This window comes from Chenopodium quinoa, unplaced genomic scaffold, assembly GCF_001683475.1.
Source record: "Chenopodium quinoa cultivar QQ74 unplaced genomic scaffold, ASM168347v1, whole genome shotgun sequence".
Classification (NCBI taxonomy): domain Eukaryota; kingdom Viridiplantae; phylum Streptophyta; class Magnoliopsida; order Caryophyllales; family Amaranthaceae; genus Chenopodium; species Chenopodium quinoa.
The window spans coordinates 2,564,265-2,635,850 of NW_018745024.1; the positions used below are offsets into that span (position 1 = coordinate 2,564,265).

General features: G+C 37.1%; 6 protein-coding genes across 9 annotated transcripts in view; all 6 read left to right on the forward strand.

The window, feature by feature from the left end:
• The first annotated feature begins 16,667 nt into the window (after positions 1–16,667).
• LOC110708293 lies at positions 16,668–25,899 on the forward strand. The gene is made up of 8 exons (XM_021886390.1): positions 16,668–17,207; positions 19,648–19,739; positions 20,325–20,472; positions 20,801–20,932; positions 21,025–21,174; positions 22,936–24,483; positions 25,080–25,213; positions 25,307–25,899. Exons 1-8 carry the CDS (start codon positions 17,100–17,102, stop codon positions 25,452–25,454), a joined length of 2,460 nt encoding a protein of 819 aa, XP_021742082.1. The 5' UTR covers positions 16,668–17,099; the 3' UTR covers positions 25,455–25,899.
• A 1,484-nt stretch (positions 25,900–27,383) lies between these two features.
• On the forward strand, positions 27,384–31,541 carry LOC110708294. The gene is made up of 10 exons (XM_021886391.1): positions 27,384–27,637; positions 27,751–27,889; positions 28,703–29,246; positions 29,340–29,465; positions 29,550–29,675; positions 29,763–29,891; positions 29,975–30,103; positions 30,178–30,363; positions 30,726–30,877; positions 30,970–31,541. Exons 2-10 carry the CDS (start codon positions 27,773–27,775, stop codon positions 31,252–31,254), a joined length of 1,794 nt encoding a protein of 597 aa, XP_021742083.1. The 5' UTR covers positions 27,384–27,637; positions 27,751–27,772; the 3' UTR covers positions 31,255–31,541.
• Positions 31,542–32,583: 1,042 nt separating this feature from the next.
• Positions 32,584–35,652, forward strand: LOC110708973 (B3 domain-containing protein Os12g0592300-like). Its single transcript, XM_021887204.1, has 4 exons — positions 32,584–32,684; positions 33,585–34,375; positions 34,476–34,646; positions 34,880–35,652. Exon 2 carries the CDS (start codon positions 33,612–33,614, stop codon positions 34,257–34,259), a length of 648 nt encoding a protein of 215 aa, XP_021742896.1. The 5' UTR covers positions 32,584–32,684; positions 33,585–33,611; the 3' UTR covers positions 34,260–34,375; positions 34,476–34,646; positions 34,880–35,652.
• Positions 34,977–35,396, forward strand: LOC110708816 (B3 domain-containing protein Os11g0197600-like). Its single transcript, XM_021887042.1, has 2 exons — positions 34,977–35,039; positions 35,115–35,396. Exons 1-2 carry the CDS (start codon positions 34,977–34,979, stop codon positions 35,394–35,396), a joined length of 345 nt encoding a protein of 114 aa, XP_021742734.1.
• Positions 35,653–61,578: 25,926 nt separating the features above from the next.
• LOC110708817 lies at positions 61,579–68,240 on the forward strand. Its single transcript, XM_021887043.1, has 11 exons — positions 61,579–63,000; positions 63,384–63,553; positions 64,644–65,163; positions 65,273–65,401; positions 65,506–65,616; positions 65,671–65,684; positions 65,715–65,832; positions 65,919–66,047; positions 66,140–66,328; positions 67,347–67,510; positions 67,604–68,240. The coding sequence occupies exons 2-11, from the start codon at positions 63,437–63,439 to the stop codon at positions 67,886–67,888; spliced, it is 1,776 nt and encodes a 591-aa protein (XP_021742735.1). The 5' UTR covers positions 61,579–63,000; positions 63,384–63,436; the 3' UTR covers positions 67,889–68,240.
• A 605-nt stretch (positions 68,241–68,845) lies between these two features.
• Positions 68,846–71,586, forward strand: part of LOC110708295 (B3 domain-containing protein REM16-like) — a 4,350-nt gene continuing 1,609 nt past the window's right edge. For 3 of the 4 annotated variants that reach the window (XM_021886392.1, XM_021886395.1, XM_021886394.1), the window contains exons 1-4: positions 68,846–69,058; positions 69,167–69,302; positions 70,246–70,804; positions 70,899–71,027. In XM_021886392.1, coding sequence (XP_021742084.1) covers positions 69,186–69,302; positions 70,246–70,804; positions 70,899–71,027 — 805 coding nt within the window. In that variant the 5' untranslated portion in view covers positions 68,846–69,058; positions 69,167–69,185. Of the gene's footprint in view, positions 69,059–69,089; positions 69,303–70,245; positions 70,805–70,898; positions 71,028–71,586 lie in introns of those variants that run through there. The other variant, XM_021886393.1, reaches the window with a different exon arrangement.

The following is a 71,586-nucleotide window of genomic DNA, read 5'->3' on the forward strand; positions in this document are numbered from 1 at the left end:
TCATGACTTGGAAAAAGAAGGCAAGATCGATATCAAGCAGATCCAGTCATGCAAACAACTTAGCCGATCTATTCACAAAAGCATTACCACCTAGCAAATTAAATTTCAAGAACTCGTGCATATGACCGGCATGCATCGTCTTTGTGATTTGTGCTAACTTAAGGGGAGCCCTGTATGTGATGTACTCTTTTTCCTTCGTATAAGTTTTTATCTCACAGGGTTTTTCTTGGCAAGGTTTTAATGAGGCAGATAAACATATAGGTACAATAGCGGTAATATTTATTTTTACATACATGTAAATTTTAGATAGGAGTCATCCTATAGAAATCCGTTCAAGGGGGAGCGTTGTAATACACATCGTATTGCGTAATATGAACGGATTAAGGATACCGCCAAACATCACCGTTTTGCTTCCCATGCAAAAGTAAATATCGCCACTCAGAACCTCATGCTCGATTAGACATTTCACTGCATGTATAATATATCGAGTAAACACTGTTCATGCAAGGGTACTATAAATTCCCGCATAATCTGAAGAAAATTAAATATACACAACAATTATCGAAGTATCTAAAAGATTTCTTTTGATCTCTTTGAAATCCTTTGTTATAAAACAATATAATATATATTTTTTTATAATTGTGTGCTAATTTTGAATCTCTTTGAAAAATTTTCAGGATAAAAAGTGAATTGAAGATTAATAATTTTGCTTGTTGAATTATATGGTTGGCGTGAGATTGATACACAAGATATTCTTAGAAGGCCTTGGTTGTAGCATTAATTATTTTTTTAAGTATGACTTCACTTTTGTATAATTTTGGATAGAATAATATTGGGTGTTCTCTAGTATTAATGAGTTTTTTTTTTTGTTTTATTGGTTTTGTACTATCTTTGTATGAACTACGTGTATACTTTAAGTATTAATGAATTGTTTTCTTGTTTAATTGAGGTAATAATTGAAATTTTTTATATTAAAATACAATTTTAAAAAAAAAAGGAAAAAGAGACTTTCTATTTGAAATAGGTGGTTTCAGTTTTTGTAAAACTGAAACTATCTATTTGAAATAGGTGGTCTTAGTTTATGAAAAACTGAGACCATCTATTTGAAATAGGTGGTCTCAAATTTTTCAAAAATTAAGACCACCTATTCTAAATAAGTGGTTTCTCTTTTTAAACCACTTTTGATGAAATGGTCTCTTAGGCCAAAGAGACCTGTGAGCTAGAGACCACCCCTAAGGTAGTCTCTTTGACCATTTTGATATGGTCTCTTTGGCCAATTTTTGTAGTAGTGAACATAGAACTTGACCTTAGGTTGCGAACTTTTCATTGCATCATTGCGCAGTGACTAAGTGTTACTTAGCTTTATTGACGTGCTGCTAACCCTAAGCGTGTTTGTTCATCTTGTTATTTTGACTAACGTATGACCGAGGGTTTTTATTCCACGTAGTATTTAGTTGGGACCCTAAAATTGAATAAAATCTGAAAAAAGTCACAAACTAGACCTGGAACTAATTGGATACCGTGTCACGATAGTTGTACCGTGGCACGGTACCCTGGAAAAGTTGCTATCAGTCTTGTTTTTGGTCCTCTGTGCGTATTTTTTTGGTTAGTGTGTCTCGTCTAGCATCATGTCTAGTTGTACAACCATAACACGCGTCTAATGACCTCACTTAATCACTCACGAGCCAAGTTGAGTCCACACACACTTACTATTTTATTCAAATCATGCACCATGTAGTTCGTGACCGTACATTAGGATGGTCTTATGTCGTTTTTTTCATTTTTTTAGGAGTAAGTAGGATGGTATATATCCTCCCACACATGCTTTTTCCACAAACTTTTTTTTTCCGAAAATTTCTCCTTGTTTTTTTTTTCTTTCTTTTCTTACTTTCCGGATGGGTCAAGGTTGAGTTAAGTCATTAAATTAAAGGAGTGTTTGTTTCAATATCGCAGTGCTTGGTTGAGAAGCAAGGGTAGATTGGTACGATTCGAGTCACTACCACATACAACAACCTCTTATACCTAAGAGGCGTCCAAGGAAACCACCACAATGATCTCCACGAAGTTCATCTCCATCACCATCTCCAGTTTACTTTCAGTTTATTCCGATGGCCACTAAGGAAGATATTGAGGGCATTCACAAGTCCATTGAGGCACGTTCTGTCGTAATGAAAACTCTCACTACCAAAGTTAATACCATGGAACAAACAAAGGTCATTGTTGCCGTAGTTGACAAGATCGAGGAGCAAGTGAGCAAGGTTTCTGAAGACTTTTGGAATGACAATATAAGGATTAGTTGTGAATGTTTTATACATGTGTTATGAAGTGTTTTTTATACAAATATATTATGGTACGGTGCTCTATGACAAGGCTTATGATTTCATGAATTGAATATTTTTTTTGGCCCCCGAAACAAATTTGTTAAGATCCGCTACTGTTATGAGTATAAGGGGGAAATTGAGAATTCCACTTACAAGGGTTGAGGATCAAGTCCCTCTAACATGTATGAGTGGAATGAGAGAGCTTCCAACAATTAAGCCAATTTTAATTCTCATTTTGTCCCTAATTATATTCAACAATTGTGTTAGATAATCTTACACTACTTATAATGATCCCTAATAACGACTAATGAAGAATGATAAAACATTGCTTTAAAATTTCAATAAATATATAAATAAATGTCTGATATGATAATAATTGAAGTTCACATATATATACGATATATTTAATAAAGACATCATTAATTATTTTTAGCGATCGGTAAACGGCAATAATCAAAATATACATGATATAATTAACAATCCCCATGTACACAATTGATTGTGTTGTACTTAAATCAAAAGAGGTGGATTTGGTTTAAATATATCCATTAATAATTTGAGGTGGTAAAGGACCAAAATTCATGAAATTGGTACGTATATATGAAAAAATGGGATGGACATTAGCAAAACAACGTGCTACTTTTTATAACCGACAGCTACAACCACACACCAAACATGACAATTGACAACGTAGATGTGGAACTATGTAAACACCCCATGCTATTCATTTATATATTACTCATTATTCAAATAAAAATCAACAATTCTTAAAATTTACTTGTATATCCTCCCTCCGTCCCATAATATATATAATTCCTGTTATTCTATCTCGGAGATCCAAAATGTTGTTTCTGTTTCTATTTTTTGGATAATATGTAAAGACCATTATACTCCCATTTTTTACCTTTATTCATTATACTTCTGAACTTATCTTTGAATTTTGCCATGTCTTGTACTTTTTTCTCCTTTTCCTCTCAAACTTTCATCTATAATTGTACTTTTCACTTTTATCAATGTACTTCATCCACTTTTTCCTCCTACTTAAATATTGTGAAAAACACAAACAAGAACTATATTATGGGACGGAGGGAGTATAATTCACCGGTGTTTTTTAATGACACATTTGACTGAAAAAGAAATTATCAGCCTATAATAATTTGAGTCATGACTCTAATAACACGTGTTGATATTAAATTACTCCGCATGATTCTTATTCAGTAGTACCAACGAATGCAAACATGTTTTGTTGGTATCAATATAGTAATTTCTTGTTGGTATTTAGATGATACCATCTAAACACAATTTGATATCAACATTGTGTTATTAAAGTCATCCATGACTTATATTATTATCGGTATTGATTAGGGGATTTTTATCCACCAATCACCGTCTGACAAGTGGACCAACCAGGTTCCGCCACGTGTCCTTCACGAAGGCCAACAGGAGCTTGCCACGTGTCAGTCACAGATACGTCCTCCACGGACCACTTAAGACACGCCACGTGTCCACCCATGCCAAGTGGGACAACCGGCCATCAAGGCCCATTTCAGTCTAGAGGCCCGATCAGCCCTAGGTTTACCTTAAACCTAGAGAGTTGCACGCTTCCCAAGGCTATAAATACTCGATTAATCCTCATTAATCAGGAAACAAAAAAACAACCGAATAATTAAGAGATCAAGCAGAGAAGAACAGACTTATTAACAACCGGCTAATCTCGCTAACGACGCAGATTACCAACACTAAGCACTCTCACCTAGAGAGATCTCATTACTTTACTTTCTGTATTGATTACTCCTTAATCAGGTACTAACTTGACCGTTGGAGGCGGAGCTCTCAGGAGTCTCCGTTATTTTGCAGGTACAGACGTCCGGTTCCAGTCTCGGAATTGTAACTCTCCCGCAGGACATCAGAAAACCCCGAAACATTTGGCGCCGTCTGTGGGGAGAGTACTTCAGAGATGGCATCCAAGTCTGTACCGACTCCAGAAGAGAGGCGTCCCCTAGACGACCCTCAAGTTCAGTCGGACCATGATACCGAAAGTGAATTTGAAGTTGAAACTCATACAGCTCCAGACGGGACCCTAAGGGCCCGCCGTACCCGTCATACTGAAATAAGGGAACGGGAGTATCTTCAAACAGGAAGCGAGCCAGCAGGCGCACCGCTTGCTCGGCAACAGCCGACTGATGGGTCTGCTCCCATCACAAGGAACGAACTCATGACCTTCATGAGGGACTTCAAGGGAGAGATCCAAGAGTTGATCAACAAAAAACCGCCTGCTTCAGTCAAAGAGCAGTCGGCCAAGAAACCTTCCACTTCACTGAGGAGGAAGCCAGTTCAAGGGCGAGAGGCGACTCCCCATCCTAAATCCAAGAAGCGGGAACCGTCTGCTCTTGATTTCACAAAATTCCGTTACCCTACGGGAAATAGGAAACCGGTTCGTCATATTCAGGCGGACGGGTCAAAGCAAACGTTCACAGATGCTCGGCACCTGCTAGAGCAGAAGAAGAGTGACCGATTATCAGAGTCGGCTTCTACTTCAAATTTTCAGGACAGTTTGCGAAACGCCTCGATGAGGCCAACTCAGTCGTACCATGAGAGTCAGTCAGGCGGCACCTCCCGTCAGTCCGACTTTCATAGTGCCCAGGCGGTACCAAACTTACCATTTGTGCCGCAACAACAGTATTTTATGCAGCCACCTCCATTTGGTGGACCTGCAGCAAAAAACGTCCAACCTATGGACTGGCAGCTACGGCTGCTTAGACTTGGTGAACAGCCGTCGGCCTTCTCCAAGGAAATTACTGAAGCCGCTCAGCCGGCCAAAGTAAAAAATGTTTTAGTAGGCGCCTATGATGGCACTACTAACCCGGAAGACCATCTGATGGCATTCACCAACCTGATGTACCTTCAAGGGTTGGATGATCCCACTTGGTGCAAGTGTTTCCCAGCGACTCTCAAGGGAATTGCACAGCAATGGTTCGGCAACCTGCCGACTGGTTGTGTAAACAGCTTCAGGACGCTTGCTTACTTATTTGCCTCCAACTTCGCAATGAACATCCCTGCGAAGAAAACGACCCTTGATTTGGGAACAATTCAGCAGGGTGAAAAGGAGGGGCTTCGTTCCTACATCAGGCGGTTCAACCTGATGAGAATACAGATTCAAGGGTTACCGGATGAGGTAGCTTATACTGACTTTTTTAGAGGTCTCAAAGACGGGTCTACCTTCAAATTTGATTTAGTTCGAAAAAGGGTGGCGACTCTTCAAGAGGCCTTGATTGAAGCAGAAGCCTATATACAGGCGACTGATCTGTGTACGATGAAACAGTCGGACGGGAAGAGGTTCGACAATAGAGAGGGACGACAGAAACAGTCGTCCAACAAGGATGAAAAAAGAAAAGGGGTCTGGGCGGCTGATTCCTCTAAACAGCCGGCCCAGAAAAAGAAAAAAGAATTCAAACCATACTCCCCAAAATATGTGTTTAACAAGGATAACCAGTTTATCCTAAAAGAAATAAAGGGACGGCTCTCAATTGAGAAGCCGCTCCCCATGAAGGGTTCTGCGAGCAACCGGAACCAAGACAAAATCTGTGCTTATCATGATGACATTGGTCATCACACCAATGACTGCATCAGTCTCATGCGGTACCTAGACCGATTGGCTGATCAAGGTGATCTTGACACTTATGTCAAGAAATCTGCGGGAAACACTTCCTCAAAAAAGCAGTCGGCCAAAAAGAATCAGCAGGCCGACAGTTCTGATACAGATGATGCAGTCGTCTACACCATTGCAGGCGGCTTCTCAGGAGGCGGCCCCTCTATTAGGGGCAACAAAGATAATATAAGGCGGTTAGATGTAAATTCCGTTCACCAAGAACGACCGTCCAAATATACATTTCCTGAGATTGTCATCACTGAAGAGGATCTAGGAGGAATAAGGGGGCCGCATGACGACCCTCTCGTTATTGAATGTAAAGTGGCCAACCAGAGAGTTGGTCGAATCCTCATAGATACCGGGAGCTCTTCAGATCTCATCAGCAGCAAATGTCTATCAAAACTGAAATATCAGACGGACTGCATACATCCGGCCTCCCACCCTTTAATAGGGTTTGGGGGAGGAGTCGTCCACCCACTGGGACGAGTAGATCTACCCATCCGCCTGGGCGAAAAAAGGGGAAGGACGACACATGGTAGTCCGGTTCCTAGTGGTAGAGGAACTCTCTGCCTACAACATGATTCTGGGTCGACCAACCCTGAATAATTCCAAGGCTGTTATAATCCCGTCACTTATGCTGCTTAAGTTTGAAAGGGACAATGGAACAGTCGGCTCCCTTAGGGGAGATCAGAGGATGGCCCGAGAGTGCTATCTCTCGGATGTCAAGCCCACTGTTATGGCCACTGGGTCAAGTGGAGAAAAAACAGACCTTGACAATGTCAAGGAAAGTGCGCCTGTTCAAGAAACAGGCGACAAAAAGAGAAAGGCACTCCAGACTGAGTCCGCAAGAAAAGCAAGAAAATAGCAATCATTGGCAGAGGACCGGCCGGATGAGTTCCGCCCTCAGCCGGCTGGTGAGCATGCGGACCTGATATTAGACGACTCCCATCCTGACCGAACAGTCAAAGTAGGGACGGCTGCTCTAAGAAACCTTGGTGCCGACTTTCACAACTTGTTGAAAGAATACAAGGACATCTTTGCATTTGAAGTCCATGAAATGCCAGGCATTAGTCCTGATCTGGCAGTACACAAACTCGCTGTGGATCCGAAAAAGAAGCCGGTACGGCAAAAGAAGCGGAACCATGGTGAAGAGAGAGGTCAGGCGGCAGCCGCCGAAGTCAAAAAATTACTTGATGCAGGGTTCATTCGGCAATGTTACTTCCCAGATTGGGTTGCAAATGTGGTACTTGTTAAAAAGCCGAATGGCACCTGGCGAATGTGTGTAGACTACACAGACTTGAACAAGGCGTGCCCCAAAGACAGTTACCCTCTGCCTAAAATTGATAACCTGGTCGACTCAACAGCCGGCCATGCCTTGATGAGTTTTATGGACGCCTATTCTGGTTTTCATCAAATTCCTTTGTGGAAGAAAGATCAGGAGAAGACGGCCTTCGTCACTGATCAGGGATTATACTGTTACACGGTCATGCCGTTTGGTCTTAAGAATGCTCCGGCTACCTTCCAACGAATGATAAACACAGTGTTCTTTGATCAGATTGGGAGAAACGTCGAGGCATACATTGATGATATGATTGTCAAGACTAAACTTCAGAAAGATCATCTGACGGACCTCCGAGAGACTTTCGCCACACTCAGGCGGCACCATGTCATGCTCAATCCCAAGAAATGTGTATTTGGAGTTGAGTCTGGGAAATTTCTCGGATTCCTTATCAACCAGAGAGGAATAGAGGCGAACCCCGAGAAGGTACAGGCGGTCATTGACATGCAGTCGCCTCGTACCGTTCGAGAGGTTCAGAAGTTAACAGGTTGTCTGGCGGCCTTGGGAAGATTCCTAAGCCGATCAGGCGACAAATGCCTATACTTTTTCCAGGCAATTAAGAAGAAGGCAAGGTTTGAATGGGGGCCGGATGCTGAGGCCGCCTTCCAGAAATTAAAGGTTCACTTGCATTCCTTGCCGAGGCTGGTTAGCCCTTTGCCCAAAGAAAATCTCTACATGTACCTGGCCGTCTCTGATCATGCGTTAAACGCGGTGCTCCTTGCTGAAAGGGACGGCTGTCAACTCCCGGTCTACTTTGTCAGTCACGTACTGAAAAATGCCGAGTTGAGGTATCCCCTAGTGGAGAAATTTGGTCTTGCACTCTTCATGGCTGTTAAAAAATTGAAGCCCTACTTTCTGGCACATGCAGTCGTCGTGTATACCGACCAACCGATCAAGCGGCCCCTTACCACCATGGAGTCCTCCGGACGAATGATCAAATGGGCCATAGAAATGCAGAGTCTCGAAGTTACTTTCGAGCCTAGAAAAGCAGTGAAGGGGCAAGCCTTTGCTGACTTTATCGTAGAGATGACTCGTCCTCCTGACTCTCAAGTTCCAGACCAAGTCTGGAAGGTATATGTGGACGGAAGCTCTACTTCAAACGGTTGTGGAGCAGGCGTCGTATGTCAATCTCCAGAGGGCGACAGGTTCGAGTATGCTCTACGCTTCAGTTTCCAGGCTTCAAACAATGAGGCAGAATATGAAGCTTTACTAGCCGGGATCCGCATGTGTAAGGCGGCAAGGGCAAGGAAAATAGACGCCTGTTCTGATTCACAACTGATAGTGAGTCAGTACAATGGCGAATACGAAGCAACACATCCGGCCATGATCAAGTATTTACAGGCGGTCCGACAAGCAGTCGGCTCCCTTGAGGATTTCCATCTGATCCAAGTGCCGAGATCAGAAAACAACCAGGCAGATGCACTTTCGAAATTAGCATCATCCGCCTCCTCCGATACTCCTCGGACTGTGTTTTGGGAAGTAATGGAGAAGAGAAGCATCGAGGAAAATCCTATTGGAATTCTAGACAGAAGCTCAACCTGGATGGATTCAATCAGGGCATATCTGACAAACGGTACACTGCCGGATGATCCTCAACAGGCGGCAGCACTGAAAAAACGAGCCTCCTGTTTTGAAATTATACAGGGAGAACTTCACAAGAGGGGGCACCTTCAACCCTTCTTAAAGTGTGTTACTCCTGAAAAGGGACGAGAGATACTAGATGATCTTCACTCTGGTTTCTGTGCTTCCCACATAGGTGGTAGGATGCTTGCTCAAAGGACAAGGCGGCAGGGTTACTTTTGGCCTACTTTGGAAGCAGATGCAATGGAGATGGTGAAAAAATGTGACAAGTGCCAAAGGTTTGGCAAATTAATTCACCGTCCGGCTACTGACCTCACTACCATTCACAGCCCACTACCGTTTGCTAAGTGGGGCATGGACATTCTGGGGCCATATACGCCTGCTACAGGCGGCAGAAGGTACATACTTGTTGCCGTTGACTACTTCACTAAATGGGTAGAGGCGGAGGCTGTAAAGGGAATCAAGACGAAAGATGTAATTTCATTCATTTGGAAAAACGTCATCACTCGGTTCGGGGTTCCCATGTCTATGGTTTTTGATAATGGCCCCCAATTTGAGACGCCTGTTCTCAAAAGCTGGTTGGGAGACCAAGGAATTGCACATTACTTTGCATCTGTCGGCCGTCCACAAGCAAACGGCCAGGTAGAAGCCTTTAATAAAATCATCTCAGACGGTCTCAAGAAAAAGATTGAACGAGCAGGCGGCCTATGGGCAGATGAACTACCACATGTTCTTTGGGCCATTAGGACGACTGAAAAAGGGGCGACTGGAGAAACTCCCTTCCTCCTAACTTAAGGTGCAGAAGCTGTTCTTCCAATAGAACACTACGAGCCGACTCTTCGAGTAATGCTATATGATGAAGAGGCAAACTGGGAAGCTATGCGCCTGGCATTAGACTCACTTCCTGAAAAAAGGGGCAATGCTGTTTTGCGCCATGAGATCTATCGCCTAAGAATGACTAGATCATACAACAAGAAAGTACACAGGCGTCCACTCAAAGTAGGGGACTTTGTACTTAGAAAAATGGAAGCAGTTGGTAGGGCCAATGAGTCTGGAAAACTAACTCCCAACTGGGAAGGACCCTACCGAATCTATGCGGAAGTCAGGGACGGTACCTACCGTCTGGAAACACCAGACGGACAACCGTTGCCTCGAACCTGGAATGTAGATAACCTTAAAAAATATTTCTTCTGAATGATGTAAAGTAAAGAGCTACTTAATAAAGTTTGCACTTACTATTCAATATTGTATTACGAGGGGCATGCCGTCTGTACCTTTACAGTCGGCTACTCTCCATTGAGTTTCACTATCTTTAGAGGGGCATGCCGTCTGTTCCTTTACAGTCGGCTACTCTCCATCGAGTATTTTACTCACAATACTTAGCTAAAAAGATAAGGGCCTGGCCGATCCTGTACCTTACAGGCGGCTACCCTTCTTTTACTTAGCACCTACGTTCACCAAGAACTTACCAAGGCCATCGGCCGAATGATCAGACCAGGCGCCAATCCACCTGATCAAAACTAAAAAACTAATTCGACCTGTCCCAACATCATAGCAGGCGTCCGACGGCATCCCTCCGGATGAAATTCGTCGCAGAGAGAAGCTCCCTTTTGGGTGGAACATTGTTCTATAAACTAATTACACGGCACCTATACGACTGTCCCAAAGGGCAACCACGTAGCCGTTTTTGAGACAAGGATAACTCTATCACTAACCAAACCAGTGGTAGCAGTTGACATCTGAGTCAGATGACCGCCTGTATTACTTGGGATAAATGCAGGGGGTACCTATTGAGTTAATAGCCAACAAACATTGGCGAATCAAGGGGTCTAGCCGGCCTACGCCGCCTGGTACCTCTACTTCTCAAACAAAGTGACGGCGACTGAGTAACTCCAAAGTTAACTCATAGTCACTCCTTCAAATTTGGTATGGAACCTAAAAGGTTTGAGTCGTCCGCCTGTTTTAAACAAACAAGGGCACTCGAACCCCTATTCCTACTGGATAACCTATTAAGTTAATAGCTTACATTGGTGAATCAAGGGGTCTAGCCGGCCTACGCCGCCTGATACCTCTACTACTCAATCAAGATTGTGACAAAGACTAAGTAACTCCTATGTTACCTTAATAGTCACTCAAACTTAGTATGAAGCCTAAAAGGTATGAGTCGTCCACTTGTTTTTAATAAACAAAGGCTCTCAACCAATACTCTTGCTAGGTTAAAAAATAACGAGTTTAAAGCCAACATTGGCAATAAAGGGAAACAACCGGTACCCGCCGCTTGTTTTCCTACTTAAAATCCTTGGCTACTAGGTAATTCTATTTACTTGGTCAAATTGAATAAAGAGTTCGAATACCGATTGATTAAATGGCCGACTGATCATCTATCCTGGAAACAGACAACCAGTCGTCCAGGGGCATAGGCGGCATACTTACCTGTCTAAACGTTTGGCCATACACAACAGTCGGTCAAGTGAGCAAACTTCAAATACTTAGACAAATTTGAACAAAAACAAAATATTTGATTAAAATGAGCCGGCCATAAAAGACCAGCAGAATATTCAAAAACCCCGGCCCCCTGGCCGGGTAATTACAAAGCAAACGGCACGCAGGCCGTGAAAAGAAAAAAATATACTTAAAGCTTAAGAAGGGGGCAGTTCAGTATCAGCAGCAGCCGCCTGGTCAGCACTCTTCTTGCTGGACTCGGCCTTAGCTGCATCATTTTTTGATGCCTTACCCCCAAGTGGCACAAGCGCCACAACCGGCTCTTCCTCCTCCAACGCAACGTCCATCGCCTCTTCTTCAGCAGCCGCCAGGATCTGTTGATTATATATTTCCGAACACTGGCGGTACGTTCTTTCCCATGAGGCAAAGTCGGCACTGGGGAACAGTCGTTCCCAGGTCATGCGTTGGATTTGGGCGGAGTCTTCCACCATCTCCCGGACGAGCTCTTGTTTCTCTTGCTCGGCCTTGTCCGAGAGCTCTTGGGTAAGACTCTTCTCCTGGTTCACCAGGCGTTCTTTTACGTTAGCCAAAGATTTCTCCATGGCTTCGTAAGAGTGCATTTTTTGGCGAAGGGGTTTCAGCTCGGTTTTAAGTTTGGTGACGGTCCCCTCCAGCTCGTCAACCTTCTTTTGGGCCGTCTCTAGCTGAGCCCGAACAGCGGCGGTCGCCTGCGCCTGATAATAAAGAAGATCAAGGGTCAGTACTTCATTTTGGGCAATTTGAAACATTGCCTTATCACAGCTGGAGGCGGCCATAGCCTTTGCGGCCTTTACCTCTTTGTTTTTCCGATCAATCGGCTTGCGAAGGCTGTTGACTCGGAGCAGGGCCTAAGTACAAAGAAAAACAGGCGTCAGTTTCCAATCAAAAGAGTTAACAGGCGTCCTGGAACTCAAAAGCTCAAAAAGGTGCTAAGTATACCTCAGCTAGGATCCCCGAAATTCCATCGAGGTCAAGGGTGCCGGCACCCTTGACCGCCTCCCTGTCAGATGGAGGAACTATTTTAACCATTGACTTGGCTACCTCAACCAAGTCAAGTCCCTGGGGGCCGGCTGCATTAAGCGAAAGGAAAAAACAAGTTAGACCTAATCAAGAAGGAAGCAAGGGTGAGTTTTTACAAGCAAGTGTCCATACATCTAGGCGGCCCCGCCTGGGTTTTTGAAGAAGTGGCCGGCTGCTTCTCAGCCGCCACTGTTTTCCTGGAAGACCCAGGAGAGCTTGCAACAGTCGTCCTCCGGGCCTTGGGGTCCGGCTGTTGCGAGGAAGAAGCCCTTGGAGTGCCAGACTGAAAACAAAAAGAGTTAGTATATGCATAATACAACTAAAAGGAGGAGTTTTCAAAGCTTACCAAGGGTGCCTCCTTGCTGGGGGAGTCGACATACGACTGCTTCATTAGTGAGACCCGCAGCATGGCCGCCGCAGTCTTAGATGCTGTTATTTTACTCATGGCGTCGGCTGAAAGAAATAAACAGCAAAGTTAGTAAAAATTCCAAGTAAACAAGGCGTGAAAAAACAGAGTATTCGTCAGGCCGGCTACCTCTAGAGCACCGACTGCCGAGGCCACAGGCGGCCAAGAAGTACTCGTCATAGAGCCACTTGAAGCTCGGGACGCAATTTAGGGGTACTTGCTCTCGTACCCCTGAAGTAGAGTTCACCCTAGTCTCTACTTTGAAGAGTCCTTTGTCTAGGATCTCTTTTTTAGCCTTTGGGGGAACAGGCGGCATGCTGCGGCCGCCTGCGAGAAGAGGTGGATCCCTGTTCCACTTATTAAAACGTTTGTTCAGCTCCGTGTCTGAACTCTCGATAATAAGGAAGGTGTTCCGCCAATCCTTCCATTTGTTTGCCTTACCTCTCGTCATGAGGTAACCCCTATGGCTTGTCAATTGATACCAGCCGGTACCTCCCGACTTGGGGGTCCGGCTGAGATAGTTCATGTGGGCGAAAGCCTCAAAACTTGGCTCCACCCCGTTCAGTTCGCACCCGGCCACATAGCCGAGTACGTTTACCCAAGAGTTGGGGGCTAACTGCCATAACCCCAGATCATACCCATCTAAAATCCGCTGAACAGCCGGATGTAATGGGAAGCGCAGTCCAGCTTTGATGGCCGCCACATAGCAGCCAAAGCAGCCGTCACCATAGCTGGTACCAGCCGGCCAGACGACAGTATCTTCTGGATCCGGCACAAACAGTAAATACTCCGGGCCCATTTTGTGGTTAGCAATAAAGCTCGCCACGTTGTCTCGCATGGTTGCAATCCGGCCCCGGGGCACCCTGCAGTAGTAGGGGGCGTTTTCCTCTCTGTAAGAGGCGGACGGCTCTGCCCAATTATCCCCCTTCTCCACTGCATGAGAACTTCTCGCCTCTTGTAGGCGGCTATGTTTTTCTTCTGAGCCAGAAGAACTATGGTCAGAAGAGCTGGATTCGGACTCGTCCCCTGACGAGTCCGAAGAGGACGACTCCTCCCCTCTCCTAGAGGGGCCCGCCTCCTCTCCCTTAGAAGGAGCAGAAGGAAAATTAGACATGTCCACGGTTAGATGAGAAGGGAACACCTTGGTCCCTCTCTCAGCACTGTCAGCTTGACAGTCGCCTCGTTCTACATCTGGCGCCTGGTCAGATGTTTCGCTAAGGAGCACCCTTTGGGAGGAGCCGTATGAGTTTGATATCATAGCAGTCTTTTTTGTTCTGGCCATCACGTTCTGCATAGACACAGATTCAGTCGGACTTTGTATAAAGGGCAAAGATGGGTCCAGAAAAGGGCAGGCGGCACTCCTAGTCCTAGATTCAGCCGTCCCCGGTGACCGGCTGATCACTAACTTAGGGCGTGTCGTGTGCTTCCATGGTGCCATTTCAAAAAATAAAAAGAAAATTAAGAGTAAGAGAACTGAGTTACCTGAACGGGTGACGGTTGATGAAGTCCTGGAAGTTCGGGTCAGTCGGCTTGTCAGAACAGGCGGTAGGCAGAAAAAGTCCGAAAATGTCAGAGCAAGTTCAGGGGTCCGAATGTTCTCGCAAAAGTTCTCAAATGTGAAAATGACCGAAGTCAGCACTTCCTTTTATAGGCAAAATGAGAAGGCGAAGGGTCGCTTCCAAATTCAAATTTGGGCGGGAAAATCTCTCGGCCGTCTGCAAGGTGACACCTGTAACGGGCCGTCGCCTGTCACCGTGCGACACCTGTCACAGGCGACACGTGACCAGTCGCGTGCCACCTGTGAGGGGCAAATGATTAGGGGATTTTTATCCACCAATCACCGTCTGACAAGTGGACCAACCAGGTTCCGCCACGTGTCCTTCACGAAGGCCAACAGGAGCTTGCCACGTGTCAGTCACAGATACGTCCTCCACGGACCACTTAAGACACGCCACGTGTCCACCCATGCCAAGTGGGACAACCGGCCATCAAGGCCCATTTCAGTCTAGAGGCCCGATCAGCCCTAGGTTTACCTTAAACCTAGAGAGTTGCACGCTTCCCAAGGCTATAAATACTCGATTAATCCTCATTAATCAGGAAACAAAAAAACAACCGAATAATTAAGAGATCAAGCAGAGAAGAACAGACTTATTAACAACCGGCTAATCTCGCTAACGACGCAGATTACCAACACTAAGCACTCTCACCTAGAGAGATCTCATTACTTTACTTTCTGTATTGATTACTCCTTAATCAGGTACTAACTTGACCGTTGGAGGCGGAGCTCTCAGGAGTCTCCGTTATTTTGCAGGTACAGACGTCCGGTTCCAGTCTCGGAATTGTAACTCTCCCGCAGGACATCAGAAAACCCCGAAACAGGTATATAATTCTTTTGATTGAAATTATTCACACATCTACTTTGGGCCTGTTGTGATCTACTTTATTATTATTATTATTATTATTATTATTATTATTATTATTGTAATATATGCTAAAAAGTATGAAATTTGGCTTTAATTATCATTAGCAATTTCATTAGACATAAAGATAAACTGAACTGAACTTATTAGAGCTGAACTGAACTGATTAGAGTTCAAATGAACTGAACTTAACTGAAGAGAACAAACCCTTTCACTAATCCGTACATATTGTGATTTATATTTCGTATTAAAGATGCAATATTTTGACCAATATTGGTGCTTTATATTTCGTACTCATTAAAGATGAAACAATCATGTACTAACTTGTTAGACAGAGCCATCATGTAAAATTTTTAAACACCAACTTGTTATCAGTTATACTTATTAATAATTATATACAGAGTATATATAGTTGTGAAATGTGCCACTCAAAATAGGGCATTGATTTTGAAATATAGATAGTCCTTGGATGTCTAGCATTAATAAAGCTCATCTTTCTCTCAAGGTTTTCAAAATTCATACCTATAAAGTAAGGTATGAGATTTAAATTACATGACTCTATACCAAAATTCCGTAAACCTAACACACGTTAATAGCGATGGGGAGGTAAGGTATTAAGATAGTATAATGAGTTTTCCAATAAAATAAAACGTAAATAAATTAAAAGTGTGTCTAACATTTTAAAACATCTTAAATATGATTATATGAAAAATTGAAAAGTAAGTCAAAATTTCAATTATAAAAACCATACTTAATAAGGGTCCTTTGCCTAAATGATGTTGGGAAATTATCTAATTCCTAAATTACAGCTACTCTTTTTTTAATTTCCACCATACCATCCACGTCACCAGTTCAGTGGGAATTTTTTTAAAAAACGGGTTTATTAGAAAACCGCTACTTCAAGTAGCGGTGTGCTACTAAAAACCGCTACTTCAAGTAGCGGTTTACTTATTACAAACCGCTACTTCAAGTAGCGGTTTGTATTTACTAATTAATTTTTTAATAAAATCACTTTCTCCCCTTCCCTTGTAAAGTAATTCAGCAGAATCATCCAAAAAGAAAAAAATAAAAATAAAAATTCGAACGACACTCCTCAAGTAGCCTTCCAACGCAGCAATCCCTCGCGCTGGAAGCCGTTTTCGCCACCATTGACGCCTTCCTACAGTTGTTTGCCGACAATGATTGCTGTGAGAATATAACCAGAAACGAGGATATATCAAAGGATTTGTAATTGTCGGCACCGATTGCACGCCAAATTGCACCGATTATCAAAGGTTAATGGAACTTGGGGATACAACTATTCAAGTACTTGAAGGTTTAATTTTGACTGATTTACATATATTTTGTTTTTAAAGAAAAACTTACAAAACAAACCATAAACCGCTACTTCAAGTAGCTGAAGTAGCGGTTTGTTGCTGGACCGAGAAAAAAAAAAAGGGTTTGTTTTCCTTAGCTGACATGGACGGTATAGTGGGAATTAAAAAAAGAATAGCTGTAATTTGGGAATTAGATAATTTCCCAACATTATTTAGGGAAAGGGCTCACTGGGTAATTAGAGGAAGTGACCTATATTTTTAGTCAAAAACAAAAAAGCAACTCACAGACAACAATAATAATGAATATAATTGCATATCACACTATATGAGTGATATCACCATTAATTTAAGGCATCTATCTTCCCAGAATAAATTATTTGTCTTTTCTAATTTTTGTAAAAATTCAATTATTAATTTAAATAAAAAAAAAGAGAAAAAAGGGTGGAGACTTTAAGGATCACATCTCAAAATTACACCAAGTACCAGCAAAAGCCCCACACTTTCTATCTGTCTACCTCTTTCTCTCTCCTCAATTTTTTGGCGGGAAGAGTTTGCGGCGGCGGAAGATGGTTGGTGTTACGGCGGCGTCGACGGTGGTTGTAGAAGATGAGCCGCCGCAAAGGATGTCGTCAACTGAGTCTAACTTCCGTGAGCTTGACGATGCTTACTTGCAGGTTTTTCTTTTTCTTTTTAATTTTTAATTTGGGTTTTATTCAAATGATTTCTATTTTTAGTGTGATATCAATTTTAAATATCAAATACTCGTGTTTTTTTTTTATTCAAATGAGGCATTAAGGATCAAATACTCGTATGTTGTAGTGTTTTTTTTTTTTTTTTTTTTTAATTTTATTTTATTTAATTTTTTTTTTTTTTTTTTTTTTAAATAAAATAAAGTTGAACTACTTACTGATTATTACGGGGAGAGTTTAAATTTTGTTGATTTGTATTTGCAAAAAAAAATAAATACTCATAATAAACTATAAAACTATTGTTTTTGTAAGAATAATTAAGTAACTTTAGTTTTGAATAGGTTGAAAATCAACGATATTTTAGGTGAAATGAAAAATACCCATGTATTCAAACTAAAAAAAATGATTATAGAATATACATATTTACTTAAACCAAATAGAAAAAATCTTGGTAATTTATGAGTACAATATAATAACACCATCACAAAATTCAAACAATTGGAATTAATGTGACTGTACAATCGCAACCTTGTATTTTTTTTTTCGTATAGAATTTTAGTGGAGTATTTAGCAATGTTGCTATGTCAAATAGACAAATACTTTTAAGCTTAATTTTTGTAAAGCAATAGAAGATTAGAAGTAGGATAGGAATTTAGATATTTTTGAAGGAAATGTATTCCGTCCCTATTGCATTCCAATTACTGAGAATATATACAATTTACAAGCTAAAGACTAGGCACTAATTATGCTATGAGATATACATCAAATATTCTAAGCTACAGAGGAAACTAATTATATACAAAGTCAAAGATATATTATTAACTAATATATCTTAACACACCCCCATAGTCTAAGCGGGAGGAGGACGAACACTTAGACTATCCTTGAAATTGTCAAAGAGCACACGAGGAAGCCCCTTTGTAAAAATATCTGCGATTTGGTGCTTAGAAGGGACATGAAGAACACGGACCTCGCCGCGGGCAACCTTTTCCCGAACAAACAAAATGTCCATCTCTATGTGCTTTGTTCGTTGATGTTGCACCGGATTGCCAGAAAGATAAATAGCACTCACATTGTCACAATACACCAATGTTGCCTATTTAATCGGACAATGCAGCTCTAAAAGTAGATTTCGAAGCCAACACGACTCAGAAACCACATTAGCAACGCCCCTGTACTCTGCCTCAGCACTAGACTTAGAGTAGGTTGTCGTTTCGCAAAAAAGATTCCCAAATTCTTTTTTTTTTCAGATATTATGGCGTGAATTAAGGGATGGTGTTTGGCAGTTTAAGCATATTACTGCTTTTTCTTGTACTAAAAAAAAGAATTTGGGAATCTTAAATCTTTTTTACTTTAGTTTAGTAGTCATTGGCTTGTAATTACTCCGTCTGAAAAACGGGTTCAAGTTTTTCAACCTTTTTTGTTTTGAAAATTGAAGAAAGTACAGTTGTATGATAACTCTCCTTTTAATATTTGATCATGGCTTATTATGAAGTAGTTCCTTTTTTTATTTTTATTTTCTTTTTTAAAACTTTGTCCAATAACTGGCAATAAGTATTTATTGAAGGGAATAAAGTAGCCGATAGATTGACAGCATTGACTAATGTAGGGGTTGTTCTTGAAGAGAGGCTGGTTTATTTCGATGTTCCTCTAATAAAAATAAATGAGCTTCTGTGGAAGGACACTGTCAGGGGAGCTAAACCTCGTATGGTAGCTTAGTTTCTTTGGTTTTGTTTGGCCTTGGCCCTTGTTTGCAATAAAAAATAAAAGAGGAATTTATTGAAAATATGTGTCTAGTGATTTAAATTTTTAGATGTGGATCTATTCCCCCCAAAAAAATAAAATATGTAGGTGTGGATAATATGTGTTGCTACGAAAAGTATTAGTACAATGAACAGTCAAATGCGAGACAAGTCAGACAACTGATGATATCACAGTAATTACACAATTGTGAATTGGGACATAAAAAGAGTTGGAACCATGTGACTACTAATTCTGGGTGGAGGTGAGTACAATCAATAATCATACATTCATACATGTTCTTATTAAAACCAAGATATGATTCAATAACTAGAAAATCCTTTAGGTCCTAACTTGTTGAAGTCCTATTTGATAAGGTGGCTGATTTGCCTGTCATGTTACTCTTTGATGATGTGACTATTAATTCTGGGTGGAAGGAGTACAACACATGGAGTCAAATATGCTCTTATTGTTTCTTAAGAACCAACATATGATTCAACAGTTAGGAAACCCTTCGACCCCCCCCCCCCCCTCTTTCCTTCTGTTTTTTGGCTTATTATATGCATCCGTATTATCCTTTCCATTTTATGTGTTGGGGTTTATTTTGAATTTGACCTGTAAACTTTTGAGAAACATCACATATTATAAATCAAGTTCCAATGTTGTATTGTACTTTATGCCACAGACTCAAGCAAGAATATGGCTTGGAGAAGTGTTGCAGATAAGATTTGATGAACAGATAGACATCTCAGATTTACTTGCTGATGGGGAGCTACTGTAAGATCTTTTTTGCACTCATTTTATTACATTTTGTTTCCTCCAACTTGTTGTAGTGTTGTACACTCTCTTAACACTACTAATAATTCATGGAAAATTGGAAACCAACGTACATTTTCTTTGTGTCAACAAAACTGAGAAGCTGAAAGAGGGGGGGGGGGGGGGGTTCTTGTACACATAAAAGGCTAGAGCAGTGTATCTTACCTTTTAGCTCACAGAAAATTTTGAGATGCCTTGTTTGTGAAATTTTGACAAGGTTGGATGAACTTAGCTACTCATTGATCAGACGGATCATGCTCTATTAAGTTGCCAAATTCTGTTATGCATTGAAGATTTTAAATAAATTTAACCTTCGGGGATTATCTTCTTACTGGAAGTTGTTTTAATAATTAGTGTTTATTAGATTTAGTTCTTATTTGTCATAATTAACAGCAATTTGAAAGAAGTATCAACACTTTTTGTCTTAAGACTCGAGTGTACAAGACTACAAGTAATGTACATGTGCTCTATTTTGCTTTTGCCTTAGGCCCTCAGTTTGATGTTCCATTGATGGATAATTTGCTTACATACTGTTTGTTTTTGTAGATTTGAAGTGTCTGAGGTGATATCTAAAAGGATACCATTACTTCATGTGGATGATACTCAGAATAAAGTGTATGAATGGAAAACTCTTGCATCAAATAAGAGCACTCGGAGATATATGCCCTATTATAATGTTGATTCATTTTTAAGGGTAGGGATTACACCAAGGACCTCCTTTTACTGATAGTCTGATACTGCACTCATGCATTATTATCCTTGTGCTCATCAATTTATTTCATGCACTTCATTGAATATATGGTCATTTATCTGTCCAGGCTTCATTTTTATATTCATCTGTTAAAGAAATTGCAAATATGAGTTCCCTCTTTAGTGGATTACTGTTGAATTATATTAGTTAGGCTATGTGAATCATTAACCAACTGAAACCCATCAGCATGAGCATTTGAGTGTTATGGTGTCTAATATTAGAAATATTAGCAACCTGTTTTAAGCTTTTTAAGATCCTTTTCAATTTGCAGATGTGCAAAAATCTGGGCATAGACGGAATTGATCTCTTTGCTCCCTCTGATGTTGTGGAAAGGAGGAACACTCGAAAAGTTTGCATGTGTTTACGTTCTCTATCAAAAAAATCACGGTTAAGAGATTTAAATGTAATATCTCCAACATCATTTGTGTACAAAGTCTTTTTTTTTGGTTCATATTGTTTAATTGATTGTATTGCTGTAATTGTAAACTTGTGTAGGTTCCTGATTTTGATAGTGTCACTTGCACTTTAGCAATGCCGACTGACATGGTTGAAGGCATTCGGAAGAGCCTAGAGATGTCACAGTCAACCTCTTCACTCTCAGCTGAACAGGAAGTAGAAAAGGTTTCAAGGGTTAGAGTTTGGCAGGTATGTTTGTAAAGTTTGGAAGTATAACAAGAATAGAGGACAAGTAGTCTTACTACGCCCGCTGTCCATTTTTGTTTTCCCCATTGGGGTTTTGTTACTTTTTTTTGCTTTTTTTATTTATTTATTTATTTTTAATTGGTTGAGCACTTTGGTACCAATTTATAAGAGCAAAGGGGATGCTCAAGATTGCTCAGACTATCGAGGTATAAAACTCATAAGTCTCACCAAGAAATTATGGGAGAGAGTGATAAGACTTGAGACTGAGGAAATTTATGAGAATCTCCAAAAACCAATTTATGTTTATGCTAGGACGATCTACCATGAAGGCTATGCATTTGATAAGGAAAATGTTGGAACATTATAATGCAAGGACATAGGAATAACACATGATTATCATTGTCTTAGAAAAGACTTATAATAAAGTGTCAAGAGATGTGCTTTGGTAATTACTAAGATGGTTATTCCTTGTAAGTGTGTTGACCTAATTAAGGATATGTGTCTAGATGTCAAGACAAATATAAAGACTTGTAGGGGGAGTAACAAAGGATTACCCTATTAACACCAAGAGTTGGCATTAGTCCTTTCCTCTTTGCAATAATGGAGGATGAACTAACAAGGCTGATTCAAGGTAAGATACTTTAGTGTATGTTGTTTGTAGATGATATTGTTATTGTGTTAATGGATAAAACTAGAGGTGGGGTTGATGCCAAATTGGAGCAATGGAGGAAATTCTTAGAATCTCGGGTTCAGATTAAGTCGGGGCAAGACCAAGTACATGGAATGTAGTTTTAGCAATACAAGGAAGTCAAGTTGGGATACAATAATGTTGGATGGTAAGGAGATTTCCTTGACTGCATATTTTAGATACCTAGGGTGGATTTTGCAAAAGATTGGAGAAATCGACCAAGATATAATCCTACATGATTAAGTCAGGATGGCTCAAATGGGGAGCAACATCTGGAATATTGTGTGACCGGAGTATACCTTTAAACTACATGGGTTAGAAGGTTTGGCATTCAGGAAAGATCATTATAGGAAAATGGAAATAGCGGCGATGCGTTTGTTAAGATGGATGTGTGGGAACGCCTTAAACGATAGAATTAGAATTGAAGATATTAGAAGGAGAGAGTCGCGGACATTGTAGATAAGATAAGGAAGACCAATTGCGTTGGTTTAGGCATGTCATGCGGAGATGGGATCATGGGAAGATGCACAAGTAAGGAAAGTAAAGGGTTGAGATTGAGGGAGCTTAGAAGAGGGAAAGGAGGACCGAAGATGACTTGGATGGAAGAAGCTAAGAAGAACATGAAGAAATTGGATTTGCAGGAGCATGTAACACTGGATTAAAGGGAATGGAGGTAAGGGAACATTGATGGCGAAAGGAGATAAATATTTGGTTCATGTAGCCGGCTCCATTTTTTGGGATAAAGGTTTTGATGGATTGATTTTTTTTTTTTTTTTTTTTTTTTTTTTTTTTTTGTGGACTAAGAGACGAATTGCTGGAGCCAGTGTAGTAGATGTGGGAGGAAAGTGGTGATCCTTCTAGCCATTGTTACTATGGGCCTATGGGGCAAACCCAAACTCCCAAAGTGACAAACCAAAAGGGGAGCAAATAAAAGGGAAGGAAGGGGTATATTTGTTTCAGTATTAGCCGAATTGTTTTCTTTTCTCTTTATAGAGAAAATAGAAAATATATTTTATTGCAATTGCTCTCAATAATTTTGCTCTATTTTCCTGACAATCTGTAACTGCCATTTGCAGAGGATGTCTAATTCAACCTCCGCTGTTAGTAATGGTTACTCAGACAATTGTGATGAGGCTGAAAGCAAATTTGTGGTTGCTGAATCTTCTGGATCATCAGACTATGCTTATGATGCTGAATCTCCAATTATTTCGGGTTCACCACAAGTAGTCAGAGAATATAGTTCAGAATTACAGTTAAGCATGGGAGCAGACTTCAAAAATGAGGACGATGATCAGTATGAATACCTGTCTCCATCTAACGCTGAATCTGTTGGTTCACCTTGTTCTCATTATTACAGTGATGGAGAGCTTAGCATGCCATCCTCAAACGATCTTGGCTCTCATATTAGCAGTAAAGTTCCAGAACTAAATAGTGAGACTAATCATGGGTATCAATTTGGTGATGTCAGGCATGTCCCAATTGATTGGGAAGATAGTCATTTGAATTTTGGAAATGTCAAAGATGCCAACAATGATGAAGTTGATTGTGTATCCCATGATAATAAAGATGTAGATACAAGCCACACAACTTCTCATGGTATTTATCAGATTGGAGATGATATTAGCAACAAACATCTTGGAACTTCAAACAACCTTTCTATAGCTGACTGTGACAAGAACTTCGAGTTGGGTGAACCCCTTGAATGTGCTGTAACAGATGAATTTCATGTCGTTGAGGCTCCATATTTGAGTGATACGGATGTACCATCAGACAATAACTCAGTCAAACATGAACCATTTATCCGTGACATAGTTCTTGATGTTGGTGAACCCTGTTTTCATGGGAAGACTGACGACAAGGTTCTTTCCAGTGAGCCTCTAATACAAGGCCCTTTTGTTTCCAAACCCTCAGAATATCCCGATTTTTTGTATGATAGTGAGAATCAAGCATCTAATACATGTACAGAAGTTTTAAATGTTGGAGAAAACTCCTGCTATAATAGGTTAATTAATGGGAATGCTACTTCAGAAGATGTGGCAGGTCAATTGAGGTCTCATGAAGAGAACTCTCCTTGTTCTGTTGATTGTGATGGGCACAGTTGCAATTGCTCAAGTTTGCTTGCTGTTAAATCAAATGGTAATGATGATCAGTTGAATTCTGCAAGATTTATTGCTTCAAGCAGCATATCTCCATCGCTTCTTGTAAGAGACACTATTATCTATACAGAGCTTCATCGTTCTCCGATACAAAATGACAGAATGTCATTTGATGACAAGAAGATCACACCTGATTATACAGAAAATCACTCTGGCAACAACTTTATGGATGTCAATGAAAGTAATTTGTTGGATATGCCTCACATGAATCTAAATTCTGTACCTTATATGGTTGTGGCTGAGAATGGCACGAAATTCTTAAACGATTGTCATGATGCCATGAAGGGATCTGAGAGTCATAATGTTCTTGTTGAAAGTGTTGATGACAAACTTAGTAACACAGATAATGCAAATCTTGTTAATAGTTTTGCTTCAGCTCTTTGTGATCCTCAGTCAGAAGCTCAATCCCCTAAAATTGTGGAAGATACAAATCATAAGCATCTTCACTGTGTGAAAGAGGCGGAAAAGGTGAATACTACATAATCAGCTGATGATCTATTTGCATGTGACCTCTTAACTCTTTGGTGTGAAATCTATGCTTCTTTTGTTGTTTCGTGGAGAAAAAAAAAAAAACTACCTACCTTTTTTTTAATTGTTTCCCTTTGCTTTTGAAATTACTTCTATTTTTAACTCTGAACGGGTAATTTATAGCAAGATTGCTCCTAAGCATTTACGAAATTAGGATTTACTAATTGAATTCCCCATTTATTTTGCTGTTGCTTTAGTAGTATATTTCTCTCCAGAAGTTCTGGTAATCTGTTAGGTTCTTTTCTCCTAACAAGTCTTTATACGAACCTTTTTGAACTTGCTGCTCTTTGCTTAAACTTGTTGATCTCGTGTCTGAATTATTAAAACTTACACCTGCTAAAACTCATTTTTTGAAAATATTAAAGCCCAAGTCTTGACTGGTTAGAATTAAGGGCACGCACGTTCTAGATCTTTACATAGACCATGCCAATCACAAAATTCATAGTGGGTGGTGGTGGCTGATTTCACATGACCTGAATAGCTATTTTCTGGTTTAGGAATCTAATATGTTCTTTCATTTGTCTGGCTTCATATAGGGAGAGTCTGGATTTGTAAAGCAAGAAGATACCGAAAAAGATCTACCAGTGCATAAGCCCCAAAGGAAATTGCTGAAGTCAGTTGTCAAGGGTACTGCACTAGTAGGCATTGCTGTTTTCTTGCTCCATCTCAGGTACGTATGGAATAGTCTATCCAAATGAGTAACTTTTCGTTAAAGCTATGCATACCAAGTTCTCTCATTGAATTCATTTTCCATGCATTACAGAAAGAACAGGCGTGAGAATCTCTCTGAAGCAAAGAAGCGACCAATTCACTTTGTGATACAGGGTAAAACTAAGCCATCGCAGAAGGGTCAAAAAAGTGGAAGTACAAGCAGTGTATATCCAGCTGAGAAGCTTAATCTTAGTTTATAGACTACAAGAAGCAACCTTGTGGTGATTGAGTGCACCACTGATCTTCAATACAAGCTTGAGAATATATATATAAATGAGATGTAGGGTATGTCCATGTATGCTGTGAATGCTGATAACCACAAACCTAGGAGCTTATTCTTATAGAAATAAACATGATCATAGCAGTGAAATTCGGTGTAGAAGCTCTCGTAAATGGAGCAACATTTTATTTTGTAGATCATTGTTGTTTAACCTTCTGTTAGCTCTGCTACTGCATTTAACTTGCTGCGGTTTGAGGAAGCTCTTTTTATTTTTCTTTGCCTCAGATATCTTGATTAAAGGGATCAGGAAATCTTTTATAGTCTGGCTTCTTGTTCATTCAAGTGAAGATGTATTTAATTATAGTACTAGCTGTCTAGCTGATGCAAGATCTATCAATAAAGTACAGTAACAGTAATTATGTTCATCTCCAAATATCCACCATCATCTTGTAAATTTCAAGTTTTTATTTTTTATTTTATTTATTTATTTATTTTAATAAAAAATTGAATTAATTACCCCTCTTCCCCTCTCTTTGAGGGTATGAATTTCTTGACCTAATTGTGTATTAAAACTTACAGTTTTGATCCTTTAGTAAATTAACCTGCATTTATGTTTGTTAATTGTATGTGGTAATGTAATTTTATACTTTAGAATTATTTTTTTTATGGAAAATTTGAGAGTAAAGACCTTTTAAGAGGGCGGCTTTGTGAGGAAGGACCTTTATTTAAGACAAATATTGTAAACAAGGGACCTTATAAGCTGTGTTTGGTTATGAAGTGGGACAAAGTGCTATTCCGACTAGTCAACGCCCGACTCCAGCGTTGACTTTCAAGCGCCTAGCACGTGACACTTAAAAAAAACCGTTTTTTCCTTCTTTTTTTTTTCCACTTTTCCGATCCATTTATAGAAGCTTGCGAGCCAACCCTTGGATCGACCCTTGGATCAGCCCATTGGTAGTAGACCTTACCTTACAAAATTTGAACCTGCTCTAGACAACCCATTGGTGGTAGGCTACGCCGACAACCTTAAATCCCATAAGCTTAGCCACAACCTGACCCAAGTTAATCAAAAGCCATATTTACGCATTATTATTAATGTTTATATGTCAACAAAGAAATGTTGTCAATCAATCTCATACAATCTACATTGTTTGGGTACCATGACTAAATTGTCTACCTTTTACCTTTCATATTCGTCGATTAATATACTTGTATTTATTTTTATATAATGTTATAATATTATTGTATATTAGATCCCTTAACAATTAAATTAGGTTGAATTGAGAAAATACAAGTTTATCATCTTGTTTATCAAATAGTAAAATTGTAAATAAGTCAATAATATTTCATTAATATGTGTTTCGCCACACAGTGTGGCCATCCATCATGAGGGGTTATTTCGTTAGTGATTTAGGAGTTACTAGGTAAGTGTTGTAGCCCTTGTAGGGGTTAGGGCCTGCTCACTTCAGCTTAATTTCAGTTCAGTTCAGCTCTAATCAGTTTAGTTCAGTTCAGTTTAGCTCCTAATTTCCTTCTCTCATAAAATATTCATTTCAGCTCTATTCAGTTCAGTTCAGTTCAGTTTCAATCAGTTCAATTCAGCTTAGTTCAATAAATGTAAATATGCCCTTAGTCGATCAATGTTTCATCAAATATGAGCTTACAATTATTAATATAATTATGAAAATATTATATTGCAAATCTATTATTACTTATTTACCATTTCGACATTTGTTTATCAAAATAATGAATTGAAACTCCCTCGATTAGATCATACAGTTTTGGTTAGTTTTTGACACCTCATGCGATGCCACTCGGTCTCTAGTCACTAGTCTCTAGTATTTTATTTTATTTTTTCACCCATGCAAATACCAGGCATTGATATTTGATACTCCACTAGTCCACTCGACGATTCCCACCACCTTGAAGGCTTTAATGCATGTTACGGAATACATTGTTACAACCACAAATAGACAAAACCATTAAACCAGTAACCTGCTAAAAATAAGGACATCATCAAGTAACGTTTTCCATTGATCTCAAATCCCTACTCTCCTAAAATCACACATTCCCAACTCAATTTTACCCTCATTCCTTCAATTTTTATGTGGGGTTTTCTTTCCTTCATCAATTTTCATCTGGGTTTTTAATATTTTTTAGTGGGTAATTCACTCTTTCCCTTTTTTTTCACTTTGATTTGGGTTGATTACACATTTGTTGTGTATTTTTTTTTTCTTTCTATTTTTGTTTTAATTGTTTGATTTTTGATTAAATAGGAAGGGAAATTTCTGGGAAAAAATGGAGGAAAATCCAGAGTGTAATTGTTGCAATACATGGGAAGAAGAGATGTATTGGAAACATTTTAATTCTGTACATTTTTGTCTGACCTTAACTTCAGACTTCCATGATCATCTTGTAAGTTCTTCAATTTTATTTATTTATTTATTTATTTATTTATTTGTTGGGTATTTTTTAATTTAATTTTTTATTTTATGGAAATTCACCCCATTCCCTTGTTAAAGATTTCAAGTTTTTTTCCCTAATAAAAAAAATTTGATTTTACTGCTCCTCATTCTGTGATTAATAGGCGTGTTGATAGTGTAACTTGAACTACAATTGCGATGATTAAATCAAACAGTTATAGAGGGATTGATGCTCTTTAAAAGCTGCAAAGTGTTTGTTATTGTGCATTCATACAATGTGTGTTGTTGATTTACCCCAATTCCGAGATTAGAGAAGTGTTTACAGTAGAAAGTTAGTCATGACATTATAATTTGATGTGAATCTTTAAAATTATCTAGATCATAAAAGGAATCTGTGCCAATTGTTGTTATAATTTCCTGTTCATGTGCTAGAAATTGTAAGTACTCTCATAGATTATGAAAACCCTTGAGCGAGGAATTACTTGATGCTACTTACGTCGTATGGAAGTATCGAAATTACGAATGGGTGTCACGGTTGTGATTTACTTGAATAGAAATTACTGTGAGACGCTTATGGATGGTTGTGCTAAGTTTTGTCAGAGGGATTTTATGTGTTTAGATGTTGTCTATACATTTAGCCTAATTTTTATGACTTATTGTATGATGTATGGTTGACTGTTGTGTATACATTGTAGCCTAATTGTTGGTTGTTACAAGTTTATCTTGGAAAATATTAAGATTTTGTTTCTTTTGAGAGTCTTTGACTGCATATTGATCTTAGTTTAATCATGACAATTATGAATAGGTACTGCCTGAGAAATTTGCTGCACACATGAATGCTTTACCAGCAAAAGTGTCTCTGAAAGGCCCAAGTGGCGCTTTGTGGGAGATAGAATTGCTGAAATCTGATGATCTTTTATTTGTTGGAAATGGATGGAAAGACTTTGTGAAAGTTAATGATCTGAATGAAAATTGCATCTTGGTGTTCAATTACAAGCGGAGCTCAAGCTTTGAAGTTTTAATCTTTGATGAAAGGAGTTCTTGTGAGAAGGAATCAGCCTATTTTGTTAAGAAACATAGGCTTATTGAGTCTAACCTCGAAGACCAAAAAAAGAGGACTGCTAGTGAGGCTTCCAGCGACAAGATTGAGGATAATGATGATGAAGGTCCTGCTTTTGCTGTTACAAAGAAGTCCAAGAAAGATGGTGAAGAAGTGGTTCGCTTGAGAGAAAAGTTGAACGCTCCAACTTCAAAAAAACGTGTGCTTTGTGCAGCTGCAAGACCTAAAGGCAGATTAAGAAGGGTAGTACCGCCCCTCAATCCGCCAAGTGATAAAAAAATCAAATCTGGTAACCATTCTAATACTTTAATGTCTGAAATGAAAACATGCTTCATCTAAGTATGGCGATTTATTGTGTTACTTCTTGTTCATGACTTGTCAGGGAAGTCAATCATAAATGAAAATCTCAAGGAACCGAATCAGATTTCAAACCAAGACAGGATTACCTCTGAAAATGGAGGAATTCTACCTGAGAAAGATCATTCTCAAAAAGTTCTGACCAAGTCTAGTAAGTATGATCTTCTTGAGACTAGAAGCTGAGTTATTTATTAATAGGAAACGTTTATTTATTTCTGTGTACTTCATTTGGCAGGAAAGAAGTCAAATGGAAAAGGCAGTGTCGATGAATTGACTCAGAATGCAAAGGACCTGACTACCCCTGAAAATGGAAAAAATTCTCTAGCTGCAGATCATTCTCACATATTGAAGGCCCAATCTGGTATCTAATTATTGAAATGAAAAGCTATCTCTCATAAATTCTGTAGTTATCTGAATTGCTTACACTTGTATGAATATGATATGGCAGAAAATCCACTGCTTAAAAATGTTACTGCAATTGATCCGAGTCAGACTAAAGTGAAGTACTTGCTTACCATGGAAAATGGAGATGGTCTCCGGGTCACAGACAATTTTTACTCAGAGAAAGCACCATCTGGTCAGCATTGCTTAGCAGATTTTCTTCAAGAAGCTAATTTACGTGTTGGTTAAATTGATGACTTAATTTACATGATATGGCAGAAAATAGGCTTAACAGAAATGACACTTCCAAGGATCGAAGTCAGACTTTACAGGAGGAGCTTATCACCCCTGAAAATAGTGAGAGTTCACCAGTTGCAGATTGTTCTCCTGATTTCGAGGGTCAAGCAGGTAACCTTTTGTCTCCTTGCAAGCTGGAACACTAAGATGTTTGTGTGTTAATATTTTTATGTAAGAATTGGCAGAAAAGGAGCCAAATGGAAGAAGTATAGCCAAGGATGCCATTCCTATTTCAGTGTGGGGGCCGTTGGTCACATCTGATTATAGAGAAAGTTCCCCTGAGAAAGATCATCCTTGCAAATCTCGTGGAAAAAGAGGGCAACCAAAGAAGCAAGTTCCTACATCTTCAAAGAAATCAGGGCTCAAAAGAGGTAATCCTCTCATCTTGTGGAAATTTTGCTTGGTTGATGTGCTGCTCATTATATCATATATTATTGTTTTTTTTACATTTCTATCATTTCTTATAGCTTATAAATTGTCGCGTTCTAACAGATTATTTATAAAAAAAAAAAAAAAAAAAAAAAAAAAAAAATCCCCCTTGCATAGGGATGAATGAGGTGAATAAAGTTAGGGCCTTGCTGTGTTTGATGTTATGTACTCCGTACTTGATAAAATCTTATTACTCTTGAATGAGTTGATGGATGTTTTAATAGATTGTAGATGATACTGGTTTTTCTGAAATTTGGCTTGCGTTCAAACTACATTTTCTTATCGTGCTTGGAAATCTTTTCAGGAAAGAGTTTCTCAAAGGAGTACAAATCAAATAGGAGGCCAGTGACTGAAGAAGAAAAAAATGATGCTTTGCGAAGGGCAAATCAAAAACAGACTGAAAATAGTTTCACTGCAATAATGCGACCTACTTGTGTTTACAGGAGGTTCTTCTTGGTACTGATTATTTGCAACTTGATCTTTCCACATTGTAGTATATGTCAGAAATATGTTTAACAGATCCTTTTTTTTTTTTTTTTTTTTGGCAGCAAATTCCTGCTGAGTGGCAGTTCAAGAATCTATTTCGCCACAAACAAGAAGTCATTCTTCGTGTAGGGGAGAATTCATGGCATGCTTCGATAGTTAATTATGGCTGCAAAAATAGAGGGATTTCTACTGGGTGGAAGAAATTTTCGCTTGAGAATTTCTTGGAGGAGTTTGATGTTTTGGTATTTCAGCTGGGTGGCCAGAAAGACGAGGCACTTGTTGTGATAGATGTTGACATATTTAGAGTGATCCCAAGCACCATTCCTCCTCTCCCCATTAGTTCTTAGGCTAATATTAGTTTAAGTTATTTTCTTTTTTGGTCAAAAGTACAAAGTGTGTGCCTTGTCTCATGAGCGTATTTTGATATAATAAAATCGCAATTTCTTGTGAATGTAACTCTAAGACTCCCTAGTGTATGTATCAGAAGAACAGATGGTAGTATAAATTATCAACTGTCAGATTTCTTAGTTGCAATCTTAATAACCTGTTATATGCATGACAAATCCTTCAAAATTTGTTCTTAAATACGAATAACAATGGTGCTTTAAGGTAATTAAGCCTTCTTAAGGTCCAAGGATTGTATTTCGAGTATTACACATAAGAGAAATTGTTTCCCCTAGTTATTTGATACTCACTCTGCCACTTATTCACAAAGTTGCACTAATACTTTAATTTGAATCAGTGACGTGGCAATTGATTTCAAATACAAGTTTATACTTTTAATATTCCAAAGTGTGTGTGCCTAGTCTCATTATACCTTACACCGTGCTATGACAATCCCCATTTCTCGGCCTCGCCACGAGAAAGTCTCAATTAATCAATTTGATAAACAAAATTTGTTTATCAAATGGCAAAATGGTAAATAAAACAACATAAATACCTAACATAAATGCCTAGTCATCATGACATTTTCGTAAATATATCAACAACAGTAGGACCATATTCAATAAAAGTTGTTGATTTATTTACAATTTTGCCATTTGATAAACAAAATAAAAGTTATTGATTTATTTATAATTTTGTTTATCATATTGATTAACTTGTATTTTTCTCGCCACAATATAAATACATAAACCCGTCCCACATGATGTAATTCATATTTGAAATTAGTTGACCAAAATTGTCACAACCCGACATTAAGCATATCTAAATTGGCAAATTGCTCTATTTTCATGATAAGCTAACTTGACATTCAACAATAAATTTTTAAGTATTACAACCTAAATCTACTGGACCCAAGCTAAATTGAACGATTTTCATCCGACCATGACATGACAATAATAGAGTCGATTGAACCAAACGACCCATATGCCACCTTGTAGCTGTATCATAAATTTATAATGGTCTTATGCTCATTCCCTGTCCGAAAGATGTTCAATCATGAATTCATGACCTTAATTAATGCATGATACACATCCTTGGTTTTAAACCCAATTTAGCACAATTCAGTGGGTTTTTCTTACCTGTCATCACACATTCTACACTTCTACTGGGTAATTCTCTCTCCCCTCTTTTTCCTTTGTGTGTTAGTTTTCATAGCTGATTGTTTCTTTTCAGTGTTTAGGAACTCATTTTCTGTTGCAAAGTTTCGATCTTCTGAAAAAAATGGAGGAAATTTCAGGGTGTAAGAAATGCAGGACATGGGAAAAGGAAATGTATTGGAAACATTTCAACTCCATGCATTTCTATCTTACCTTACCCCCAAACTTCCATCACTGTAAGTTCATTTTAGTATTTAATTATTTTTAATGCTGTTTATTTGCAAGTGGTTTTTGTAGTAATTAATTTTATTCATCTTTTAAATGGTATTAAAAACATATGGAAATGAAATAAAATAAAAACTGAATCCATGCAATTATAATTTAGCAACTTAGGACCAATTGGAATATTGGATGTTGGTGTAGTGGTGATTGGGATTACAGTTGGTAGGGAGGGCTCGTGTTTGATTCCTCACAACAATCGAGAGGGGACTGGAACCTAACCACCCATTATTTATCCCCGAATCCGGATTAACCCAAAGGGTGAATCGGGTGAAACACACAAAAAAAAAATAGCAACTTAGGGAAAAAAAGTATAGTCAAAATGGCTAATTTAAATTTATTTATTTATTTATTTGGAAATAAAGAAGAATTTTAATGTTTTTGTTCATGGTGAGGATGAGATATTATGAGATTTGTTTTATATGAAAAATCTCTGTGGTTAGAGATTGATACTTAGGGAAAATTTTAATTATGAATATACTGTACTAATAAAAAGATATTAATAATGATGTATTGTTGTGTTACTTGTGTATATACATGTTTTGTTACTTTGTGTGGGGAACTTTTAGTTGTTATTTGTTACTAATTCACTTTTCGAAGTCTTAAACTCAAGTAATTGAGCCTCTTACTATCTTTCAAGTGTATTAATCTAAATCCGTCCACGAACAATCTGCAGCACATTTGACCTTAAAAATGTGTGACACTAGGAGTTGAGGTTCTTGAGGATCATTGTGAATCTTCTGTGATTGTTTTATGTATTTAAATCTGGTTTAGAATGTTCTAAGTTTATCTTTGAAAATCTTGAGCTCGAACATTATTTACCTCATAGCTAGCTGAATGTTATCGTGATCAAACAGGTACTACCTCAGAAATTTGCTGTAAACATGAAAGATCAGTTGCCAGATAAAGTGCCTCTAAAAGGCCCAAGTGGTGTTTTGTGGGATATAGAGCTACTGAAATCCGATAATGTTCTCTTTGTTGGGAATGAATGGAAAGATTTTGTGAAAGTTAATGGTCTAAAGGAAAACAACCTCTTGATGTTCAAATACAAGAGCAACTCGACTTTTGAGGTCTTAATCTTTGACCAAGGGAGTTCTTGTGAGAGGGAGTCAACTTATTTTGTTAATAAATGTATGCATCCTAAGTCTGACCTTGGAGATATAGAAAAGAAAACTACAAGAAAGGCTTCGAGCACTGAGGTTATTGAGGATGACGATGAAGAATATTCCGCCTTTCTTGTATCAAAGAAATCAAAGAAAGATAATGAAGGGGTGGTTTGCTCAGGAGAAAAGGTGAAAACTCCAACTCCATCACCAAGTGGAAATGATGCAGCATATGAATCTAGGCCGATTTCAAAGAGGGACTATATCGCCTTTCAAAATGAAGAAAATTTCCGGGTCATAGATCATTCTCACAAATTGAAGGCCTTATATGGTAGCTTTGTCATGCAGATTGTCTTCGACGAACTAGTTTATCCTTTTATGGTTAACATGCATTTTTGTGTACATGATTCTAGCAGAAAAGGGGCTTAGTAGAAATGACACTCTTGAGGAACTAAGTCAGATTTTAAGGAAGGAGATGACCACCCTTGAAAACGGTGAATGTACTCCAGTTGTAGATTGTTCTAATATATTCAAGGATAAAGCAGGTACGCAATCTGTCTTCTTGAAATACCATAATATTATATAAAATATGTAAATTTATTGAGGATTGACATGTTACTATTGGTTGCATAAATGATTTGGAAGAAATGGGTCCGAGTGGAAGCAGTGGAACTTTCAAGGAACTGAATCAGATTTCAAGGCCTGTGGTGATCAGACCTGATTATAGAGATTGTTCCCCGGAGGGAGATGATCAATGTCACAAATCTCATGGGAAAATAGGCAGACCAAAGAAGCAGGCGCTTCCTAATTCCCCAGGTGAGCTGGTATTTTAAAGCGGTAATCCTCTATTCCTGTAGTTGATGCCTGGATCAAACAACTATTGTTGTCTGCTTGGTATCTATCTTCACTCTATGAGGACGGAGGATAAGATTATATTTTACTTGAAATACCTTAGTTCGATTACGATTGAGTGTTGGTGATAAATGATGCTGATATGTCTCAAAAATCTGGTTGTTTATGCTTAACCTTCTCATTACTCTTGAAAACAGCTTCTGCTGGAAAAACATCCTGCAAGGATTACATCCCAAATAAAAGGCCAGTTACTGAATGGAGAAACAAGCAGCTTTTCAAAGGGCGAATCAAAACATGACTGAAAATAGTTTCATTGCAATAATGCGACCTAGCTGTGTTTACAAGAGATTTTTCTTGGTAATGATTATTATTACAAATACTATCTTTCGAATACATTAAAAAACATGATGTACCACGAATTCTCTTTTGCAGAATGTTCCTGTAGAGTGGCTACACAAGCATTCCCTTCGCCATAACCAAGAAGTCGTTCTCCATGTGGGGGAGAAAACATGGCTCACTACTTATTATCCCTATGACAAAGGTCAAGGGCTCGGTCCAGGGTGGAAAAAGTTTGCTCTTGAGAATTTCTTGGCGGAGTTTGATGTGTTGGTCTTTACACCAATTGACAAGAAAGATGAGGCAGCTATGGTGATTAATGTTGACATATTCAGAGTTGACTCTACCATTATGCCTCTGCCACCCATACTTTCCTAGATTAATAGTGCTTATATGGTGGTATAGTGGAGTCTATAATCTTATGGTGAATGTTACTCTTAACAAAGGTGTTACAGATTGGTACTCTGTAACTTTTAGTACAAGTAGCAGAGTTACTCTCAGCTATTTAAGTCTGACTGACAAGGTGCAGTCCATGTATGCTGTGTTTAGATTGTCACGGTCTGAGTCCTGTAAAAAAACCTCGTAATGCTCTAACCAATCGATGTCTCTTGCCTGCAGTAGTGTTATCTGTCAAGGTTGTCTCTAAGTATAGCACAAATTCATGCTCATAGTTTGCTGCCTTTCTTGGTGATCCCCTACCCCCCCCCCCCCCCCCCCGAGCGGAAATGTGCAGATTCAGTGCCTGAGAATCATCAGTATGTGAAAGAGAAGGAGAATACTGCATTTCTAGCTGACTCTACTTTGCACCTTGTTTGATATCTAAAATGTGAATATATGGACAGTTTAAGCAACTGTATTTCTTGTTATATTTAAAGATAACTTTGTATTGTAGTGACTAAAATTTCATGGCCATAAGAACTTGAGAAGGAAGTGTATTTGTGCAAGATTTTTCAATCTTTTATCGAATGTAAAGGGAGAGGGAAGAAGGTGTTCATCCACCCCTCTCCACCTCTCCCTGTTTCGACATGGTCACATGTATGATATATGTATACTCGTCTTTTAACCATTCATAAGTTTGTTGATTTGCCTGTCAACTTTGTCTTGGTGATATGGTAAGGTGTAATCTTGAACTACTACTAAATTTATAAGGTTTATCGATTTCCAAAGGTTTATTGCACTCTTCGCAACAAGCTCAAGTAAGAATACGACTATAGCAGAAAGATTTGACGATCAAATGAGCATCTCAGATTTATATGCAGACAAGAAGCCGGTGTAAGATCATTCTTTGTGCTCATATCAGCTGTATGTGGATGTTCTACATCCAACTTTGCATGTATAAATGTATTGAGCTTTAACTTATGGGAAAATATTATGACTTTATCTAGGCCTTTGTTGTTACAGTGCAATAAACATGCATATTATGGCCTAGATTCCAGAAATCTTGCTCAGATGGATTTCAGTAATAGCTTTTTGTTCAGATGGATTTAAAAAGCTTTGTAGATGGAATAAGAGTATAAACGAAGTCTAAAAGGATCTTAGCTATTGATTTGATGATTTATAGCATGGCAATTTCGTAAATAAGTTGATCATTGTTAGCCGTTTAGAACGCCTCCTACAAGGTACAGAGTAATTGTTTACCATGTGTACGACACATTAAGCCGTGTCTAAATAATCATGACTCACTAGTTTCAATATCTAAAGTCATCAAAAGTTAATCTGACATGATAACATGATATGATTTAGACATGAACCAAGTGGGTTGGGGCGAGTCTTTTTACCCATTTATATAAGAGAGTCAATTAGAGTTTTATTATTTTATAAATGATCAAGTATTCAAGTTCATGTTGAGATTTTCAATATAAAACTAACACTCCCTCCGTTTCTTATTTCTTGCAACAAAGGGGGGTTGCACATTTCCCAAGTCAAAAGATTTTAGGGAATAAATCATGAGTTAAAAGCATGTGATTAAGTTTAAAAAAGGAGGGAAGTAAAAAGGGACCACCTTTTTTTTTTTACTATCACATGGGCAGAATTTGGGAATGTGTACTTTTCCCTCCCAATTTTTCACCAAATTTAAAAATTTTTGTTTTCCTCCTTCAAATATTTCCCTCCTCTTGCTTTTTTCCCAAGCAAGAGAGGGTATAAATAGCAGTAGTATTTAGCATAAACAACAATTCATATTTGTTCATTACACCACCATTTTAAACTACCACCTAATGAATACATCTTAGCATTAAAATCAGCAAAAGTTAGCACTAAAACAAGTTCAAAAACTACCATAAATACACCCAGCCTACATCCTAACATCTAATTAGTGCTAAATTAGGGGCAGCAACTTTGTTTTGAAATCTTCAAAAACCAGGTTCCGTTTGAGTTGTCCAAAAAGTTGCATCCTCCACTTCATCACCATCGCCAGACCTGGATCAGAACAAGGTAGTATCTGTTAATGGATATGGATATGGATATGGATATGGAAGATTTATTTTCATTAGAACAGTTGCTAGGAGAAGAACAAGAAGTTTTATCAAGTGACTCATCATTGTCCAGTACAAATTCAGAGGATGAGTACGTTGCAAAATGGGCATACTCTCAGATTTTACAGAATCAGTAGACAACCCAACAAGGAGAGAAGAGGAGAGACCTTACCATTGAACAGAAAAGGCAAATAGTGGATGTCATTCTCTTAAAAATGCAAGGAGGTGATCTGCCTAGGGGTTTTTTTTATCACAACAAGCAAGACATCATAACATTCATAGATCTAAAATGTCAAGATTGTATGCAGACATTAAGAAGCAAATGGCCCAGGGGAATGTCATTGATGTCAGATCCAAAAAATTGGGAAGGACTGGTCCAAAACCCAAAGAGTACTCTGATGAATGGTTGCAATCTGTCCCATTATACAAAAGATCAACAGAGAGAAGCTATGCAGGTGCACTGAATGCTTCACATTCAACAATTCACAGATTAAGGAAGAAAGGAAGACTAAGGACACACACAAACACAAACCATCCTGCATTGACATCGAATCATAAGGTGGCAGGTTGAAGTGGGTATTAAGTCACATAAACCCAATTCCAACTCAAGGGGACCCAAAGTTTGTTGACATGCAAGAAGTAATTCACATAGATGAAAAATGGTTCTACTTGAACCCTGAAACCAGAAAATTCTACCTCCTTCCAAAAGAGGAAGATCCTTACAGGTGTCAACAGTCAAAGAGGTTTAAGATCAAGGCCATGTTCATGGATATGATAGGCAAACCAATTTATGCAAGAGATGGGACTCTACTACATGATGGAAAGTTTGGTATATTTCCATTTGTGAAAAAATAGATGGAAAAGAAAAAGAGCAAAAGCAGAGAAGCTAGTACATTGGAAACAAAGGCTGTACAGAATGTCAACAAAGATGCTATCAGAGAAATGCTAATGGAGCACATCATCCCAGCAATACACCATCAATGGCCAGAGACTGTTCCCAAAAATGTCAAAATACAATGGGACAATGCAAGGCCTCATCAAATCCCTAAAGATGAAGAATTTATTGCTGCTTGTCATGCTAATGGTTTTAATATAGAAATGGTGTATCGACCAGCTCAATCTCCTGACTTGAGTGTCTTAGACCTAGGGTTGTTCAAAGTCATTCAGTCCCTAAAATATCAATCCTTCCCCACAACTTTGGATGACTTAATCAAAGAGGCGACCAATGCATACAATGCTTTTGAGGCTAAGGCCAACAAGTACATATGGCTAACATTACAGTCAGTCATGTTAAAGGTCCTGGAAAAGCAGGGAGAAAACAACTTCTCACCACCTCATATGAAGAAGAAGCTTCACAAGTTAGGTGTACTTCCTAAATATCTACATGTTCCTAGGCAGTTGATATATAAAGCTGTCAATTATCTAGACACCATGTTCATCCCAACAACAAATGCAGCAGAAGAAGACCAATAAATGGAAGTTGATGCTGACTGAAGACAGAGAAATGCGAACACCCTTACAAGTATGTATGATTGCCACACATAACCTTAATAGTATTTTGCTGACCTAGGTAAGAATTAGTGTTTGTTATTTAAATGTTACTAGTATTTGTAGGTAATGCTTAGGTTATGTGTATTTTGATCAACCAAATACAACACATGTAAGGCAATCATGTAAAGTAAGGGTATTGTTATTTTGATAAATGGGGTGTAATTGGTAAGCTGTTGGTTACTATGATATGAATGCATGAATTGAACAAAACAAAGATTGAATTACCATCAGCAAGGGTATGTGTAAATCAATCAGTTCAGCTAGGGTTGTTACCTCAACACCAGGGCCATAAGGCCATTGATGGAGCAATGCTACCACTAGCAACTGTTATTCAAATGAGTCCCTTCATCACATGGCTCAATCAACTAAGGCTTAGTCACACAAAACCTAGGTTGGGACACACACAACACATACATAGGTTGGGACTCTTCACACCAAAACTTCATAACACAATAGAATAGCATGGAAATTAAATGAAGTGGGTACTCAAAACACCATCACTCATAAAGGGGGGTTGCTCAAACACAGAGAAACATAGATTGTTATCCCAAAAGCCAGTCATTGTGCATAAGAGTGGGACTCTTAATAGCATAAATTCACAAAGAACACAGTTTCACCAACAATATAAAAAAAAGGCTTCATCACTCATCAACATTACAATCCCCTGCCCATTATCAAACCAGCATTCAAGGCATCACAGAACAACCAAGACAGAGAGTACTAGCAAACCAAATACCATAACATAGAAAATGATAAACCAACTAAAACAGAATTACCAGAAGACATATTCACACAACGATGAAACAAGGACTCAAAAATCAAGTAAAGCAGCAACAATAAAACAAATGAAGAACACAATAAACATGAATTGAGGAGAAGAAAGGTTATACGCTGCAGGGTTAATTATCAGAGAAACACTCAGGGTGCATATCCCTCAGGAAATCCATGTAATCCTCATCACAGAGAAGCTCCGGATCAACAGGCAGCCCAGATCTGACCCTTTTCATCCCTGAGAGAGACCCTTTCTTCTGTTGTTTGATAGACACAGACTCACCGCCTTCCACCACCGCCTTAGAACGGGACTCCTTCACCTCCCCTTTGGAAGACCTAGTAGCTTCCCCCTTCACAGATCCCTCGCCTTCAATTTCCCCTTCCAGATCTGTCACCTCAATAGGGTTTTTTGGGTTTTTTCCGGCCAATTCAGACTGGACCTCACTCTCTTCATTAGAAGGTACATCAAGTTTTGCGCCACGACAAACCCTAAAGAAGAGCGGCCTCATCCTAGCATGGCGCAAGGGTTTGATCTTCCCAGAACCCCTCTCATAGATGTATCGAGTCGCACCTGGAGGGAGGTCATCCTTGGGTGTTTCAGGGGGGATATTCTCAAAGCAAAACAAGCTAGGATCGTTTTTTTTCAGAGGAACTCATATTGTTTCAAGAGGAAAAATGGTAGATCTAGAAGGGGAATAAGGTGGAAAGTTAGGAAGAGGGAGAAAGCAGCGATTCACAGTAAAAGAACTAGGGTTCCAAAAAAACAAGAGAGAGAAAGTTTCAAATTTAAAGGGAGAGGAGAGAGACGAGGAAGCCATGGAGTTATTTCTGGTTGGTGAAAAAACTGGAGATGAATTGAATGAAGTGCTTGGGAAGATGAACAATTTTTTTCTTCAATTAGTTGGATAATAATAGAGGGGAGATAAAAGGTTGATGATATTTTTGGTGGGAATGGTTAGTAGTTGATGATAAGTTAACAATGTGATTACAAATAAGTGAGGGTCATTTATCAAATTAACGATACATAAGCAAGGGTAATACGGTAAATTTACCTTCAAAAATTTACTAAATAAGGAAAAAAAACTTGTTGCAAGAAATGTGAACCATCCATAAATGGCAAATGTTGCAAGAAATAAGAAACGGAGGGAGTATAATTACTCAAAGTCAAATATAAATTCAAGTTACAATCAACGGGTTAAGATGTCAATAAAGATCAAGTCATTTAAAGATTTTTATAGTTTTATTGCTCCGTAAATTATAAAAAAAAAAACTAGCCTTTTGGCCCGTTCAATGTACGACTTGTTACTTGGATTAATTATTTTCATATATAGGTATGCTTTTTAAAAGTTGAAACTTTTGATATTAAATACGAAGTAATTGTTTTGTTGCTAAAACTTAAAGGAAAAAAAGAGTCAGAGTAGAATTGTGAAAAAAGATGAAGGAATTTGGTTACTGTGAAATAAGATGAAGGAATTTGGTTAAGTATACATACATGAAGATTGTGGGATATAAAATGACATATTAGTTTAAGTTATATTTTAATTCTAGGAGATGAAAAGACAATTTTTATTGTAATTCATATGTTTATGTAATGTTTACTAATTATAGTGGAAATGAAACACTTCATTTTTTTCTTTAATTTGCAAATTATAGAATGCATAAAGACTAAAACAAAAATATTAAGAGAGGTGACATGTGACATATGGGGTAATGAGTGATTTATGATATGTGTCATGTGAAAAATTTTGATTTGTGTTTTAAATACTAAAGTATATAGATTTGAACACGACTCTATCCAAACCATTTTAGGTGGTTAGGCTTATTATGTTATTATTTTGAATTTTAAAAGAATATGAAATGGGTTTGGACAACCCGAATAAGGAGGAGGAGAGTTTGGTCCACAAACAAGGATTTGGAGATTCCATACTAAAACCAATTTTTCCCTGGTCTCGAGACTAGCCATAGGAAGCTGGTCTCGCACTATAAAAATGAACATTTGCTAGAAATAAAAAATGAACATTTACTAGAATAGAAATGGACATTTAGTAAATGAACATTGCAATATATAAAAATAAACATTTGTAATATGTAGCCCACTCTTATTTGGCTGATCCTTCCTCTAAACAATGTTGCTTTCTTTGTCACCTAATATCTACAATTTTATTTACTAGATATATTTAATTTGTTTCCTTTGTTGAGTATATAAAGTATTTGTTTTCATTTAATTCAAACTTTCTCTCTCTTCTAGATTTTACAATATATTCTCTCTCATTGTTCATATTCGATTTTTTTTTTTTGGATTTCTTGTGTTGAATTGTTCTACATATTCAAGGTAATCAAGATTTTTGATTTTTTTTTGTTTATGAATAACAATGGAGCTTGCTACTAATTGTTCATTTGCAATTCTTCCTTCATTATTGGATGAATGTAAGTTTATTTATTGCTTTTTTTTATTCAATGTAGTTTTTTTTCTTTATTGAATAATTTTGTGTTTTTTTATCCCTTCTTTACGATTAATTGTGATCAGTATATTCCTTGTTTAAGTTTGTTTACTAGAAAAAAGGAAAATTTACTAGAAAAATAATGAACATTTATTAGAAAAAAATGAACATTTAGTAATTGAACATTGCAATATATAAAAATTAACATTTATAATATAAGAATAAAATAAAGAGACTATGAAACTGAAAAAAAGATTGTACATCTAATGTTATATAACTGAACATTTCAGTTGTAAAAATAAACATGACATTTCATAGTGTTATTGTTTAACATCTATGCAATAAAAAGTGCACATGTTATTTTGTACACTTTTATGTAAGTAAATATTCATTTAGTATTTGAACATTGCAACATATAAAAATAAACATTTATAATACTAGATAAAATAAAGGGACTATGACACTGGAAAAAAAATATATACATCTAATATTATATAAATGAACATTTATTAAGAATGAACATTATACTACATGAAAATGAACGTTTTATTATTGAGAAATACAAATTTATTGTAAAATATGTTCAGTTAGAAAATGATCATTTTTTGTTATAGTAAATGTTCATTTCTGAACGAGAGACCATAAATATTTACTTGGTCTCGAGACCAGCCTTCAACTAATATATATATATATATATATATATATATATATATATATATATATATATATATATATATATATATATATATATATATATATATATATATATATATATATATATATATATATATTCTTATTAAATTAATTTTTTTTACCTTATAAAATCACTTATATTTTTAACCAAATGACCCCATAAAAATATTATCAAACGTATTTTAACCCCGTTAAATATTTTTTTCTGAATTTGCCACTTCTCCTCTACCTAACAAAGTGGAACCATTTCTCCTCTTTCTCCAATATGGGACACTCATTCTCCAATATGGGACACTCACAAGTGAGCAATAATGGATTTCAACAATTATAATAATTTGTTTTAATGTCAACTTCACTAGTTTTTCTGTTTTTAATAAGGAAAATTTGTGAATTAATACCTCAAAAAGAGGGCCTTTGTGAATTACTACCCCTAAAAAAGTTGTAAATTACTACCCCTAAAACCGATTAATTCTAGTAACTACTACCTTTTTCCCTACTCAGCCTACCTAAGATTTTAATGACATAATTATTTGATGAAATTGTAATTAGTAGCTTTAAAGCCTTAATTAATTATATAAACCCTAGCACCGGCCACCTCCACACCACCTCCGGCGACTCCCCTTTACTACCTCCGACAGCTCCCCCACCCTGATTTCATCCCTCTCTTGGTCATCCACCACGAAACCTACCCTCTCCCGTTCTCCCACCGCAAACCCACCGCAATTATCACCCCTCCCTTTTTCCCCAACCAACCCTTAAAACTTATCCCTTCCCTTTTCCTGAACCCCGATTACCACATCTCCCTTTCCCCCAAGCCCCGGAAACAACCCAGGCACGTGATGGGGCTGCAATTCATTGTGGGAGAACGAAAGGGGATGAGTTTCATGGTAGGGGAAGGGGTGGGGTGGGAATTATGGTGGGACGCGGGAGGGAGGTGGTAATCGTGGCGGGGGAACGAGTGGGGATTAGATTGGATTTCGTAGTGGAGGGACGGGAAGGATGGTTTTCGAGGTGGAGGATCAAAAAGGGAACGAGATTCACGGTGGGGGAGCTATCGAAGGTGGTAAGGGGGCTGCCGGAGGTGGTGAAATGGTGGCGTGGTGGTGGTGCAAGGGTTTATCTAATTAATTAAGGTTTAAAAGTTATTAATTACAATTTAGACGGATAATGATATCATTAAATGATTAAATAAGCTGATTAGGAAAAAAGGTAATAGTTACTATAATTAATTGGTTTTAGTGATAGTAATTAATAACTTTTTTTTAGGGGTAGTAATTCATAAAAGCCCTCTTTTTAAGGTAGTAATTCACAAATTTTCATTCTAATAAATTGTAATATTTTTTTCATTTTCATTGGTTTTATGATTACAATCCTTCTTACATTGGAAGGGAACCAATATCAATTTTATTATTCACCTCCTTCAACTAACCTCACCTGTAATAATTTTTAATGTACCTCACAAAATATACTATATACTTTTTTTCCATTACTTTTTTCATTACTCAAAACATTGTCTCAAACACGATGACACGATGGGATTAGATACATACTTGTTTGGTTGACATTGTAAAATAGAGGAATTGATAAAATGAGTAGTTGTTTGGTTGACATATAAAATCAAAAATAGGGGAAATGAAAATTTATGGGAATTTCAACTCCCCACAAAACATGAGAAGTAAATTACCTAGCCCCCCCCCCCTAGATAAACTACAATTTTTGGGAATTTCAATTCTCTTGTTGTCAACCAAACACATTTAAGAAATTACTAAGAATTTCATTAAGGAATTAACTTCCCATGAAATATAACTTCTTATGGGAAATTAAATTCCCACATCAACCAAACAACACCGTGTGGGTAAAATTGTGGTATCAAGTGACCATGTATAAAGCATAATAAAGTTTCAAGTTTTATCACTAGACTAGAATTGTAATTAATGCTTTACGTTAATGAGTGCAATATTAAGAGTTCAAATAGAGCTTTTTTGGTGCAGCACTGCCAAGTCAGCAAAATAACAGACCCAGACGCGCTCAGAACGGGGGTTACTATTCATTAAACCTGGGCACGGGCCGGGTTGGCCCGCGTGCCGCCCGGCACGGCCCGCCGTTCGGCGCAGCCCGGCACGGCCCGCCGTTCGGCGCAGCCCGGCACGGCCCGAAGTCAAGCACGGCACGGCACGAAGTTCAACTTCTGTGCCACGGGCCGTGCCACGGACACGGTTGAGAATTCCCAGGCACGGCCCGGCACGAGCACGGGCATGGCCCGCCGTGCTGGCCCGCAGGCACGGCCCGCGGGCCAACGACTATAAAACGGCTAGTTTTTTGCCAAAAATTCTATAAATACTCACCTCCATTTCATTCCCAAATCACAAAATCACAATCTCTTCTTCTTATCTCTTATATTCTCTAAATCTCTAATAATCCTTATTTTCTTAAATTCTCTAATTATTCTCTTAAATTCTCTAATTATTTTCCTAATATCGGAAAAAATTAAAAAGTTCGTAATCGTAATTAGTGGAGCGTTGAAGCACGGTTGTAAGATCTAAACTAATCTTAAATTTATTATTGTTTTATTGTTATTATTAGAATAATCTTGTTTAATTATTATTGTTGTTAATTGTTATTGTTGTTGTTATAATTGTTGTTATTAATTATTATTATTGTTACAATTGTTGTTATTATTTATTTTTGTTGTTATTGTTATTGTTATAGTTGTTGTTATTAATTAATATTATTGATATTTTTATTGTTAAAATTGTTGTTATTAATTATTATTATTATAGTTAACCACTTTTTATTAAAAAATTAATTGTTAATTATGGCATCGAACAACCCATCATCTAGGTCTAGGGGGAAAGGCCGACTTATCCGTAGTAGTAGTTCTAGGGAACCACCAAATACAACGAGCCCCCAAATTACGAGTCAAACCAATGACCCCATTTACTTCCCCCCGGGCTATGAGCCATATAATACGTCGGGATTTCCAGCACCACCACTAAACCAATTTCCACTACCACCATACCAATTTCCACCTAATTATATCGGTAATCAACAAAACTATTGTTCTAGCCAAGGTAGCCAAGAAAGTACCCGAATTCCCTCCGGTTCTACCCCTTCTACTGCCACTCCCACTAGTCCCACTACTAACCATCACACACATCATGAATGGTTAACCGAAACTGAGATGCTACTTTTGAAAAACCGAAGGAGTGAGGTATGGCGTTATTTTGTCCTAAGTAAAGATGGTGAACAATGGGCAAAATGTAAAACATGTAATAGTGTATTCACGGCAGTTACCAAAAACGGGACGGGACACTTATCTAGACACATGAAAGCTTGTGCAAAACCAGCTAGTGATCCAACCCAGCCCAAAATTTCCCAATTCCATCCATACGGCTTTACATACAACTATGAGAGGGATAGGGATGAACTAGGAAAAATGATAGTACACGCCGAACAACCTTTTCTTTTCTCGGAAAGTGACGCATTCAACACCTACATTAACAAAGCACTACAACCCCAAAATAAAAGAATCTCTAGGAAAACCGTTCGTTCCGCCGCAATGAAAAATTTCCTAGAGTACAAAGTCCGGTTACAAGCCGAATTGAGTAACCTTAACTGTAGAGTATCTTTAACAGCCGATTCTTGGGATAGTGGTTATAAATATCACTATTTATGTGTGACTTGCCATTGGGTAGATGATCAATGGATGTTACAAAAAAGAATAATACATTTCAAAATGCTGGAATACCCACACACCGGCATTAACATTGCTCACCATTTAATGCAAGCAATAGACGAATACAACCTTCGAGATAAAATGATGTCTATGACTTTTGATAATGCAACCTCTATGACATACACAGCTAATCTTATCAAACAAAACTTAACCGATATACTATTAGACGGTGAATCTCTTCATACTAGATGTGTTTGCCATGTACTTAACTTATGTGTACAGGATGGAGTTCGGGCAATTGGCCCATACTACAGCAAAATCAGAGATGCTATTATGTCTATTAATAGCTCTAACATGAGATACCAAGAATGGAAGAGTTTTCTAAAACAACAAAAGATAAGGGTAATAAAAATTAGAACCGATTGCCCAACTAGGTGGAATTCCACCTATGACATGTTAACAAAGGCAATTGAGTACAAGGGCCCGTTAACATTATTTTACAACCAAAAATTTCCACAAAATGCTTTGTATGATGATGATTGGAAAAACTGTGAAAGATATATGCAATTTTTACAGTTATTATATAACATGACGTATTGTTTTTCTACTGTTTACAATCCTTGTGCTCAAAACTTTCTTTCTAATGCATGCTTACTCGCCCAACTTTTCGCTGATCATCGCGATCAAAGTGATTATGATCAGTATCTTCCAGCAATGGAAAAAAAGTGGCGTAAATATTATAGTGAGATTCCTTTGATTTATATTTTTGCTTCCATATTAGATCCTAGGCAAAAGTATGAAAACACATTTATGTTAGTTGACATTTACTTTCAATGCATGTTTCTTGACGATGATGTAGAAAACTATAAGACTAATGTGAAGGATCAGTTTTTTGCTTTATATAGAGTCTATGAAGCCAAATATGGCACCGTTCCTCGCTCAGGGCCTTCCCAACCATCCAAAAACGTAAGTAAGAAGGCCAAACATTTATTTTCACAAGCTACTAACTTGATTTCAAGGTTTTCAGGTGATTCATCAATCAGGAGAACGCAAAGCGACGTCTCGGAGTTGCAGATGTACCTGAGTTACAACTTCACCAAAGGCATGGACGACGATGAGATAAACAGCCTCGACCTCCTTGCATGGTGGAAACAACAAAGCTCGAAGCATCCAACTTTGGCGGCAATGGCACGAGACATTCTTGCTATCCAAGTTTCCTCCGTCGCCTCCGAACGAGCTTTCATCGCATCCGGAAGGGTTTTAGACGATAGAAGAACAAGTCTAAAACCCGAAACACTAGAAATGTGCGTGTGTTTCAAAGATTGGTTGGATGCGGAAAATCGCTCACAAGACCGTTCTTACGACCACAACGACAACGAAGAAGGAACCTCCGCTTCCGGTTCGGGTTCGGCTAGTTCCCAATCTATGCAACTAGCCGATGACCTTGAAGGCGAAGGCGAAGACGAAGACGAAGACGAAGACGAAGACGAAGACGAGCAAGAAGAAGGAGAAGAAGAATAGACAATTATTGTATATTGTACGATTTTAAAAATATCAATTTTATCATTTTCCAATTTTTGTTTAATACCATCATTGTATGATTTTTATCATTGTTATCATTGTACAATTTTCTCAACTCAAGTAATAATAATATAAAGTACGCATTATTCACATCCAAAGTCCAATTTGCCTTTTTTCCCCGTTTTGTTACAATTTGTAAATTCATATTAAAAAAAAATAAAATTATACCAATTACTAATAAATCATAAACATTAAATTTTAAAGTAATAGTATAAAGTAAATATATAAATATAAATATTGAATATACAAATTATAAAACATAAATATTCAACTTATAATTATAAAATTCATAACTTAATAACTTATAACTTATAAGTTATAAACTTATAAGTTACCTTATAAAACTTATAATTATAATTTTATAACTTATATACATTATAAACTTATTAATTTATAATGTTGTCATTAAAAAAAAAAAAAAAAAAAAAAAAAAATGAAAACTGCACCAGCCCGCAGGCCGGCACGTGGCCGGCACGGCACGAGCCCGCCAGGCACGAGGGCCGTGCCGTGCCGTGGGCTGGCCTGTGAAAATGGCCGGCACGGCACGGCACGAAATCCTGGGCCCGCCGGCACGACCGGCACGGCACGAACCAGCCCGTGGCCCGCCAGGCACGGCCCGCGGCGGCCCGGCACGGCACGGTGCCCAGGATTACTATTCATGCACATAATGGGGTTACTGATTTTTTTAGGGTTACTTGTAATTTTCAGGGGTTACTTGTTGTAGACACCTAAAAAGTCTCCCCAAAACCAAACCCGATGATGAACAACCTTTCACCGTCATTATTGGTCGGGTTGAGTATTTAATTTTTGGAGTGCTTAAATCCATATTTCCATTTCATAAACCAACCTAATTCCTAGCCCATTTCCCCAAACCATAACTTATTTTTCCTCTTTTCGTGCCTTTAAACCCAAAATAACTCATTTCATGTTCTTTAAAATCATTCATTTCGTGTCCTTTTTATAAAAACGTTTGATCCAATGTATTTTGGTCCATAATCTAGGTCCAATGATTGAATAGTTGGATGGGTCTTGAAAAGAGCTTTCTAACGATATATTATAAGCTCAAATCCGAGTTATAACGAATAAGTTATGGCCAAAATATTCAACTGAGCCCAAACCGAACCTAAGCCCACCTTACCTACGACCCAATGATCATGTGGAGGGTCCAAATTATTTAATCTCATTCCTAAACCAATCAGGATTAATTATAAGCTTCTATAAGTTTCTAAAATATCCTAATTATCCTTTTTGAAAAGATAAGATTAAAGAGTTTGAAATTGAATAAAACTCCTTTTTTGAAAATCCTAATTTTATCCGAATTGGAAGACGTTCAAAAATAGACAGATATTATTTTCGTGCCTCATATTTTTTATCCAAATTTTATATGGTTGGATAGCCCTTGAAATTATCTTTCCAATGATATATTATAATATCAATTCCGAGTTATAACGGAAAAGATATGATAAAATGTCAAACTCTATCCAAAACTGACACCGTCTCACTATTTCGGCCATATCTTTAATTATACAAAATATTTTAATCTTATTATAATTGGGTTAAAAAGTAGACTTTAAGAGCTTTCCAACGATATCTTATTCATATTATTTCGATTTCTGGATGAAAAGATATGATAAAAACAAAAACCGCAAAAACTGTTGTCTATCGCAAGAGTTTTAATCCGATTCGAACTCGATCTTTTCTTGATTCTTCGACCCTTTTTTTCCTATAAATAGAGGTCATATCACCCCTTTTTCAATCATCAACAAGGTTGATCATCAAATAATTATCTTCTCCCTCTTTAGCTTAAACACTAGCCTCCCCATTCTTTCACTATTCCTTCCTTTAAGCACTCCAAGGAGTCCATACAATACCCTAAGTTCTAAACCAAGGCGTGAAAGGTATAAATAACTGAGGGTTTGGACCAAATCAAATCTACATTTATTTAATTTAATTGTTTCAATTTGATTTATATTTTTATTGAAGTTACTAACAGTTTACTCATGATGTAGCAATTCAAGGAAACGCAGAAAGTGAGTAATTAATCACTTGATTACTCTTATTTTTATTCTTGTTGCTAGTATCATGATTAGATTTATTTATTATTTGATTTGACTAACATTATTATTGTTGAATTGCTTCCAATATTAATGATAATTCTATTATTTTTATTGATCACCATATTGCATGTTTAAAGGGAATATGTAATTGAAAATCACGCCTAATAAGATAATTTGGACAACCGGTTTTAATTAGGTTCCTTTTTAATCTTGTTGTTTAATTCAAGTGGTCACAATATTTTAGAATTATATGTTGCATTATATTCAACCAATTTAGCTTAATAATAGATTGGAGCAAATTGAATATTTTGTTTGTATGCCTTTGAGATCGCAGGAATCCCTTTTCACAATAAAAATCGAGTAGAGGCCAATACGGGCGAATGTGACTCCATGGCTCACTTCGTACCATCATCCCCGATCCTCCTTTCGTGGTTCCGAACCATATGGAGTTAGTAACCTCATGGATTAGGAATGGGGTGTAACCTTCACGGGTCAATCGTTGTTGCCTTCGTTGTCCCTTTATCGTGGTTGCCTTTTATGATCCGTGAACGGTTTACAAATTCCTTAAAAACTTGTTGGCGGCTCCCTACTTTCCTTGTCCCTAATTGTATTATGTCAATTCCCACTTCCTATGAGTGCCAAGCATATTCACAACATGCTTTAACGTAGGCGCACTTCGAGCGACGCCTACACTTGTATTTTTTTCCAGGGGTTACTTGTATGGATTACTTATCCTGGGGTTACTTGCATTTTTCAAGGGTTACTTGTATGGATTACTTATTCAGGGGTTACTTGTATGAGCTAATTCAAGGGTTACTTGTATGAGTTACTTATTCAAGGGTTACTTGAATTATATTGTATGAGTTATGTAATCCCCCGTATTTTTAAATATTTTATAAATGAAAATTTATTTTATTTATAATATTTATTTGTTATTTTTCATAATTTAATTTCAAAAGTTTCAAATTATTAATCTAGGTCGAAAATTATTTGAACAAATTATTTTATGCACCTTTATTCTACAATTTATGTCCAATCACACAATCCTAACCCATTTGTTTACTTAATCGACACATTATTTTTATGAGGCCCAATCTTCCTATTTACCCTACAATTCTCTCCTATAAATACCCCATGAATCCCCAAAAATTTCCCACACAAAAAGGTTAGTTTTATTTTCTTTCTCCTTAGTTTTATTAATTTGTATGATTATAATTATTGATTTATAGGTTTTGATTTTATTGTTTGAAATTAATTTAATTAGTATCAAGTTGTATTTTGATGATTAAACTTTATAATTTCAGATTTTATAAATGTCATAATTTTCAGATTTTGTAAATTTTATAACCTTGGGTTTTTAATTATTGAAAATCATGATTTTAGGGGTTTTATGAACAATTGATTTAGGGCTTTTGTAGTAATGATGTTTTGAAATTTTGGTGATGATAGCTAATGATTAGTTTAACTTAATTCCATATTATTTTGAACATGTAAATTCGTGTTTTATTTTTTAGATTTCCGTTCATTAATATTAATCCCGTTTTAATCCCGATCAGGTTCTGAACTCATCCGATTTTGATGAAAAAGTATTATTTTTCATGTGGAAACAACGTTTTAAGAAAGACTTAGGTAGTGAGCACCACGCTCTCGTGGCCAAATTCAGCCTCTAAATATGATTTTCGGGCACTTTTTGATTTTAACAAAGTTTTTTTATACTTAAAATATTATCCTTGAGTTTGATTGATAAAATTAATTATGTTTAAAGTTAATTAAGCATAAATATATGTTTTTATTGAAGTTTTAAGTGCTGGAAATAGTTTCTAAGTACTACTTTTGATGTTTTATAAAGAGGGTTTAATCACCCATTAAAAAGGGAGATTATTAGGGGTTTTTAAATAATTTTCAGATTTTTATTAAACTTTAAACTTGCTGTAATTTCATGTATAAGAGTGTATTTTAAGGTTTTTATGAAGAAAATTTAAAGAACTATATATAAGCCTTTAATTTTAACTAAAGGGAAGGTTTTAAAGTGTTGTTTGATTTGGATTTTGAAGGTTTTAAAGTAAGTTAGTATTGTTGTAAATTTGATTGATTGGGTATTGATTGAGATGTTATTATTTGGTTTAGGAGAGGAGTTTATTGAAGGTGGTTTCTAGTTAGTAAAGTGGCATACCAATTCGTTTGCTCAAGTACGTACAAGTTACGAAACCTTGCTTGTAGGTGCATGTTTAAGGACGGATCGAGAACTTAGTATCATGCATAGGAATGACTAGATTAAATTGTTTGGTTATACATTGTGAATTTCATATGGTGTGCACTATTTATATTGCAAGTATTATTTGTGCTCTAATTATGCAAGGTGCGCTTAGAGGCAAAGGTATGTGATTGGTGTAAAGATTAATTTATTACTCATTCATGATTAGACAAACAGGATGAGTAAAGGAAGAATTCAAGTCTTATAAGACGAGGTTGAGGTTTTGGGGTGCCTTATGCACTCAAGGTGCTTATACACCGAGGTAGTAAATGTTGTTTGTCACTAATAAATCAAGAATTGAAATTGGAAACTTGCCTTGTTTGATTGAATTGTGTTTGGAATGTTTGTATTGTTATGCATATGAGTCATCACTAAGTCTAAACCTGTAAATCACGTAAAGTGCAAGATGGATGAGCAATAAAACTCTGGATAGGTGCACATCTAGAGTAATGACAATCAGGGTTTGGGGTACATGGGGTATTAGCCGTGTACTTTTATCAAGGTCGTCTGATCTACGAGTCTCCTATTTCAAATAATTTTTTTTAAAACTAGGAGTCAGGTGTGATCTCATACTAACTACGGTCACGGAGTCGCGTCCATGGTCGTTGGATGTTTATTGATGTTTCCGAAATGAGGCATGGGGTTTTTCTTTTATTGATGTTCCAAATGGGACATGGGTTGGACAACCTTGTCTATTGCTAAATCCAATGAAATAAATAAATGAGTTAGTTAATATCAACTAGTGAGGTCTTAATAAATTTGATAATTGAGCCATGTGTTGAGTCTGTATTTAATGATGCTTATGCTTGATTATTAGTAGCATGTTAGGTATTTCTTAATTTATTTCGCAGCTTGTATGTACTCAGCTTTGCTGATTGCGTGCTTTGTGTGTCTTTCTTTGATCATAGCCTTCGCCTTTCAATGACCCTGTGACGATCCAATTTTTACACTTGTAATATTGGGGAGCAGATTAACCACAGGTTCTTACATACGCAGCATTCGCATCAGGATTGTGGGATTTTGAGTAGAGAGTTGGTTATTATTCGCAGTTTATTTATTTTCATAAGTTTGAATTTATTTAAACTCTGGTTTTATTTATTTTACTACTTTTTGTGGGGTTTTGAATAAGGGCCTTAATGGTTCCAAGTTGTATCACTAGATTTGATTTTGGTTATTGGTTTTAAAACTTATTTATAACTGATTTAGTTTTTCCGGTGCTAATTTCTGATATAGTCTTAACGTTTGAACACGTGGCGATAGCATGCCAGTAATTCTCTTGGATTTTGTTCAGGGTATTTACAGGTTTTAAGAGAGAATTACTGGGGTGTTACAAGTTATTTATTCAGGGGTTACTTATATGAGTTATTTTAGGGGTTACTTGTATGAGTTACTTATTCAAGGGTTACCTGTAGGCGCCATACCAAACCAGTAACACCCTACAAATAATTTCTGACCAAAACCAGTAACACCCCCACAAGTAACCTCTGACCAAACCAGTAACACCCTACAAGTACCCTCTGATCAAACCAGTCGCACCCTACAAATATTCTACAATATACTCATATAACTATTGTTGTTTTTGTTGCTGGACTTTTTATGAAGAATGTTCGATCTAAGATTCCACGAAGAAAACGAGCTCACGTTTCATTTCCGTAACCATATTTAACGCAAATTGTTAAGTGGGTGATTTTTTTTTTTTTTTGACGGGATAAGTGGGTGAAATTTAACTGAATTTATTTTAATTTATTTTAAAAAAAAATTAATTAAAACACCCCTCCCCCACGCACTAGCCTAGCCACCTCCCTCACCTAGTCCCCTCTACCAGCGCCGCCACTCCGTCTGCCGATGCCGATGCCGCTGCCCTCCCCTACCCCCACTCTTCCTCCCGAATCCACCACAATCACCTATACACCACGAAATCACTTCTTTTCTCTTTCCCTCTTTCTATAAAAACCCTCAAACCAACCATGTACTTCTTTCCTTTCTTTGGCTGCTCACAATCTACCCCAATTTAACCATCTTCATTCGTCCTCACCAAGTATCTCCATTAGTCAGCATTATCATAAAAAAGATCAAAACCTTGGCTGTTTGCTGACTAGTGTTGTGGGGTTTGCCGATTTGGTGCGCGAGGGAGAAGGGGTTTGGGTTTTGGGAATTGGAGTTGGGATTTTCGAGAATTAGGGCTGGGGTGTCGGGAATTGGGGCCGGGGTGTCGGGAAGTAGGCGCCGATGGGAGGGGAAGCTTGGGCACCGGCATCGACGCCGTCGGTGGAGGTGGAGATGGGAAGGGGTGGCTGGGCTGGTTAGGGGAAGGGTTATCATTATTATTATTATTATTATTATTATGAAGCATTATTTTTTTAAGATTAATTTAATTATGATATTACCAATCTTAGACCTTAGTTAGGTATTTTTTTTTAATAATTATAAAGCTAACCTCAGTTAAATTTAACAGTCATCTAACGGTTTGATCTCTATAAGGTTGTGGAAGTAATTTCTTAAGATTGGCGGATATCAAAGATAATTCACATAAAAAGTGGCTACCAATGGGAAATACGCAAAAGTACGAGGCTACCAATGAGAATTTTCCAAAAAAATTTTATATATTTAAAGTAGTTGTTGTTGCTCTAATATTTAGGCGACATATTCTCTTTTATTTTTTTAAAATCAATTATCTTATTATTGTTTAAGGGAAAAAAAAGTAAAAAAAGTTTTTTCGGAAATTTTTTATTATGGAAGAGACACATGTATTTTGGGGATAATCTTAATGATTACTTTAGTATATAACTAGTTATCTAACGCCCCGGGAATCCGGCTCACTCATTAGCAAGATTCATTATATATCTAAACATACATAGTTAATCCATCTCGCATATTGATTTTCCCGTGGACCATGGTAAAGGCGTATACATGCAAGTTGTTCGGATTGAGTTTAGTTCTATTTGAATGGATGAACATTTTTGGCTAATTACTTAGATTTTTTTTTCCTCTATGTTTCTAGAGTTACAAAAGGAAATAGGAATATGTAACTAAGCTAATTGGCCACATGTTTCAATCATAATATCAGTTAATCTATATAGGTCATATATATTCAAGTGATCACTTATAGGTGATCAGTTATACACATAGTACTTTTTATTAAATATGTTTTTGGTTGTTAGTTTGAGTCTAAATGATTTGTAGAAAGTTGTGAAGGTTAGTCAAATAGACATAATTAAGTTTATTCCTTAGTCCTTAGGTATGTACCACCCTCAAGATCAACTTCAACTCATCAACTAAGCTAAACATTATTAATTGAGATTTTACTTTGTTCACCTTATTTACTTATTTTATGTCTTTAAAAAATTTAAATAGTATACGGATTAATAATTTCAGACAAGATAAATTTAAAACTAACAAATTCAGATTAGATAGAAATCAAAGCATCATAGATTAAACAAATAAAGTTGGAGTATAAACTTATCACAGAAGTTATAAGCCTCAAAATACTTACTTTGTAAGCTTTGCTTATAAGATTATTATACCATGAATTGATAACTATTATAATGGCTTATAAATTTATTTACTACATCTGCAAAATTATTTGAAAGATTAAGATATACTTTAGTGAGCAAAGTTAGACTATCAACCATATAATGAGTTACTTCTATCTTCAATTCAACACTAAGGTACTCAAGATTTGGTGCTTTAATGCTAATACTCGAAGGTCCATGCATGTAAACTTTGATTTACGGTATCACGTATTTCTAATGATTTCAACATCAAATAATCCACATACAATTTCTTATCCAAACAATTACATTCTTTGATAAGTAGTTGTTGGAGAGATGGGCAATTTTATGTCAATCTCTTCATATGTTCGTCGCCATTAAACTCTACAAGTAAAATTTATATCAAGTTCAAAATATTCACGTTTCTTTGCAGCATTCAACCATGACTCGTAATTGTCAGTATCATCATAACAAGAGAAATCGTAAAGGAAATGTTGTAAATAGAATATATCGTTCTCAACTAAAACCTTGCTCACAAAATAATTGTAACAAATTTTTGTCATGTTGCACAACGGAGGCATTGATCATGTATGATAATATTCTGGTATCTCAGTAAAGTAATATACACAAAAACATTTATTATTATTATCATTGATAAACTATTGTAATTAATTAAAAATAAAACTTCTTTTTATTAATAAGATATAAAAAGAAAACAATTTTCCAGTTTAAATTCAAATAGAATTCTCTCTTATCTTTGTTCGTTCTACACCTCTATATAGAATTTATGTAGTGGGTAGAGTATATTAATCTAAACTAGGGAGTCACTTTGTAGAATAAAAAGTTTGTCATGCCACCATATAGAATTTTCAAATCTCGGAGGCTACAAGGTAGAATTTCACTAAAAGTAATTAAATTATGTTTTTATGAAATATTAGAAGTATATCGATAATAAAACACTATATAACATTTTAATCTTAGGAAAATCTATCCAAAATTCGTTCACTTAGCATTTTATGTGTCACAATAATACTTATTTGTCGCCTACATGACTCGACACTTGGCGAAAAACTGGTATGGGTTAATTCAAGGGTTACTTGTATGAGGTACTTATTCAGGGGTTACTTGTATGAGTTACTTATTCAGGAGTTACTTATATGAGTTATTTCAGGGGTTACTTGTATGAGTTACTTATTCAAGGGTTACTTGTAGGCCCCATACCAAACCAGTAAAACCCTACAAGTAACCTCTGACCAAAACCAGTAACACCCTACAAGTAACCTCTGACCAAATCAGCCGCACCCTACAAGTATTCTACAATCTACTCATGTTACTATTGTTGATTTTGTTGCTAAATTTTTTATGAAGAATGTTCGATCTAAGATTCCACGAAGAAAGCGAGCTCACATTTCTTCGATTCTCATTGATTTCACTCAAATGTTGTTGATGATCTTAAGATTAATTAAAAGCAAATTTTTCACAGCAATTTGACACCCAATTTCTACAATTTTGGGCTTTAATTACAGCAATTTGGCAAATAGGAGAGAGAAAATGGGTGGAGTAGAGATATGGTTGTTGGTGATGTGTGGTTTTGGAGAAGAAGCTAAGAAAATAGTAGAGAGAAAATGGATGAAGTAGAGATATGTTAATGGTGATGTGTACTTTAGCTTGGAGAAGAAGCTAAGAATTTAAAAAACAAATAGAAATACAAAAATTTGTGGAGTTCAAATATTGATACTAACATTTGTACCTAAGATAAGGGTTTAGTAATTTTATCATTTTATTATTTTGTACTCCGTAAAACTAGTTATTAAACCATGTATGGTAATGATCAAACTCACAAGAATAAAGAAAAGTCCAAATTTTTGTTTTTAAGTAAAACAAAGGTGTCTTTTTCTGTTGTGAATAATTTGTTCAGTTTTACTAGTCCTACTTCGGCCTTTGGGGTTGATTCGGGTGGGGACTAGCGGGGGTTTAGTTGTTTTGGGTTATGGTTCGGAGCATGTGTCTTGTGTGTTTTGTTGTACAAATGTTGTTCTTTGTAATGTAAAGCTTACTAATGGAAATAGTAAATGTGTGATGTTTGTTTATGGTGCTCCTGTTCTAGAAGATCGGCCCTAGGTGTGGGGTTTGATTTTAGATTTACTCGCTATTGCTCCTAACTGCTTGATTATTGGGGATATTACTCAAATTGAGCACCATTTCGATAGGTTAGGAGGGTCAAATGTCATTAAGGGTTGGGATTCCTTTATTGATTTTAGACTAAAGTCTATCTTACTTGCTACGCCCTTTAAGGGCCCCCCTATACTTGGACGAATAATAGGGAGGCAGGTCAACTTATTTTACAGCGCCTTGATTGAGCCTATATGACCTCTGTTTGGTTTCATAACTATCCAGATAGCCGCTTGCTCAATCAACCGATTCTCATTTCTGATCACGCTGCTATTATCTTTGACGACTCACCGTTGCAAAGACAGTAAAACCGTCCTTATCAATTGGATAATTGGTGTCTAAACTTTCAGGAGATACATGACCTTGTTCATGTTACCTGGCAAAGGAACATTTTCGGCTCACCAATGTTCATTCTCTCTAAGAATCTAGAAGTTGTAAAGTCACTTGTTAGGACTTGGTGTCTCAATAACAAGAAATTCTGGGGAGTCGATTGGAAAAATTTTTTGTTGGATATATCTAATGAGGGAGAGTTAGTCCAATCAGTTGCTGATGCGTCTCTCTACATGTCCAATATTGTCACTTCGAAGGACTGTATCTTATTACAGTTGCAATTTTGGAGGCAACAGTGTAAGAAAAACTGGATTCTGAAAGGGGACAGTCCGTCGAAACTTCTGTTCTCTAAGGTCAAGGGCCGTCGGAAGAAAAATGAGATATCTTCGTTACTTGATGACCGGGGGGTACTCCAACATGGGAAGACGGATGTTCAGCGGGTTGTTGTGTAGTCTCTTAAGAAGACTTTCAAAACTGATTCCGTGCCTCCTTATGATTCGGAAATTGATACTGTTCTGCGAGAGTTAGACCTTCCTCGGTTTAATTCATCTCAAATCGCTAATTTGGAGCGTCCCTTCACGGCTTCTGAGATTCGAATTTCCATGTTCTCTTTAGGGAACTGTAAGTCTCCGGGCCCTGACGGAATTACAGTAGAATTTTTTAAAACACATTGGGACGTGGTGGGAGATTCAGTGGTCTTGGGCATTCAGAGTTTCTTTCAAACAGGGTTTCTCTTAAAAGAGTGGAATCAATCACTCCTTGTGATGATTCCTAAGATTGGTAACCCAACGGAGATGGCCCATTTACGTCCAATTAGCATGTGTAACACAGTGTACAAGTGCGCGTCTAAGTGCTTGGTGGCCAGATTGCGCCAGTATCTCTCCTTTTTAATCTGACTCCCAGCACGCCTTTGTTCAAGGCCGCGTTATGACGGATAATATTTTACTGAGTCATGAGTCAATGGAGAAAATTAACTGTTCCAAAACTGGCACGAATTATCTAGCTTCAATCAAAATTGATATGAGCAAAGCTTATGACAGAGTTCACTAGAGTTTTCTTCTGCAAGTCCTTAAAGCCTATGGGTTCCCGGATCGCTAGTTGCAGATGATTCAACAATTCCTGGCTACAGTTACTTACAAATCTTTGATCAACGGCACTACATCGGACACCTTTAAACCGCAATGTGGCCTACGTCAGGGTGATCCTATCTCTCCGTATCTTTTCTTATTTTGCATGGATATCTTCTCTCGAATGTTGCATTTAGGTCAGGATCTTAAGCTTTTTCAAGGAATCAAGCTGTTTAGAACCAGCCCTTCAATTTCGCATTTATTCTTTGCGGGTGACGCTCTTATCTTCTTTCCTGCAACGTCTACTTCCTGTTCTAATATCATGCAAATCATTCATCGGTTTACTAAGATTTCGGGAGAGGAGCTTAACTTGTCGAAGTCCTTGATAAAGTTTAGCCCGAATGTTTGGCCCGCCTCTCAGGCAGAGTTTAAATTGATATTCCAAATGAAGCATGTGCAGGTGTTCGATCATCACCTGGGGGCTCCAATCGATTTCGTTGGTAAGAAGAAGGACCACTTCCAGTTTATCATCGATAAGATTAGTGGAAGAATAAATAGTTTGAATGTTGTTCGCCTGTCACAAGCCCAGAAGTTGATTTTCATTAACTCTATTCTAGTCACTATGGCATCCCATGTTCTCGCTTGCTATGAGTTACCGGTCTCTGTTACTTGGAAAATTGATTCCTTAATTATGCGCTTCTTCTGGGTGCATTCTGATACTAAAGGTATGCATTGGGTAAAAAAGGACACCATGCATCTTCCGCGTGGCCTGGGTATTCGCTGCTTGTCATCCTTAAACAAAGAGTTGCTTATGAAATAGGTTTGGAGACTCTTTTCCAACCCACAGCTTCTTGTTTCCAAAGCTTTCGGGGCTCGTACGACCTTTCTTTCTAACAACCCGCATACTGGGTCTACCTTCTCTGGACGCCAATCGTACGGACTTAGGGGATTACTTAAGGCAGACACCCTCTTAAAGCAAGGCTGCAACTGGAAAATTGGTAATGGCCGCTCTACTCCTGCTGGATCGGCTAATTGGGTCAATGGCCGGATTCCTGAGTTCAAACCCGGAATTTCAGCAATTACTGTTGCAGCGCTTTCCGTTAGTTTTTTCATCCACCCTGCTTCAAAGGGGTGGGATGCTGCTACTGTTCATGACTGGTTTGTGCCTCAGGATGCTTCAACAATACTTGCTTCGGAGACCCCTGATACGTCGTAGGAAGATTTTTCGTTATTGGGTGCGCACACCGTCCGGAAGGTACTTAGTGAAAACTGGCGATGCAATGATTCAACATCAACTTTCTCTTGAGTCCTCTCTGTCTTCAGTTGATTCCTTTTGGAAAGTTCTTTGGTCTCTCCATTTACAGCCTAAGTGGAAGTTGTTCCTATGGAAACTGTTGCACCAGGCTTTAGCAGTTTAGGTGGAACTCCACCGCAGAAGGGTCCCGATTCAGGATGTCACTTGTGACCTCTGTCTGTCTGATCCGGAGGATCTACAACATCTCTTTCGAATGTGTTTTAATGCACCCGCAGTTTGGAGGGGTGGATGCCTTGGCATTCGCTCAGAATTTAATGGAGCCCTTTCTCTCTTAGATTGGATCTAAGATTATGTCTGACTTTTTATTAGTCAGGATGGGCCTTCGAGTGCTCGCTTAGGTACCTTTGTTGGTACTATTTGGAGTTTGTGGTTATGTCGAAATTCCAGGGTCTTTAGGGAAGGTTCTGCTTCAAGGCCCTTTGACTCTCAGTTAGCGGAGGTCATAGATACTCATTCTGTGTTTGTTTCCTCGGTTGTTGTTGTTTCTTCCTCTTCCGTTGGCGGAGGGGAGGCTGGAGCTTCTATTCCACTTGGGTTTTATAAAGCTTTGCTTGGTCGGACTATTGTCGAGAGTTCCTTAGTTTCTCTTCAAATCGATGGAGCTTGGTTCCAAGACTCTCAACAAGCTGGGATGGGTTGGTGTTTGGATAACGATGACCCGTTGGATGACCGCATTATTGGAGGAAGTAACTTCGGGGTTGGTTCTTCTCCTTTACATGCGGAGGCGTTGGCTTGCTTGTACGGGCTTCAATGGGCTTTTGATCAAAAGTTACATTCTGTCACGGTCTTTACTGATTCCTTTAATCTGGTAACTCTTCTTCAGGGGGATGGGCGCGGTGATGTGGCTTACCTTTGGCTCATTCGCAAGATTCAACAACTTGGCTTAAAATTTCAGTATTGTTGTGTACATAAAGCGGATCGTCAGCGTGTTCATCGAGCTCATCAAATCGCGGGGGAAGCGGCGGTTAATTTTATTTGTTTTAGTATTAGTAAGTAGTCTGTTTGTATCCTTTGTCAAAAAAAAAAGTCCAAACAAGACATGACTTGCTCAATACAATTACGTCAAAGTGATAAGTGTCCATAGATTAACACTTTTTTTTTTTTTTTTTGTGTGTGTGTGTCCAACACGCATTTAGGTGTGTCTTTTTCAAACACACTGTTCATAGGACCACATACAACAATTTTTTTTTTTTTAACAGGCACATACAACAATTGTATGTGTAGCCTTTACAATGGACGATTTGTCCTTTATAATTGTAAAACATAAGTTGACGGGAAAATAATTAGAAGAGTATAAAAGTTTATTAATGCACAATATAATCTGTATTTATTGCGGACTAGAACTAGATGTCAATCATGTCATGGCCTCATGGGGAGGTCTTAGAGCAAGTTTAGCCTCAAGTCTTAAGACTTGGGGTGACACATCATTTTGAGTCTTAAGATTTACACTTAAGACTTTTCCCATTTTTCTTCAAAAATCTCAAGCAAGTCTTGAAATTTCAAGACTCGACTTAAGACTTGAGATTGAGGGACCCACTTCACCCACCTCACTTTTATTTTTATTATCCCTTTTTTTATTTTTACTTTTCTACATATAATATGTCAAATATTCAAGTCTTAGGGCTAAAGTGATAAATTTGTGTAAGTCTAAGTGAGTCTTAATAAGAATTTGATAACATCATTTTCAATGGGGACCACAAAAAATGATGTCACATCCAAGTCTTAAGACTTAGGCTAAACTTGCTCTTAGACCAAACTGGTCAAATCATTTCATGCAAAATGTACACTACAATTATTACAGTAATGTTTTTCCTAAAAAAAAAAAAAAAAAAAAAAAAAAAAAAAAAAAAAAAAACTCCGATAATTACTTGTACATTAATACAGATAGCAGTCACATTACTCAATTTTTAGCAACAAAAGTACACTGCATTAAGAGGAGCATCCTATTGGCTACCTCGGTAAGGAACTCTACCTCTCTTAAACAGAGACCTCTGTAGTCTGTACACTTCTCATTTATTCATGGTAGTAATTGGTAATTGCCAAATTGCTCAATTTCTCCCAAAAATTCACACATTTTCCTCAATTTCACTCTCATTTCTTCACTTTTTTGTAAGTGGGTATTTCTTCTTTACATTACATTGGGGTTAATTTACCTGTTTTATCTTAGTTAGTTTTGTAATCTCTTCTCTGAATTATGTTAGGGATTTGCAGCAGATTCTCTGTACTATAAAAAGTTTTGATCTTTGGAAAAAAAAAAGGAACATTTTCTAAACTCTTGTTTGAATTATGATTAAGACTTTGAAGCAGGTTTTTTGTACGTACAAAAAAGTTTTAATCTTTGGGGAAAATTGGTGGAGATTTTTTTCATTTATTAATTTTTTGGTTTGATTTATGTTTAGGAATTGAAGCAGATTTTCTGTACTTCATAAAGTTTTGATCTTTGAGGTTAAAATGGTGGAAAATGATCTAATTTCTTGTTTGATTTGTGTTAGGGAATTGAAGCAGATTTTCTGTAGTACAAAAGTTTTGATCTTTGGGAAGAAAAATGGTGGAACATTTGGAGTGTAAACATTGCAAAACATGGGAAGAAGAAATGTACTGGAAACATTTCAACTCCATGCATTTCTTCCAGACTTTAACCCCAAACTTCCATGATCATCTTGTAAGTTTTCTTAATTTTAGAAAAATTTGACCAAGTGGGTTTAGGTTTATGAAAGTGTTTATGTTAGTACTTAGTAGAAAATTAATAGTCACATTGATAGCGTTATTTTGCTCCACTATACTCTGAACAGTGAAAATGCACCAACTCCGTCAAAAATTAGTAGTCACGTTAGATAGTGTAATTCAATCTAGTGTTACCGGGACAGATATATATATTTTTCTTGTTTCTAGAATCTGAAATAATGTTTGTTATTGTGACTTTAATACAAAGTGGGGTGATTTATCCCACTTTCTTGAGGTTAGAGAATTATTAAATGTAGGATCATGCAATTTTAATCATGTTAAATGATTATTGTGGTATTTTAAAAAAGTAAGATCTCTTTACAAAAATCGAACTATTTCTCTGGTATAAACAATTTGTTGTTGTTCTTGTGTTTTGTAATAGTAGACTATTTCACTTTTGATTTTACGAATTAAGGCACATTATTTTTGTAGTTAGTTTGTAATGTGGTACTACCTTGGAACTACTTACGTTGTAGTACTAATCATAATAGAGATAAAGATAAATATGGGTAGAACTAATGGGTTATTTCAAATGCAATGATGGGCATGTATGACATTGCTTGGTGCAGCTTACTTTCATGAGAAAGTTTTGAGATTTGATGATCAGATCGATTCTCGTGGTTGTAAAATAACTTGGATAGACTTTTTATGAGATAGGTATGATGGTTGTGTTATGTTTTCTTGAGGAATATATGTAGTTAATATTAGTACATAATTGAAAAATAAGTAGTTTGTAATACTCTTAGCCTATTTAAAACTGTTATTGTGATAGTGTGATGTGGGTATGATGGTGTGCTTGTGCCTTGTGCTATGTTTTTCGAGGGCTATATCTTATATGTGCTTAACTGAAAAACATATGTATAGTACTTTGTCATGCCTTATAGCCTAGTTTCATACTTTCATTGTTATTGTATGGTGTGTGTGTGTGGTACATCTACTTGTACCTTTGCAAAATCTTGAATTCTCGAGCCTCTTTAAGTGTTTCCATTTTACTATGTATCAATCTTAATTTGAGTTTGAACAATCAGGTACTGCCTGAGAAATTCACTGCACACATGAAATCTCAGTTGCCAGATAAAGTATTTCTTAAAAGCCCGAGTGGGGGTGTGTGGGACATAGAGCTGCTTAAATCCGATGATCTTCTGTTTGTTGGAAATGGATGGAAAGACTTTGTGAAAGTCAATGAATTGAATGAAAAATGTGTCTTGATGTTCAAATTTAAGAGAAACTCGAGTTTTGAGGTGTTAATCTTTGATCAAGGGAGTTCTTGTGAGAAATGTAAGCATACTAAGTCTGAGCATGAAGGAAAAAAAAGGACTGCAAGAGAGGCATCCAACACTGAAACTATTGAGGATGGTGGTGAAGAAGATTCTGCTTTTGTTGTATCAAAGAAGTCCAAGAAAGATGATGAACCAGTGGTTTCCTCCGGAGCAAAGGTGGACACTCAAGCTCCGAGAAAACGTGTGCTGAATGCAGCTGCAAAAGCTAGAGAAGGAACAAGAAGGATACTGCCATGCCGATTGCCAATCAAACGAAAAGCTCAATCTGGTAAGGATCCTAACTTTCTAAAAAACTCTGTCTTTATACTTGTAATCTTAAAATGAAAACCTACTTTAAGTGCAAGAGCTTGTTAATATACTTCTTTATGATTTGGTAGGAAAAAAGTCTTTCAGAAATGAAACAGACAAGGAACTGAGTGAAACATCACAGAGAGATGTGATCACAGCTGAAAATGGAGAAATTTCCCCTGAGAAAGTTGATTCTGAGAAGCTAGAGTCCCATTCTAGTAAGCATTGTTATTTAAATGTTTTTGTGAAATGAGACGCTGAATTTTTAAGAAAATTGCATACATATGTTGATATTGTCATTATTGTGTACTTAATTTGGCAGAAAAGAGCTTGAACAAAAATGATCAGATTTCAAGGAGGGAGTTGATCGCCCCGGAAAATGGTGAAAATTCTCCAACTGCAGAACGTTCTAAGAAATTGAAGGGCCAACCTGGTAACTTACTTATGAAATGGCAAAAGTGATTTGTGTGAATTCTGGAATTTTAAGAATTTCTGACAGTTGTGCTTGTGCATACTATAGCAGAAGAGTAGCCAAGTGGAAATCATGTTGAAAATGAACCGATACTGAATTCTGAGATGAACATAACCACTGAAAATGAAGAAAGGGAGTTGGTCGTGGACCGTGCTCCTAAACTGAAGCCCCAATCTGGTCAGTTTAGTTTTGCAGATTGTCTTTGAGGAGTTGATTCATGAATATATTATAAAGGTGATGTCTTTGTCTACATATTGTGGCAGAAAAGAGGCCTAGTAGTAATGGAACTCCTAAGGAACCAACTCAGATACTAGAGAAGGAGATGATCACCCCAGAAAATGGCAAAAATTTCCCAGTTACAGGTTGTTCTAACGGATTCAAGGGTGAAGCAGGTAAGCTACTTTCTTCTTGAAACACCAAGATGTTTTATAAAAATATTCAGAAATTTATTAGCTTACTATTGGCTGTATGCATGATCTGGCAGAAAAAGAAACAAGTAGAAGAAGAGGAATTATTAAGGAACGGAGTCAGATTTCTGGGCGGGAGGTGATTAGATCTAATTATAAGGAAACTTCCTCAGAAGAAGATCGTTCTCGCAAGTCTAGTGGAAAAAGGCGCAGACTGAAAAAGCAAGAGCATCCTAATTCATCTAAAAAGCTGGTATTCAAAAGCGGTAATCCTCTATTCTTGTAGTTTGGTTGCCTGGTTGATGGGTTGCTTTTTTTTTGTCTTTTCATTTATTACAATAGGGTGAAAACACTGTGTCTTGTTACTGATTCAGAGTCGGTCTTGATATATGATACTGGTGAAGTGGTGATCATAATATATTTTGTGAACAAAATGATATTAAATGGGGTTCATTTGATTGTTAAGTGTGGAAAGAGTTTATATGGGTTTTCAACTTTTTATCTTTATTTAGCTGTAAAAAGAGTAAATAAAACCTTGGACTTCTCTGCTCTAACCATCACTCCCCCCACCCTCCTTTCCTCAATCCTACGACTTATCTCATCTTTACTGATGCTTCTTCCTACATCTTTACCCTCCTTCGACATTTCCAATGGATCAAAGTCCTTGTCATGAGGCTGAGCTTATAGCAATCCTCATATTTCCCTAGTCTGGGTGAGCTTATAGCTGCCTGCATCGCAATGGTGGGAAGGACTTCACATTCTTATCAGATTCTAGGACTACTGTCCTAGGAGTAACAAGGAACTTAAAGATTGCTGATCAATAGTTCAATGTGTATATTCTTTTCAGGCCAAAGCATACGAGGCTAGAATTGGAAGCACTCAAAGAATACTGTGTGTCAGCCATCCCATGGTGGATGTAGTGGATCGTCTGCTAAGCTAGCTAGAAGAACTTCCAATGTCTTATATTGCTTTCTCCTTAGGAACTAACCCATTTATCAATAATTTTTGTAAAATATCTAGTCTCCTAGTCCTAGCTGCTATTTCAAACAAGTTTGTGCTTGACTGTAATAGCTCTAATATTCTATCCTAATGACTGTATCTTTTGATACTTCAAGTACGACTTTAGCAGTTAATTAATACAAAGTATTATTTTTCCCTTAAACCAAAAAAAAGGGGTGGATCCGTTACAGGATTATACTTAATATTCTGGAACTGGGTTGTGATTTTCAGTAAATATCAGTAATTTCAGGATTTTACTTATTTTTAAATTTTTGCTCAAAATAGTTCCGGAAGAAAGGAAATCTGTGGTGAAGGAGTACATGTCAAACAGAAGGCTAGTTACTGAAGTGGAGAAAGAGGATGCTTTGCTAAGGGCTAATCTGAAACAAACTGAAGATAGCTTCATTGCAGTAATGCAGCCTACTAGTGTTTACAGAAAATTTTTCTTGGTAATTATATTCGGAAACACTTTTTCTTGTTTTGGTGCTTCCACTTTCCAGTATATTTCGTAAATGTCTTTTGACTGTTCTTGTTTTTTGCAGGACATTCCTGCAAAGTGGATGCAACAGCATCTCCCCTGCCGAAACCAAGAAGTAATTCTTCGTGTGGGCAAGAAAGTATGGCATACTTCTCTAACTACTTACAGCAAGAAAGATGCAAGTATCTCTACTGGATGGAAGAAATTTGCCCTTGACAATTCCTTGGAGGAGTCTGATGTGTTAGTCTTTAAACTGGTTAATCAGAAAGACAAGGCAAGTGCTGTGATGGATGTTAACATATTCAGAGTCATCGAGAAAACCACTCCTCCTCTTCCTGTAATGTCTTAGACTATTAGAAGGCTTTTAGTCGTCTGACTAAGAAATTAGACTGTGTTTGCCTGATCTTTGGCTGTGTTTTGATATACTAACAGCCATCAGACTTATTGTAAATATAACTCTTAACAGACTTAACCTTTGAAAAATACCTGGTGTCCTGGTGTATGTATGATATGGTATTAAAATTACATCAGCTTCCTTAGATGTGGCAATTTCGTCTGAAGTATTTTTTTTTTACTTCTGTTTTAAACTTTGTTTACTGGATATGTTTCTGGAACAATGTTACTGATTGTTGAAACGTTGCTAGTGATCTGCAGTAGTCATCTCGCGCTAGCAGCTAAGCTAATGCTTTTGTAATTCTTGTCTTGCATATTCTAGTTTCTTTGGTTGAGAGTTTTTAAGATTGTAAAATGCTACACTATGAAGGACAATGGAAACTCATTGTTGACTCTTGTTATTCATTGGTAATTTGGTGTAACATGAAAGCATATACTGTTAATCAAACTTTCCTTTTGATTTAATACTTTAAAATCTAATTGCTCCTTCTATGCAGCACGTATCCATGAGCTTTTCATTTTGATTTTGGCACGAGGTTGAAAATGTATTGTAGAAATTTTTATTAAAATTACACTTCGTATATGTGTTGGTAAATTTACTAGATTTATACACACACAGTGGTTCATAAGAATACTTCATTTTTTACTTGGTATGTTTTAATAGATTCGTAATTTGCATAAATCACAAGTTTTATATCGATTAAGAATGGTTGTGAGCCGAACTGGGTTATGTCTCGTGCCAAGCCTAAGTGCCGTGACCTTGACTAAAATTATCGAGAGTCTTGAATGTGTATACATACATGATACATATACATGTATTTTTCTCGTGCATGATACGGAATTACGGACCACCATATGAAGCCAATAAGCTGTTACAATTTGTCAATTAATATAGTTCTATTATCTAGGGAAGGTAAAGAATATGTCAAATTCCAAAGATTTTATCTTTAAAATAAATTGCATTTCTACTGTATCATGCAAAAACACATTAGCTATTAAATATCCCATTGGTAAATTTCATAGCCTATAATAATCTTTGTCACAAATCACTAATCTCGAGGTATAAACACTTCAAAGTTTCTGAAAAAGTGTGTTTTTCTTCAATCTAGCTTCTGGGTTGTCAATTGTGAGTAAAATCTTTTCTTTTTCTCCAGATTGTTTTTTTGTTTTAAATTTTTTTTTTAGTTTTTGGGTGTTTAATTATTTTTATGTTTGATTTTTGATTTTTTTATAGGTGATTAATTTGAGCAACAATGGAGGAGAAATCAGATTGTGAGAATTGCAGGACATGGGAAGAAGAGATGTATTGGAAACATTTCAATTCCATGCATTTTTATCAAATTCTACCCCAAAACTTCCATGATCATCTTGTTAGTTTTCTTCAATTTTTTAATTTTTATTTATTTTTGTTATTATTTTTTATTTTTCTTAATTTTGCTGTCAATTTCATGTTAACTACCTTTAATTAATACAAGTATTATAAAATCCAGAATCCCATATCTTAAATTGTGCCGAAAGTTTTAGCCATTTAATGTGCAAAAATGTTTGTTGATATGCCTTTATTTATGCAACATGCTAGGTTTTGACTTTTGAGGTGTTTGTGAATTATAGTGATTTGCTCTTGAAAACATGCATTTTTGCATTTGATTTGATTTCAGTGGGAAAGACTGTCTTAAATTGGTATACTGAATGTAATGTGTTAGTGATTGATGTTAGGGTAATAAAGTAAATGAGCTTGTATATGCTATGGACTCAATTGTGAGTAGGAGTGATAGGTGGATAAGTATTTTTATTTTCCGAATGAATCACTAGAGCATTACAAATTACAATATAGATGAATAGGGAAGGGGCCGGGCTGGGGTGATTCAAACGGTGACCTATCGTATAAATGCCCTTAGTGAAGTTTGCATAGGTATTAAGGTGATTTGGGAAGGCCATACAAAGAATGCTAAAAGGTGAAACAAAGCCTAACTACGTACAGCTTGAATTTTGTTTAATAGAATCTGTGTACATGGAGTGAGTTATTTAGTTTATAGCATGATGGGAATTTGTTGATTGTATACGGTTACACCAATTGAGTGGCCGTGCTCGGGTTAAAATTTCAGTGTATGCTTGAAGAATTTACTATGTATTGAGTACACCTTTCGGCCTGTTTGTTATGTTTTATGAAAGTTTGTGGTACCTGCTTATGATTCATAATTCCAAACTTGGCCATCTTTAATGAACAGCGATTATTATACTTTTTATTTGTATAGAAGATGGCCTTGTTGATACAATTTCCTGTGTAATTTGAACTTGATCATGAACAAACAGGTATTGCCTGAGAAATTTGCTATGCATATGAAAACCCATTTACCAGAAAAATTGTCTCTCAAAGGCCCCAGTGGTAATGTATGGCAAGTGGATATTCAGACAACTGATAATGTGCTGCTTGTCGGGAATGAGTGGAAGGACTTTGTGAAAACTTACAAGCTAAGAGAAAATTGTCTCTTGATGTTTAAATATAAGCGTAACTCAAGTTTTGAGGTCTTAATTTTTGACCAAGAGAGTTTGTGTGAAGAGGAAGCATCCTATTTTATGAAGAAATGCAGCCACACCAAGCCAGTAAATGAAAATCATAAGAAGAGAATTGTGAGAGAAGGTTCAAACACCAATGTAATTGATGACGATATAGATGATGATTCTGCATATGTTGTATCTAAGAAGTCTAAGAATAATGTTGATGGGGAGGTAAACTGTTTGGGACGAGAGGAGAACACTCAAAATCCTAGGAATCAGACGTTCAATATGGCTATAAAGAAAAATGGCAGAGGCAGGCCAAGAAAGATAAAAGAACCATGCAATTCTTTGAGTAAATCAAAGGCCCAACCTAGTAAGCACCTTATATTTTGAGTTTCTTGAAAGAAGTTTCTACTTAACATGAAATAAGGAGTGTGTTGAATATCCTTGTGTACATCGTTTTGCAGAGGAAAAGCCCGGCATAAATGAAGCTACCCATGAAGTGAGTCAGGTTTCACTACAACACCTGAACACCCCTGAAAACGGAGAAAGTTCCCCCAGGAAAGATCATTCTAAAAAGTTGAAGGACCAATTTGGTACGCATTATAGTTACATCATATTGCCCTGAAATGAGCATCTATTTTGTGTAATAATGTGAAGTTATGCTACTTGGCTCTTATTGAATACCTGTGTTGGACCCTCAGCACTCCAACAACCAATGTGAGTGTGGAATCCTTATACATGTTTTTTGTATTCAAAATTGGACTTGAGATAAGAATTTTAACCAGAAGTAGGTACAATTAAATCTATATTATGTCGCATTAATATTTTTTAGGAAATTTTGCAAAAAACCACCTTTTAAATCTCGTTTTTTGCAAATAACCACCTTTTAAAAAAAATGTTGCAAAAGACCATCAATTTTAAAAATTTTGTTGCAAATTACCACTTTTTAAGCCAAATTTATCACTTGTTTTACATTGAATTGGTGGTAAGTTGCAACAAAATTTTTTAAATTGGTGGTTTTTTGCAACATTTTTTTTAAAAGGTAGTTAAATGCAAAAAACAAGATTTAAAAGGTGGTTTTTTGCAAAATCTCCTATTTTTTATTAGAAGTATTCTATTATCAGAACTATGCTTAATTGCTTATGACCTTTG

Bases quoted from the DNA above. Each gene is read 5' to 3' on its own strand.
- LOC110708293 (XM_021886390.1), top strand. From the start codon at position 17,100: ATGGTTGGTGTTACGGCGGCGTCGACGGTGGTTGTAGAAGATGAGCCG. The intron at 20,473-20,800 runs GTAGGGATTACA...TTCAATTTGCAG, and splicing joins ATGTTGATTCATTTTTAAGG to ATGTGCAAAAATCTGGGCAT. The intron at 24,484-25,079 runs GTGAATACTACA...GGCTTCATATAG, and splicing joins GTGTGAAAGAGGCGGAAAAG to GGAGAGTCTGGATTTGTAAA.
- LOC110708973 (XM_021887204.1), top strand. From the start codon at position 33,612: ATGAAAGATCAGTTGCCAGATAAAGTGCCTCTAAAAGGCCCAAGTGGT.
- LOC110708816 (XM_021887042.1), top strand. From the start codon at position 34,977: ATGACTGAAAATAGTTTCATTGCAATAATGCGACCTAGCTGTGTTTAC. The intron at 35,040-35,114 runs GTAATGATTATT...TCTCTTTTGCAG, and splicing joins TTTACAAGAGATTTTTCTTG to AATGTTCCTGTAGAGTGGCT.
- LOC110708294 (XM_021886391.1), top strand. From the start codon at position 27,773: ATGGAGGAAAATCCAGAGTGTAATTGTTGCAATACATGGGAAGAAGAG. The intron at 27,890-28,702 runs GTAAGTTCTTCA...AATTATGAATAG, and splicing joins CAGACTTCCATGATCATCTT to GTACTGCCTGAGAAATTTGC. The intron at 29,892-29,974 runs GTCAGCATTGCT...ATGATATGGCAG, and splicing joins CTCAGAGAAAGCACCATCTG to AAAATAGGCTTAACAGAAAT.
- LOC110708817 (XM_021887043.1), top strand. From the start codon at position 63,437: ATGGTGGAACATTTGGAGTGTAAACATTGCAAAACATGGGAAGAAGAA. The intron at 65,833-65,918 runs GTCAGTTTAGTT...ATATTGTGGCAG, and splicing joins TAAACTGAAGCCCCAATCTG to AAAAGAGGCCTAGTAGTAAT. The intron at 66,329-67,346 runs GTAATCCTCTAT...TGCTCAAAATAG, and splicing joins AAAGCTGGTATTCAAAAGCG to TTCCGGAAGAAAGGAAATCT.